Genomic DNA, 72,089 nt, shown 5'->3' on the forward strand with positions numbered 1-72,089 from the left:
CTGAATAATCTTGCTTCAAACCAACAAAATCCCACTCCCCCCAGTTTTCCTAAAACCAAAACATTCCATGACCAAAGCTGGTTTCCTACTGTACTTTGCCATTTCCAGCTACCAAATCACGGACACGTGGACTCTACCCGAAAGCGCCGATTCAGGTGTGGACATGGGCATGGCTCCCTCGTGCTAGGCACTCAGTCAGCCTTGTGTGCCTCCTGCCAGTCAAAATTGTGCCCTCTTCTCAGTCGAATCCCTGCAGGGCTGTGCCTTCACCCTGCTCAGCGGTTATCTGCAGTCTTATTTTAAACTGACTAGCCGGTAGAAATGTTAAAGACACTGTAAATAATAGTACTCGGTAGTTATGGTACAAGAGTTTATCAATTTAGAGTTTCAAATAAGCCCAACAGCTCTGGGATGTGGGCTGAGACTCAAAAGATCCCTATTTGAATTCCAGCTTGCTGTTAGTTGGACAAATCAACAGAATTTGCTGAGTGCCTTCACTCATGTGTCTCCCAAAGTAATAGATGTGAAAGTGCCCCCACAGAGACGCAACTCAGGAAAGTATAATCTGGTGTTGAGTCTACTGCCCATGACATCCTCAAAAAGTCCACACAGCTGGTCACTTTGGGACTTGGATGGGGAGGAGCTCACCAGCGTTAGTCCCAGGGCCCCAGGGGATCCCTGAGAAAGGAGGCCTGTCAGGTCAATACTCTTTATAATTATTCCAAGACATTTCTGTCTCTTCACTCACAATCTCATGGATGTGCAGTGGGGCTGTGTGATGTATGTGCTTGCCACAAGTTGATGTGGAAGCAGATACGAAAACCCAGCTGTCTATTAAGCCAGACATGTAGAAATGTAAAATAATACCATTCTTCTCACTAATGTCTTGTCGAATACATAGTTGTTACTTTTCATGAAAATACTTGTTCATATTAACATAGAATGGGTTCATTATTCTTATTTCTAAATTAAGTAATAACTAGTCATCTTAAAAACCTCACAGTTCAAATTTCCAGTTTGGTAAATATAGATAAACATAAGCCACATAAACAAGAGTTCTTGGAAGACTATGAAAGTTTTAAGAATGTGGAGGGGTCTGCAGAGCAAGGTGTGTAAGAACCACTGGGGGTAAACAGTGCTGCTCACACTCTGATAAGCAAATAAACAACCACGGCTTATTAGCATGCAAATCGGCATCTGCAGGGCCCTGGCAGGCCTGAGAATCTGCATTCCTAACATGTGACACCCCCCCACTCCTACCCCTTTCCCCCGATGGTATCAATGTTGCCATTCCACAGATTGACTAGGACAGTCTTTCACTGTGGTCTGGTGATTTTTCTCAGAACTGGTTAAAAATGGTGGATCTCTTTTGGCCTTATTTGTCATAAATGCATCTCTGCCTCCAGAGTTGGCTATGAGAGCCAGGGACACACGGAGTTACACCCAAGCCTCAGCCTATGTGCCAACCCTCTAGTCCCAGGGACATGTCATGGGCCCAGTGGTGGCCTGGTGTGCCCACCCACTCGGCAAGCACATTGCCAAGACAGCCAACAAAAGCCCTCAGGTAGAGCAGGAGGGGTGAAAACTGCCTCAGCAGGGACAACTGGGTTTCAGGGTTGGGGAGCCCCAGTTATCCTGGCTGTCTGACAGGGACTGCCAATCTGGGGGCATTTTTCCAGTTAGGCGTGCAGTCTTGTATTCTCATTTATTTTGTTGACTCTGCAATATTCTTTTGTATTGTTGCTCCTCATAGAGCAGCATTCCTTACAAAGCATTAGCTTTTCCCCATTTATTTTGGTCTATTCCTCAATGAAAAATGATCTCAAGTCACCAGTACAGACATGTTGCCTCTTCAAAACTCACTAACCCTTGAGCAGAATCGGTTCCTGGTAGGGCAGGGCCTCAAGGTCTAGCCTGCTGAGTGGGTCAATGTTGAAGATGGTCAGGGAATCCCACACAGCACCTCCCACCTCTTGGGGGCAGTGTGAGAATTAGAGGAGGGACTTTGAGCTCGAGCATCCTTGTCACCTGCAGTGCCCTACCTGGCCATGTTTGTCAGGAGTTTCATGCCAGCTGTTGGTCCTGAGTCAGGGTTCATGAGGACAGGGCAGGCCCTGGACTGGTTAGCTTGCATTTGACAAACACGCCCAAGGAGTAAGGCTCCTCAGAGGAGGAGTGGTGAGGAGGAGACAGGAGGCCAGTGCAGCCACCCTGAAAGTTATCAGGGAGTGCAGAACAAGTCTGCATATGCATGTAGGGCAGATGCTAAAGCATCACGTTTACAGAAGCTAGATGCATGGTGAATGCAGTGTGATTATTAGAAGGGCAGTTAGGAAATACAGAAAAGTAACAGATAATTATATGGCTGTAACTATTTCACCATTAATAGACGTGGGTATCAGGGCACTATTCTAAGAGCAGAGAGCTATATTTATATCTCCTTTGGAAATTCCAAAGAAAGCTTGTTGTCTGCCATGGGCCATTCTAGCTCTGCCCTAAATAAAGAAGCCTGTTCACAAAGCTGTCAGAAGCTAACAAGTAACCAAAACAGACCTTGATTGTAAGTGAAATTAAGTGTAACTGCAACACTGAGCCCATAACCATGGCAGTAAAATAAAACCAAGTGGAGGAAGCTATGCTGTGATAACAATTTAATTTTCACCAGGTTGTAAAACAAATCTATGAGGATCCATTGCATATACAAGAAGAAAATGTCATCCAGTCTAATTACTGCAATATGTTCATAGTCACCAAGAGAACCCCCACGTCTGAATGGTGATTTTCTCTAAAATGATGGCTGAACTCTGGTGGTACTTGATTCACTTCTCCATGATGTCTGGAGCTGAGTAATGCCTGGCTCCTACATTCCTTGTGTCGAGGATGCAGTCGGGAGCTGACCAGCTGCAGGGGGGGAATGGGCTTGTGTGACATCCAGGTTGGGCCCTTGAGACGTCATCTGTTGGGAGGACACTGGTTGAGTCTGAAGGCTGGGGTTTCAACAGAAGCCCGCCTGTAGGTAGCTGTTTGGCTCTGAGCAAGTAACTTCACCCTGTTTTCATCTTCAAAACGGCAGGGATTCTCTACCTCCCAGAGGGTGGGTGGGATTAAGAGATTTTTAAACCTTCTTCTCACTCAGTAATTACCCGTGTGCACTGTCAGTGGGAATGTAAAATGGTGCAGCTACCATGAAAATCAGTATGGGGGGTCCTCAAACACCTAAACAAAGAGTTACCATGTGATCTAGCAATCCCACTTCTGGGTATATATCCGAAAGAAGTCAGAGTGGGGTCTTGAGGAGACATTTATACACCCATGCTTAGAGCAGTGTGATTCGGAATAGCAAAGGTGGAAGCAACACAAGTGTTCATGGACAGGTGAATGGATCAGAAAAATGAGGTACAGATATACAGTGGGTGGGGACCCCAGAGCCCCTCCCTCCTTAGGTGAGGACATGATGAGGAGACATGTCTACAAATCAGGAAGCAGCCTCACCAGACTCAGGCTGCTGCCACCTTGACCCTGGGCTCCAGCCTCCAGAGCTGTGAGGACTCCGGGCCTGTGGCTGATAAGCCCCTGTCCGTGGTGTCCTGTAGAGCATCCGGACGGAGGAGCATGCTGCCCTCTCCAAGTCATGGCTTGTATTACTGAGATGAGCATTGGAGATCTGCCCTCAGCCTGCTATTTGAGACTCATTTTCCACCCCTGTCAAATACTGAATTCCCCACCTTTTCCAAATTTATCCATGGATAGAGAGCCAAACTTTGATGCAGCAGCCCCTGTATACTGGGCCCTGGGTGATGCCTAGGACTTGCTCTTTGGAGAAGTTCCCAGCCCTCCCTGTTTGTGCTCCAGTCCAGTACTTACATCCTCCCAGAATGTTCTGGAATGTTCCCCAAGACCATCTCCACCTTTTAACTCATTTCAAACAGACTCAAATCCTGTCTTCTTTATGCAGCCTGTTCTGAGGCAGTCACAATTAGTCTTTCTCCCTGTCAACTCCCAGATTATTTATGATATTGTGGCCATTCTGTTTTGTGCTAAAGAAAATTGCAGAGAGTTTAATCTTCCCTTTAATGTTGCAAATTCCATGAGACACGGACAGAATTTAATTAATTAATCAGATCACCTAGGCAGAGGCCTGGCATACATTCATTTGCCCCTCCATTCATTTTTTTTTCTTTCCTAATCAAATATTTATTAAGGTCTACAATATTTTATGTGCTCAAGAAACAAAAAAAATCTAATTACTTTTCAACTTCAGTGTGTAACTTTTGCAGTTCATAGAACAATAGCTGGGGCTGCAGGCATGAATTTTTTTCATAGCCTCGGATTTTTCTTTGGAGTCCTGTAACGTTATATGACATAAACTGTGCCTAAAATAAATCCCAATGGTATTTAAGAGGTGAGAGAGATGGTTTGCACTGGAGTCACTGAAAATTTCAGGAAGACAGAATGATTGCCTGGGTGTGGGCTGATCCCTGAATGTGAGTAGGATTTAGAAGTTTGTCAAAGTGGGAGCAGAGACATCAGAGGCTCCAGAACCTGCACTGCCTAGTGGAGGACAAGGAACTGGGAGGCCAGAGGAGTGGGCTCCTGTCAGAAGGTTCAAGATTCCTATGGCTGATGAGAACCAGATACAGGACTTGGGAAAACAGGCAAACACTCACACTTTACCTGGACCAACTGCTAAACTAAGGTGCTGAATCTCTAAAAATAAAAATTCAGGCAATGACTGTTTCCTCCACTGACTGGGAGTTTCAGCCTAATGCAGAAAATCAACACCCAGGCTGGATCCTCAAATTCCAAGGCCTCCTTCCTGGGCTCTGCCAGGAATAGGGTCAACAGTGACTCGGAGTCTGCAATGGATGGAGGCATGCTGCTGCATTGTGGGGGTGGGGAGGCAAGACCCTCACCCGCTTCCCACCCCACCATCTCTGTTGCCTTTCAAAGGTCCCTTACCTTTTGTAAGCACAGGGTCTTCGGGGGCCATTGAGGGTGTTGGAACAGATGATCTCTCAAGTCCTGCCAGCTAGGGATTACCTCTTTCCTGTCTTCCCCTCCTTTGCTTTTCCAAAATCACCATGAGAACAGGTGATCGGCCCAAGTATTTGGAACAAAACAAAAGAGTTATGGCCAATCACGATTAGGAGGAAGATCTTGTTTTTTCTCAAATCATTTGAGAAAATAAGAGAATGTAAGGGGTTTAAGGAACAATGCTTTGCTTTTCCTTCCAGACAGTTTACTTAGGTTGAAAGTGGTGAGATTCAGCCCTAAAAAGAACTGGTTATGATAACAAGGGTTAAAATGGCTGAACCTTATAGTGTAACATAGACAGTATAAGTAGTTATATCATTTTCTTTCTGATTAAAAAAACATTAAGCAAGAGTCCTTGCAGGTGGTGATAGGAAACTCCATTACTGTTTGGCCTACTAACAGTTGTTTTCAAACTTAAATGCATTTCTGTAAAGCTTGCTCTAAAGAATTCTCATAAAACATCAGTGTGGTTCTTTGGCAATATCTGTGAAGAAAATATTTATATATTTTTTCATTTACTTTTTGCTTGGGCTTGCTGTGAGCATTTTCTTGGGAAAGCAGTCCTTGTCTATTACTTAAGAACAAGCTGTTATTGACATAATTCTATCCATTCAGATTCTTTACCTAAATGTTATTTTAAAATTTGTGTACCAAAGCAGAATCTGCCAGTAAAATGAAAGGAAAAAAGTGGAATACTACATTCACAGAATGTGTTTCTAATTTAAGACACATTTTCTGTATTGTGAAATTTTAACGTGGATTATGGGTAGATGTCATAGGCAAGTACAGGGAGTAGGTTTTCCAACCCGGGCTCCCAATTTCAAATGTCAAGTGATCTCCTTTACTCTTGGTATCTGTTGAGTGCTTTCAAGCAGTGGTGTAGTAGGAATGAAATTAAACTAACCATAATACTTGAAGAGCAAAACCCAGTAAGGGAAGCAGGAAGAAAACACTGAGTTTCGAGGAGGAAGCTGTGGGCCTCTCCGCCTTCACTGCTTTTTATCTCATGGCTTTGTCTAATCACACCAGTGACCTAGTGATTGCAGGGTTTCCACTTAGTGAAGCTGAACATACATAAGAGACCTACATTTTGTATTACCTCCAGAAATGTGTGATGTCATAGAGTAAACATCCAACTGTAATAGAAAGGATTGTATGTTTTTGTTTCTATGGATTCACAGGAGCATAAGTATATTCCTGATACATAAAACGGGCAGTTTTCTTTCTTCCATTTGCTGGAGCTGCATTTAACCCTCCCAACTGAAAGACTTGAAGCCAGTAAACTCAGAAGCCCATAGTACTCATGGCATTTCAGAAAGTAAAAATGTCAAAATAGCCCAGGCCAAGGATAAGGTTGTAGTCACACTGAGGATTATGAATAGATATTTAGCTGTAAGTTCTTAATTAACCTGCTGACATCAGGTACAAGGTTGACCCTGGACTTAATGAACTCTGCTTACATCAAATATACCAAAGTCCATTGGATTAGCCAAATCTCTGCTGATTTAGAGTACCTGGAACCTCTCCAGTCCATATGTTTTCATTTAGAGGCCAATTTACCCAAAGGAGCTCAAAAGAAAGTTCCAAAATATATTGCTGCAGCACTCAGTTTAACCAGTGGGCATTCATTTAAGCAATATGTAGACATTTCACATGATATGTGTAAATCTTTTATTAACAGTGTCAGCTGTTGACAAATTACGTGTAATTCTGGCATAGCAGGAAACGCACACATATGGGCATTGACTGTATCTCTGTTAGGGAGGAATGTGAGTGCCCAGCCATTCACGGGCTCAGATCCATAAGAACAGCATGAAAGGACCTTATTTAAATGACAATGGCCTTATGTGAATATCTATTAGGCTCCCAAACTGCCCAGATTTGATTCCTAATCTGCAAAGAAATCTCCCTACTGGGTTAAGAATGGCTCGTAGCTGCTCCCTCCCAAGGCCACACTTTCATGTCCCTTAGACACAGAGATGCAGGAGGAGCTTTACAGTGTTGTTTCTGGCCTTCTACCAGCCGACCGCAGTGGTCTTTACTGGTCTAAAGAAATGAGGCAACAATAGCTCCATTATGGCAATCATGTGCTTACTGTCTTCTCACTTCAAATGGGCATAACTAATGGAGCCATCAAAGGAATCGGCTCTAAGTCCTGATCTGAAAACACCCACACATTGCATGTTCCCCACCAGGGCTTTTCCCAGGGGAAAAACCGCCCGGAAGGGTGGATGGGACACAGCCAAGAAGTCTGCAGCCTGCTCCGTGCCAGGTTGCCCTCTCCGAATTTCCATCTCGCTGAGTTCATCCTGGAGAGTCATGGAGATTTCAGCGCAGACAGAAGGAGGCTGAGGGTGTCCGGGTTTCTCACACATCCCAGTGAACACTGTGACATGGAACATCCCTGGGCATTGTGTCTCTGGAGTCTTCATTCAAATGCGCTAGGTAGAGTCAGAGGGTGTGGGTCAAGATCAGAAGATGCTCAGATTCAAATGAGGAAGCAGTCTGCAATTTGGTTTTAGGAGCCAGATTCCCACCCCATGCAAATGCGATGAATCAGCTGCTGAAGAAAAAGCAGTAACCATGGTATTTGCAGGAACTTTAAAAATCTGGTCTGAGAAAACCAGGTCAGGAAAGTGTAGTGATCTATCTATCCAGATGGGTTAGCAGAATCCCTTGTGAGTCTAAGCAAGATGCAAGAATGTTAAGACTTACTTTTACCAAGAACCAACCAGGTCAGAACAGGTCAAGAGAGATCGATCATCTAAAGACAAACAGAAAATTGCATTTAAAGACAGGCATGATTTTATCACACTACTGCAACTTAAAAATGACACAAGAATCTTGATGACAGATCAAACCATTAACAAACTGTAGGATTCCTTAGGTAGGCACTGCTTGACTACAAATCTAATTAAATTAGATGAATGTAACCATGTCTTCATCTTTTCATATACTTCCTGGACCTTTCCTGTACTTTATCTTTTTGGTGAGGCGTTATGGTAGTCAACCCCATAGTGAGTATTTGAATTCCTGGTCACAAAATTCAGTTGCCCTATTACTGCTGCAAAGGATTTGCTGCTAGCACACACTTACATTGTTGACCAGTTGTCAGCTGTTTGCATCTGTTTTCTCATTTGATTCTCACCAAAACAAGAAGTGGTAATGCTGGTGTCTGCATTTTATAGATAAGGTGGACACAAGCCATGTGACCTCCCCAAGGTAGCATTACTAGTTAAAAATCCAGTTGAATACCAACCCTGGATGTCTTAACAGCAAGACAGTTTACGTGAGTGAATGAGCTGTGTTCGCCTTGTTGATTAGCCTCACACGCACAGACCATCTTGAGGAGCAAACCCCCAAATCATGTGAATACTCTCCTGTTGAGACTCATCTTAAGTAGAGAACTCTGAAAGAGAAATGTGTATTTCAGTAAAGCCCTTTCATCTCCTAATCCTAACTGATACCCTGGCACTTTACTTTATGCCTACACATGGTGTACAAAAGTTCCTCAAGTTTTAATACAGATGGTCTTTTAGCTTGATTCATGCTATTAAGTAAAGTGCTGATATGCATAAAGGAAATAAATAAATAAATAAAGGAACCTAGCTAAGCACTTTTTTTTTATTAGCCTTGGGGTAAGTTCATTAACCATGCCAAAACTGTTTTGTGTAATTTATGCATTATATGCATGTATGCATAGTACCATAAAAATTGATCATTTACTCAATAATATCAGTGTCATCACTCTGATGGATTTGGGAATCTATCAGAGTTTCTCTGATAAATCTATTCTTCAGCAGCTAATGCATGGGAGCAACCTTCCATCATGAAGCATATATTTGGGTTTGGAAAAGGTCAAAGTGCCTTTTTAAGCAGAAAATGACTCATCATTAACAGCTCTGAGTAATCTTATTATTCCATCTCCCCACCTCACTGCCCCTCCAACTCAGAAACTGTGTATCTAGCTTCACAATCAATTTCCTCAGCAGCTTCCTCTTCAGCTGGTTTAGCAGCCTCATTGTATTCCTTCTAGGTCAAAGAGCATTTTTAAGAAAGAACCTTCAAACAATTTCCAGAGTGTTCTATCACATTGAGGCTTCTGCCAGTCCTTAGGGCTCAGATCTCTGGACAGCAATAACTAAGGTCAGTCTCTCCCTGATTTTTTTAATATACTGAATTAATCCTATTTAGAAAGCAGCGCATTGCATTTTTGAGTGTCTTGCTGATAGCATACTGGCTACAGAGGTTGAGGGTGCACATCTACCCACCTTCCTCCCTACACACCCTGACTACCAGGGCCTGGAGCTGGTCAACCCCACACCTGGAGAAGCAGCCGCACCCAAAGGTAATCTACACAGAACACTTTTCCTACTCAGTTCCCTGGGAGGCCTCAGTCATCATGGGCATGTCCCCTCAAGAGCTTCACCGTTGTTGCCAGGAAAAATAAAACATGAAATAACACATGCACAGAGGCCTGTCTTCCCCTTGCAGGTGAGGGCCACCCAGCAGGGAAATGCAAGGAGCCAGGAAATGTGATGAAAAGACAGCTCCACCCCCACCCCCTGGAACCTGAGATAGCCAAAGGCAGCTTGAGGTCACCACGTTTCTTAACAAAATAGTGGCTGCGTAAGGAGCAAAGGGATGGTAAGAAGGTGTCTGGTGGAATAGAAGGTAAAGTTCTAATGTCCTTCATCTGCCCGGCATTCAGTGGCTTTCCTGAGATGAGCTCAGTGTTAAGAGGGCTTGCTGAGAAGTCATTCTCCAAATCAAAGGGATGGTTGTGTTGGGAATGGCGATGATCGCTGAAGTCAAACACATGTGAAGTGCAGACACTGAACAGTGTGCAGGCCTCTCGGATAAAGGATCACTGAATCCAGTAGGATCTGCCCACAGGTGGCTGTGCAGCACGTGGAATGTGGCCAATCCCAACTGAGGTATACCCAAGTGCAAAGATGGGCACCAGATCTTACTTTCAATATTTAAAAAAAGCAATGTAAAATGTACCTGTTTCTCTTATAACTTTTTTCAATGTGATTACAAGAAAATCCTAAATGGCCTATGGACAGTGTTGCTACAGGACTTCTCAGAATCTTTATTATTCTGAATTGCCTTGAGTGTCCCTAAAAGGTGGAGCAGTCAGCATTTCCCAAACTAACTCCAACTCCAAACTCTTTATATAGAATATTTATATCTTCATTGAGACATCAATTTTCCACAGTAAACAGTTTCAGAAACCTGTCATATTAACATTTTCATCTTTGGCTCAGTCTAATTCAGACTTAGCTACCTGTCACATCATGTCTTCTGACAAAAACCCACAATTTTATAGGTATTTGACATATTTAATAGCTGAGGGGATTAAGTTGCAAGCAGTAACGCAGGCCCATTGGTGAGGTACTTTGTAATGATCAGTTCATCAATCTTATAATCTATTAAAGAATTAACATTCTTTAAATGTTAAACTGTTAATATCCCTCTAAATATTTGCACATCTTTATAGATAGTTAAACAATCAGAAAAACCTCTCCAGTTCAGCTCACTAAAACATAACTAAAACCATCAATCTATAAAATTATTTTAAATGCTTTAATCATCTTAAAACAGAAAAAAAATAAGCAACATACCAAATGATTTGCAATCATCATTATTAGAAATCCCTTAATTTCATTGGTCTCAAAGGCACTAATATTTAAACCTCAAGAAGGAGGTGCGTTTGTACACCTGTTGGGTGGAGGTGGAGAGTCTCAGACAGATGGAAAAAGCAAAGACAAAGGAAAAGTCAGAACCACCTTTGGAGAGCTGAGCCCACAGGGTCAGGGAAGGAGCACACCCACCTGTGTCCTCCCCCTGAATAGGAGGAGAGGGCAAGGCTGCCCCCGGGAGGCATGGGCATCACCACACACCACTAAAGTGGTACTACAGCTTTACCTTTTGCAAAGCTCCAGCAGAAACATATAAAGAAAAGGTATCTGTACATTACTTTAGGAAGTTAAGGTAAATATTTTGCACCACAAAATATTCTGCTTGTGTTTTGCAGCAAAAAAGCTCTGAACATTTAGGCAAACATCAACTGACAGACTAATGCATGGATGAGTTAAGGGCAAATGGCGCTGGAGCATGTAGATGGTGTTTCTCTTTAAATGCATGTGATTTGCAGCCTCAGAGTAAAAAAGGCATTGGCACAAAATGCTTTGGATCTGAACCTAAAATGTGGAAAGTGCTTCAAGGAATTTACCTCAACCTTCTGTTACATGCAGTGAATCCCTACCTAAACTATGCTGGAATAAACTATTTGGAGATGACTCAGCCTGCGCATGGGCTTGTTTTCTTCCAAAACACTGGTCCTTTTCATAAAGCCAGCTGCACCAAAGATAACAGACAAGCTAATCTGTCTTTTTAGCTGACTCTGGACCACAAGTCAGACCCCACAGAGACCAGAAATGATAGTGAGCCAGCTTGGGTTGGGTCTGCTCCTGGGTCAGCTTCTGTTCAACTCTTTCCAAAATTCATCAGCCATTGAGATGAGAGCTGGGCCTCCAGGCCAGGCAACTGGATGCAAAGCTGGCCCCTTCTCTTGCTTGTGGTGAGATCTCCCTGAGCCACCCACCTGTCTGTGTCTCAGTTTCTTCATCTGAAAGAGCAGGATGATAACACGCATCACATGAGTGTGCTGACTGCTGTAAGGAGTTGGCAGACACAGGTCACTTACCATGGCATCTGGCACACAGCCCACACTCAATAAACCTCAGTCATTGTGCCAGTTTCCTGGGATGATAAAATGGGGTAGCCTGGAGTAGGGTTGGCAGATAAAATACAGAAGGCTCAGCTGCATTTGAATTTCAGAGCAACAATGAAAAATTTTTTAGTCTGAGCGTATCCATGAACTGTTTTCATTTGTAACTGTGCAACCCTCAGCTATGGCCGTGCTTCTCAAACTCAGATTCCGGGAGCCAGGGAGTGCCCACAGCCACAATCTCACCCCAACCCGTAAACACTTACTTCTGCCCTGTCAGTACAGCCTATGTAACTTGCAGGGCTCGGTGCAAAGTGAAAGTGGGGGTTCCCTTGCTCAAAATGTGTCAGACTCTGAGAACAGCAAGAGCAGAGTGCTGCCGCAAGCCCAGCGCATGTGACATGCCCAGAAAGCTGGCCCTGCTCCCTGCCTGGGCAGTTCATGGAAAAATTTGGAAGCTCTGGACCATTTTATCTCTAAAGTTCTTATAAATAAAATATTCCTTAGTCTTTTGCACAGTGGCTTTTCTGCATTGGTTCCACGTTACTTGTTTTGCATCACGAGGCCTTGGAAATTACAACACTGAGGATGGCCTTCTTTCACTGGGCATTTAGAAGCCACAGCACAGCTCCTATGCCAGCCTCTCCACCTCCACTGGATGAAATCTCTACAGGACCCCTGAATGTGAATGTGTTCATGGCCCCCACGTGACTTAGCTCAGATGTGCAAATTGAGCAGTGGGCCTACCATGAGCAGCTTACAGCTCTTCAGAGGTAGAGGATTCGGTTCCTTCCAGGTCCAAACTTCTCTTCACCTGCTCTGATGCTGACAGGAGCTAATGAGCAAGCAGCATCCTATCCTCAATTCTTTGTCCTAACACTTCCTTTTTGAGTACAGGAACTCACTTTGAGAAATTTTTTGTCTGTGAGGCAAGCGAAGGCTGACACCACGTCCCCCCTCTGCAGGGAGGATGCAGGAGTGACGGGAACGCAGGTCTGCAGGGAGAGGCCATAGGTGGAGGAGCACATGTTTGTGTTCCCTGTTTCCGAGGATGTGGTCTGAGTAGCACTGGTCCGCCTGGTTCCATCCAGCACCTTTCAGGCCAAAAGCCTCCTTCCATTGCTTTTGTGAAAACCCTTGAAGCTGTGTTAGTCCATAACATTTTCCATTTCCAACCTGGATTGATCTCAGGTAAGCATTCCTTTTAATTATTCACTGATAGTTATTGCCTTTCCTTATCAAAAAATGGAGGTGAACTTAAAATTCCTTTTCTTTTTTTTTCTGAAGCAAATCAGTGGCCCTACTTTCTCCCTCCTTACATCTTAGCCATGGTGAAGAGAATTTTGGGGTTGAGAAGGACCCTAACTTCCCTGGACAGTCACGCTGGAGGTAAATCTGAACCAGAGCTTCCAAAACTGCTCATATGCAAAGAGGTTTCATGGGCTTAGAAACAGCTCTGTTAGCAAAAATCTCCCTGCTCAAATGGTCAAATCAAGTAAGATAGGACTAATTTGATTTTTTAAGTGGCCTTTTAGAAAAGAAAAATCATTAACCCTAATTAGGTTTATTTAAGTTGCTTAATTAACCAGTTAATTTATTTATGACATATTATCTGTATAGAGTTGGCAAGTCTACTATAGAGCTCTGTGTGCAAATAAGCAATTTCAATAAATTAGGGCCATTTCTGATGAGGCCCCAAGTCTGTCCTTTATCTGAACAGCACTTCATTGTCTCTTCTTCCTTATGTCAGTAATACATATCATAATGTGTTGTTCTTAATCACACTTTTATACACTACATCCCAGCTGGAGGCTGCTTTAGTACACCAGGCTCCAGTGATGGAATCTGGAGCTGGTATACAGACTTTCTTATGTAGACCAACAGGCATGGAGTGTGCTTTCCCCCTGCAGACCACAGTAAGGATTTCCATTTTTAATTCTTATCTCCCACACTGTCAGCGGCTAGCATAGGTTTTCCAGTTATAGGTACTACCTACCTAACCCTATAGCCATGTTAGCTGGAAACCTCAGGAAAGTATGGTCACTAACACACAAGCGAACTGCTGAACTTTTTCACTTACTGGATTTATGCATTCTTTCTTACTCTTGCTGAAATAGCACCCAGGTACCCTGACAAGAACTCTGTAAAGCAAGAAGTTGGAAGAGAGAGAAATGAACCAGACAGAAATGATGCTACCTAGAGCTCCTTTGAACTTGCGTTTGCTCGCTGATGGTACGGGGCTCCCCACTCTAGGCTTCAGGAAATAAACAAAGGCCAAAAATAAACCAGACCAAGGAAAGGGGACAGAGGGCCAACACCTGGGAAGGAGCTGCCCACATGGTCCTTGGTCTGGTTTATTTTTGTAGATGTGGATGCAGCCATTTGACTCCTGCAGCTTTGAGGAAAGGCCAGGTGTAGGGGTAGGCCTGAGAGAGGACATGGGAATCACACAGACCTGGACCCTGGCTCCCTGACTCGCTAGCTGTTTACACCCTTGGGACCAAGTGTCCCCACTCAAAAAGCAGTGGTAGCAGTAGTGCCTTCCTCAGGATGCAGTGGTCAGCACTGAATGGGGTATCTTATGTAAAGCATGTGTAATTCAGGACACAGAGAGAGTGCTACATAAATGCCCACCCCTCTCCATTTCCACACTGCTTTCCCTCTGTCTTGAGCAATGTTCAGAGTCCTGTTGAGGTCTTGGTGTTCCAGGAGAAACTCTTTTCAAGTAAGCAACAAAAACAAGTGTCTCTTTAGGACTAGATCCATGCTAAGAATTAAAAGGAACACGTTTGCCTTCCAACCTGTAGGCAACTACAAACTCAAACTCTGGTGAGGGCAGAGGAATAGTAACAAAATAGTCCATAAAGCCAATGTCAAAGGAAAAGAGAAAAATGATGAATAAGATCATGTATTGCGCATTGCTAAATTTAGAGGAATACGTAGTCCATGAAGTCCATATAGCAGAACATGAAACTAACATCGCACGGTAGAGTGTGTGTGGCTGGAACCACCAAAGCACAGTTTCACGTCATCCACGTGGGTGCTGTGTGCTTGCCTGTTTGCTCACCAGCTGAGTTAAGACTGGAGGGATATAGTTATGGATGAGGGAATGGAGATCTGTGCAACATCACAAGATGGAGGCAGTGGGGTTAGTGGCAAACAAGATAACATGGTCACAGCCTGGCTCCAGAAGGTACCCATACTCAGGGTGAGCAGACATGATGGTAGAAGATCCAGTGCCAGCTACTGGGCTCTGAGTCGGGAGCCTCCTGACTCACTATTGACTTCCCCCACTGTGACCATCTGCTTTCCTGACGGAGCACTTTTTCCCAAGGAAGACTGAGCAAGAAAGAAATGCAGTACCACCATGCAAAACTATTATCAGGAAAAACTCAAGAAATATGTGCCACAAGAAGAGGCATATAGCCCTTGCAATTGTGAAAACAAAACATTAAAAGCAAAATTCAATTAAAATAGATGATCACACTATTTATCAGGATATATGTCCATATACTGCAGGTATTCCAATAAGCCCAATGTTCATTTCCTGAAAGAACCACCAGAAATCCCTTAGGCTTCAGGCCACCAAGGGGACTTCAGTCTCACTGTGGGTGAGCTTCTGCTGTTTCCGGGAACTTCTGAGCTGGGAGCACCACGGCCACTTCCCAGCAGCTGTGCCATGCTCTGGCCCTGCAGGTATTTCTCCAGCCAGAACACGGGATTTCCCACCAGTGTTCTGCAACTGTAGATGTCGTTGCGCTCCATCCACATGGGGTGCGGGAGGACATCATGTTTCCATAGCAACTAATGTATCTCAACTGGGGGAAATGGAGGGTCCTCAACTAGAAATAGAGTAAAGATTGAAGAAAATGTGAAAGAGCTTCAGCGTGGGTGATGGGCTGACTAGTGGCAGAAAGGTTGGGTGTTGGGCATGGAAGAGGCTCTTGTCCCAGCTGGTGAATTCCAGGTCAGCTTCCGCCTCCTCTTCAGTTCATGACCCTGTTCACGTTCATCAAGTACATGCAAGTCCACAGCTGTGTTTAGGAAGAACAGCTCTCACCAGATACTGCTTTGACCAGATTAAGAAAATAATTACAAAATACACTGCAAAATTTTGGTATTGTTGTATGCAAATTACCAATGAGAATCCAATTTAGGATAGAAGTAATAGTCTTTCTGGATGGTCCATTGTTTCTTAAGTAAAAGGGGGAAAAGAACAAAGAAGGCACTATTGATTCATTAATGGCAGGCTGGCTTGGGTACCACAGACGATGTGACCTGAGCAAAGTCACTTAGACTCCATGTACGCTGACTCACAGCAGATCTAAGTGGGTGAATCCCAGCATCCCCATGACCCAGGGATGGGTCTGCAAACTGCCTTTATGCATACTGTCTACCCGGAAGGGGGGAAATAATTACATCTGGAGCATCAATTATTCAAACTAATCACGAATCACAGGTTTGCAGGGACCTTGGGAGGCTGTCCCCTCCGGCCTCCAGGCTGAATTGTATTAGGAACATTCAAGACAGACGGTTTCCATTCTGATCCATCATGACAGATTATCCATCATGATAGACACTTCTGAACAAAGATTCCACAGTTGCCCCCAGTTCCATGCGAACTCTTCATTCCATCCTCACTTAAAAAATTTTTAATCTACTGCGGTCGTGGCTGCGTCCACCCCACCGTCTCCTGGACTTGCTATAGGAATGAGGAGGGAGATGTCTAGGGTGGCATGTGCATACAGTGAGACAACGAATTTGACCGGATCTGTACTGTTGGAACTCAACCAGGAGTTGGGAGGGGTGCAAGGTGTAGCACTCCAAAATCTTATGACTATAGACTATCTACGGTTAAAAGAACATATGGGATGTGAACAGATCCCAGAAATGGGCTGCTTTAATTTGTCTGATTTCTCTCAGGCTGTTCAAGTACAGTTAGACAATATCCATCATATCATAGACAAATTTTCACAAATGCCTAGGGTGCCTAAATGGTTTTCTTGGCTTCACTGGAGATGGATGGTAATTATAGATTTGCTTTGTTTATGTCACCGTATTCCTATTATGTTAATATGTGTGTGCAAATTAGTTAGTAGTTTAAAACCTATACATACTTAAGGTACTCTACAAGAAGATATGTCAAAGAAATAATCAATCCTCCCATGTTTCCTTCCATATGCTACATCTGTAGCTTTTCTTCTTTCTTCCTAATTACAACCCTTAAATAGAATTCATGCCTCATATCGAATTTACCGAGTATCATAATTCCTCCAGGTGGTAAAGATACCTCGAGACAAGTGCTGGGCGTAGAAGCCACAGGGCATAAATCTGCAAAGAAGTAAAAAGCTAACCTTTTCAAACAATATGGCTTCTCTCTCACTTACCAACTTTACATTTCCCTGTATGGCCCCGGAAGAAAACTGGTTAGCCAGAGACGGGTAAGATTCCCCAAGGGAGGAACAACCTAAGACAGGCACAGTCGCAGGGGGGCCATCAGGTGAGAATTTGGGGATCAACAGAGGTGAGGCTCAGAACCTCACCCCCCCTGCTTTGAGAGAAATCTTCTGCATCCGTGGATGTCTTGCTGCCCTTGTCTAGCCTGGATTAATACTTAGTCCATAGGCACACACCTGATCATCTGATCATCTACATTTGCCCTCTTACAGCACTAAACTATGTTTTCTACCTTTATCTTGCATCTACCTACCACTTCAGCATTTTATTAAAAATAAAAATAATAATAATAATAATAAAGGGAGAAATGTGGGATCAACATATAAATCAAGTACAAAAATCAAACGAATATTCATATTTGACCTGATTGTTTATAGGTCATAATGCGTGATCAAAACCGAAAGTTTGTGTGATGACTGCCCTTGTACTGTTCACCATGTAAGAATTTATTCACTATGTAAGAATTCGTTCACCATGTAAGAACTTGTTGGTTATGCTTCAGAAGATTGGAGACTGACGAGAATTAGACTTGAGATGGATTAATGATTGTACATTGAGCATTGACCTCCCTATACTGAATTTTATTGTTGTTAACAACCATTTGATCAATAAATATGAGAGATACCCTCTCAAAAAAAAAATTTTTTTAATCTAGATGCTGCTTGTATCTTAAACATAACCCTGGGCTCAGAGAATTCTTTGCCAAAATCGTGATACTTTTCATACTTATTCTCAGACACGCAGGGTGTGTGTATTCATGGTGTCTGGAGCTCTTCTTGAGTCCCTCATCTTTCACATATGTTATTTTATGACAAAAGTATTCACCAGATGGGGTTAAGTGAAAAAAATAAGGTCATATTTCAAAGGGAAAAATAGCAACAAGGAAGCTAAGCAGTTACGTCCTGGCCTGAGAAGGAAGATGAGGAGGGTAACACATGCACATGTTAATAGTTGCTGTCTCTGGATCCTTGAACTAGGAGCTCAAAGCAATCTGTTGGTCTTTTATTTTCCCACATTTTGAAAGCTTTGAACATTTGGGAATGGTAGCATTAGTGTTGTTACAATAAAAAGGGATGAATAGAGTTTCAAAGTCAAAGACCAAAGACACATCAGAACCTGAGCTCAAACCCAGGTGGGCTGATCCCAAGGTGCCAGCTGTCTTCGTGCCGCCAGTTCCATGCAGCCATGTGCTCAGACGGGAAGAGGGAGGAAGGGAGGCAGCTTACCATCTCTCAGTGGAGCGGATCTCTCCATTTCCAAACTCCCTGCTGGAGCAAAATTACTACCTAAATTACCAAGTAACTCAATGTGTGTTAACATCAAAAGATCTAATTTTAGCCAGCAGGGTGTATTTGACCATCAATAGACTATGATTAAGGTTTTATTTGAAGAAGGAGAAGATGGGTGATTATGGCTACACCTTTATTAGGACTGATTTGCCCTTTTTCTAATTGTGTCTTTAACAAATTACCACTTCTAATGTGAATACAAGTTGAAGTCAAGTCTTTGGCAACTCAAGAATTCCTAAGATAATACTGGCTATATTCTAGATGCAAATTAATCCAGTGTCTGAATCTCAGATGATTTTCCACCAGAGACACTTACTCCCAGATTCTGTCTCTCACTGTCCTTTGACAATGCCCTCCCAAAAGACAGAGAAACTGGAAGGAAGGAAAGAAAAACCCACTATGTAGCATTTCCCCACTGTCCATGACCAATTTCAAGCTACCATGGTAACATCACTGACTTCAGAATTGGAAAGAAATGTGGAAACTGCCCTCTTCAGTTGGTTCCAGCACGTCATAGGACACAATTCCAAGGTTGTTGCTGAGGATTTCCTGAATTTCAACTTATCCATAGAAACAGAAGAGCTATGTGTAATTAGAAATCTTATTCCAAATCAAAGAAGATTTAAATAAGGGGAAAACCATGCTGTGTTCAAGGATTGGAAGATTCAGTTTAGAAAAGATATCATTTCACCCTAAATTGATCTTGGCAACTCCTATCAAAATCCCAGGACAATGACATGTAGATGTAGACAAGTTTATTCTGGAATTGGTATGGAAAGGTAAAGAAATTAGAACAGCTAAAAATTCTGAAAAAAGAAGAAGGTGAGAGGATGCACATTACCCAAATTCAAGACTCACTAAATGGCTACAATAATCAGAACAGCCTGATGTAGGCAGAGGGATAGACACCAGACCAATGGAGTAGCAATGAGACCAAAAATAGACCCACACAAACACACCAAATGGATTTTTGTCAAAAGAGCAAAACAACTTAATGAAGGAAAGATGATTTTCAAAAAATGGCGCTGGATCTTTGGGTTGGTTTTAGCCTTTAGCTGCTGTAAATAATGCAGTATGAACATAGATAGGCAAATATCTCTTTGAAACCATGCTTTCAGATCTTTTGGTTTAACAAAATATGGCATAGACATGCAGTGGAATATTGTTCAGCTGTGAAAAGGAAAGAAATTCCGACTCATGCTACCACACAGATGAACCATGAGGACATGGTGCTAAATGAAACAGCCAGTCACAAAGGACACATACTGTATGATTCCACTTATATGAAGTCACTAGAGTCATCAAATTCTCATAGAAGGAAAATGGAATAGTGGTTGCCAAGGGCTAGGAGGTGGAGGAAATGTGGAGTAATCTTTTAACCGGGACAGAGTTTCACTTTGGTAAGATGAAAAGTTATGTGGATGGATGGTGGTGAGGGCTGCACAGTATTGTGAGCGTGCTTACTACCACTGAACTCTGCACTTACAATGGTTAAGACGGTAAACTTTGTGTTATGTTTTTACCATCATTTTTTAAATGGTGCTGGAATTATTGCATACACAAAAGGAAAAATGAAACAAAACCTTGGCCTGAACTTCACACTACATAAAAAATCAGTTCAAAGTGGATCATAGATTTAAATGTAAATATAAAACTAGGAGACTCTCAGAAGAAAACATAGAAGACAATCTTCAGATCTTGGGCTGGACAAAGAATTCTTAGACCTGACTACAACAGCATGACACATAGAAGGAAAATGATCAGTAAAGTGAACTTCATCAAAGTGAGAAACTTTTGTGCTCTGAGAATCCCTGTTGAAAGGATGAAAGGACAAGCTAAAGACTTGGAGGTGCCAGTTGCAAAGCACACATCTGAGAGAGAACTTGTGTCCTAAACACATAAACTCTCAAATCATAACAATTAAATAACAACCTATTTAGGAAACGGGCAAAGACATGAACAGACCCCCACTGAGGAGGATGTAGGCAAGTAGGCGTATGAAAAGGTGCCCCCACCATTCACATTAGGGATGGATGGCTGTGGAGTCCAGTGGGCGTCACTATACCCCAAGCAGGCTCAAAATAGCAAGTAGGCATAGCACCAAAGCCTGGCGGTGATGCAGAGTTGCCGGTCTTTCACATCACTGCTGGGAAGGAATTGGTCTGGCCACTCTGGAAGCAGTTTGGCAGTTTCTCACAACACTAATATGTGCTCCCCTATAACCCAGCAATTGGACTCTTCAGCATTTGTCCCAGAGAAATCCAAATTTACATGCACAAATAAGCTGTACATGAATGCTCATGGCAGCTGTCCACATATGAGCAGAATCCTGGAAATGACCCCAGTTTCCTTCAGTGGGGGAAAGATCACACAGCTGTGGTCCATCCTGGAATGGAATGCTATTTAGCGACGAAAAGGAACCAATGTGTGGTGCCCACGGTAACGTGAATGGGCCCCGAGGACAACATACTTGGTGGGAAATGTCAGCCTCAAAGGGGCCATCCTGTATGATTCCGATTTTGAAACTTTCTTGAAAAGGCCCTCGAATGGAGGAGAGATCAGTGGTTGCCAGGGAACAAGGAAGGGGGTGGGTGCAGATAGGAAGGGGCAGCTGTACAAAGGCAACAGAAGGTCCCCTGTGAAGAAGAAACAGGTCTGCATTTTGGCACAGACAGACAGCCATTCATGTGATATGACCGCACAGACCACCCCCGGGCACACGTATGTGAGGAAAGGGAAGCCCTGAGCAGGGTCTGTGTGGCATCTCCAAGACGTGCCACATCAGTGTCCTGGTTTTTAATTTAAACGGAACTCACATGAGATGACACCACGCAGGAAGGTGGGTCAAATCCAAAACTGCTTTTACAGCACTTTCTTACTCTGTAATCATCTCTACATAAAGACTAATCACATTACAAAGCAGGACCTGGGAATAGCCCAGTGAAGGACACCAATAGTTCTGTGAAAGCTAATCAGACCAAAGTAATTATTCTTTACCCCCACCCTCTCGTTTTATAATCTCAAAGTTTCTTAAAGATTAAAAAGAAGGAAATCCTGCCACTTGTGACCATGGGTGGACCTGGAGGACATCGTGCTAAGTGAGGAGAGCCAGATGCAGACACGCAGATGCTGGCTGAGCTCCCTTGTCTGTCGAATCTAAGAGTCAAATCCCTCAAAGCAGAGTGGAGTGGTGGTCGCCAGGGGCAAGGGCAGGGAGATGGGAACGTGCTGGTCAAAGGCACAAGGTTCCCGTCATCAAAAGAGCAAGTCCTGGGAATCTAACGTATGACTGTAGTTACCAAAGCTTTATCGCATACTTGAAGATCTTAAGTTAAATCTTGACACACACACAAATGGTTACTATGTGCAGTGATGGATGTGTTAATTATCTCAAGTGTGGTAATCATGTCACAATATATCCATATATCAAATTTTTATACCTTACATTTACAACTTAAATAATGCAAGTTTTGTATGTCAATGATATCTCTGTAGAGCTGTTAAAACAGAATCCCCCCCCCACAAAAAAAGGAACATCAAGAAAAAATAATTTAAATTTTATATTTAAAAACCCCCAGGTAACTTATTTTTAGGAGTAGTGGGGGGCTGATGCTATGACACCAATCCAGGTATCACACCCTGAGTCCCATGAGATTGTTCGTTCCACAGTGCCATTCCTTGACATTGGGTATTATTTACAGATGTATCTTAAATGACCCCTTTCAGAAAGTAGTTTGGTCATTTACCCTGCATGCCACTTTTTGCTGTACCCCAAAGGTATGTGCACCTTGGGCTAAATATTAACCAAACCTCTCCAATTCCCTCTTGAACTGTGTCCTTTTCTAAGTCAGAGGGCAGTCTTGCTGCTCTGCCTGGGGTAGCTGTGACCAGGGAGCGAGGGGGCCAATCTCCATGGCCCCCAAGGTTGAGCTGAGACCCAAGAGCAGGAGGGAGGCTCTCCGGAGAGCAGCAAGGGTACACCTCCCCTTCTGTTGGAAGCTGTCCCTTCCAGCCCTCTCCTCTGCTCTGTGCCCCCAGAAACACACACTCAGCACCCTGAGCCTCTCCGCATTCCCAGCTGTCACGGTAAGACAGGATCTCCCCGCCCTCTACCCTTACAGGTGACTCCCCTGGCAGCATCCTGCCATTGCACTGGCAGCCACAGGCCACTAAATCAGATAAATAAATAACCTGCTGATCCACTTAACAATGAGTAAATGGTGCATTGTTCACTAAGTGTGAAAATATCGTCAGGGCTGCAAAATATGTTTCAAGTGGAGACAAATTGCAGAAATGGCATACAAATGAAACCTCATGTGAAATGTATTCTGAAAACCAACTTTTCCTTCCTATTATGTTTGCATGTGGCTCTTAAAAAATATACTATTATTGTTATTACTAGAAAACTCATCTGAGAGGGAGCTGGGAAAACGTCCCACCTCGGTTACTCTGCAGAGAACCCGAGATGGAAAACCACAGACTCACAGGCAAAAATTCTCTTTCATTTCAGAAGAAAGGGGGATACAGGAGAAATGTTTCAGCTCTACGTTCTTATCTTCCAAACTGTGGCTTCTGAGAAGTAACTGTCTATAATTCTTCAATGGAGAACAAAACAGATTCGCTGTCAGGGAGCCGCATCACCGGTGCACACAGATTCTCTGAGTGCACATCCTGGAACGGCCTGCCAGGATGTAATTACCTTCTGTGCAAGCTGGTCCTTGGAAATTCGGCTGATGCGGAGCAGAGAGCACCACCAGACAGCCATATGGTGCTCCCTCTCCCATGGTGATATTTTTATTCAGAAATTGCTGTGCAGGCCTTGATTTTTGGCTGCCAGATTCCCAAATCTGCCTTGTGAGGCCTCCTTACCCATGTGCCTCTCAGCAGCTGCCTTTGGATACAGGGAAAATAATTCATAATTGAGCCAAAGAGATTCTTTTAATGAACTTGCCCCAGGGGATAGCAAGCTCCTTTTATGAGCAAATTTAATGAATCATAATGGATTTCATCATCTGAAGTGAGGTGGGCACACCATAAAAGGAGCCAGTAGTCTAGACTCTAGTGGAAGAGCACAGGGAGATGTTCCTTAGGAGTCAATGGCACAGAATAGACACAGCCGAGTGTCCCATGTGTATTTAAAAACCAAGAAGGAGGTATAGAAATCCAGCGCACATGAGCTCAAAGTGATTTTCAGCCAAAAGAGAGAAGTAATGATTCTATGTACAGGTGATTTATGGTGCTTTTCTATAAGGGCTCTCAAAGCTTGGTTTCACACTTTGTTTTTTTGAGAAGAGCTCCTTCCTTTTAAGACTCTATCCCCACTACATGGTATAGCATTTTCAAATCTCCACCACAAGAGTTTTCAAATATCAGGGCACCCCTATCCTCAAGCCCCCAGCTCTGCTGTAGCAGTCTGATGGCACTGTCTCTCTCTGCAGATAATCTTTGTAAAAGTCAGGGGTCCATAAGGTGCAGCCTTCCCTCAAGGAACTTACAGTCCAGGGAGGAGGCTGGTAAGTGAGCAATTAACACATTTTTATGAGTTGAAAAGATGGGAGAGCATCCTGATGCCTTGTGCAAACAGAGCAGGCATTGCGGAAATTATCTGAAGTGTGATGGGTGATGTTCTCCCACCAGATGCATCCCCTATCCTCCTCTGCCCTGCTGTGCCCCAGGAAGCCAGGCCTGTGGCCTGCAGGAATGGGCTCCTGGGCTTCTGGTGGAGCCCCCAGGGAAGACAGCATGCCCTTCGTTATCCTAAATGCTGGAGGCAGATTACAGGGTGGACCGTGGGACAGCTGCTCCAGGAAATAATCTTTGAAATAAGTTGCAGATAGGCTGTCCCTCCATTTGCCACCTTATAAAACTGGGAACCATGTGCTGACACTGCTGCTCTTGAAGCAGCCAGTGATCTTGATGGAGAAATGGCTTAATGAATATTAGGTGACTGACTCTCAGCTGGTGCAAACCAAGATGTATGAGGCGCCTCTGTGGTGACTTTTCTGGTGTTCTGGACTTCCGGTACAACTGCAGGACATGCCAAATATAAAAATAAAATTTAAAAAGGACAATACAGAAAGGTGATAAGTGACTTGTTGATGATAAGAACCTGCAAAATGAAATGATTCCACATATGATGATGATTTGTTAATATTCAGTGCATGTGTAAATACCTTCTTGTAAATACAACGGGCGATGATCTGTGTTTAAAAACAGCAAGCATTTCTCTCTCCCTCATTAAATACATGTGGAACAAGTTTTAAAGAAAATAGACTTGCAGATTGCAAGATTATCAAGCAAAATAGGGCACTTGTACGTCTCACATTGGTACTGCTGAAAGATAAGGGGCTTAGTGGGACATGGCAGAAATGGATGGGCAAGATCAAGCTGTCATTTTAGGAAGACCCTTAGGCTTCCAGAGAAGAGTTTGCATGTGGACACAACGGTGAGGACATGAGGTTGGGGGCAGCTAGGTGGCTGTTGTCTTTACTCTCATAGTGACACAGATGGAAACAGTGAGGATGGTGACAAGGAATGCCAGGAGCCGAGAAGGTCATGCTGATAGGATGGGTGACTGGCTGGTGTGTAAGGGTGACCCACTGACGTGAGAACTCCAGGACAGCCCCATGCTCTGTCTGAGCCACTGGGGAGATATCAACACCAGTTCCCGTGCAGAGACCAAGGGAGTGTCAGGGCTCTCTGATACTGAACTTTGACAGTTTGAAATCTCAAATACCTGGGTGAAAAACAGGGAGATATCTCAGCTACAAATGCTTTGGTCCATCAGATGTGCTATTAAGAAACGTAATGTTATTTTTACGTCGTCCTGCACTCCCTCACTTCTGTACCTAGAGTAGCTGCAGGCTGCTGGCACTCCATATTATGTATCCAAAAAAAAGGAAAACACAGTTGAGTTTAGACCTCCTTGAATCACGGGTTTAGAGATGAAGATCCATGCTAACCACAGAGAAATAAGGACAATGGAGCAGAAATGAAAAGCAGGAAACGTCTGGTGGAGGCATCAGGCCCGTGGGGTTTGCCGTGTGTCATCAGTAAGCTGAAGTCGGCCTCATCACTACAGAGGTGTGCTGGCCTGACATGCAGCTGCAGCACTGCCAGCAAACAAAGAGGTCTTGCTATTCTGATTATTCTGGAATGTAAGAAATGTGCCAGGAACTCAAGGCAGAAGGTGTGCAATTCCTCCTGGCAACGTGGAATTGTTGGTCTCTAGGATTTTACTTATATATCTTATACAATATACAACTTTGGAGGAAGAGAAGCCCTTAGGTTATTGCTTTCAAGTTGGTTTGTTTCCCTGGGAAGAGAGATTTCAAAGTTTTTTGTGCAGTATAGAACCATAACCATTTAAGATGGTAAAAATGTATCATCTTAACCATTTTTAAGTGTAGTTCTGTAGTGTTAACGAAATGCACATGGTTGTACAGCGCATCTCTAGAATTTTTTCCTCTTGCAAAACTGAAACTCTGTCCCCGTTAAATACTTAACTCCCCATCCTTGCCCCCAGCCCTGGGGACCACCTTCCTACTTTCTCCCTCTATGAATTTCACTATCTAGGGAATCCTACAGTAGTTATCTTTTTGTGACCAGCTTATTTCACTGAGCACAATGTCCTCAAGGTTCATCCATTTGGCAGATATGCCAGAATTTCCTTCCTTTTAAGACTGATTAATATTCCATTGTCTGGAAAGAAGACAAGTAGTGATTCTATAGCATCTTACGACACTGATGGACAGTGACTGAAATGGGGTATGAGGTGGGGACTTGATAATAGGGGGAGTCTAGTAACCATAATGTTGTTCATATAATTAATGACACATTAATGACAGAAAAATTTTTTAAATTAAAAAAATATTCCATTGTATAGATGGACCATGTTTCCTTGTAATATAACACACACAGCTATGGCCACTCATCAACACAAAGAAGTTAACACTTACACAGAACTGTGAGCTGCATTTTAGGACATACGCATTTTTCCACCTGTCTTTTCGATGTTCTCAGGACCAACCAACCCAGGCACCATATGGCATCTGATTGTCTGTCTCCTTCCATCTGTGACAACTGTCATCAGCCTTGCCTATTTCTGATGACCGTGCCAGTTTGGGTGATACTGCACAGGGGATTTATACAGGGCCCTTAGTTCTGGTTTGCTTGCTCTTTTCTCAGTGGATTATGGTTATAGTTTGGGGAAAAGCAGTCCTCAGCACGCTGCATCTGGGGCCCTCAGCTCATTGTCAGGGACATTGACTCTGCTGGTAGTGAGGGTGGTGTGGGCAGGTATCCCTACTGGGAAGTCACTGTTCTCCCTCCCCATGCCCTGCTCCCTGGAGTCATGATGTGCGGCCATACCCAAGGGGGATTGATCAGGCTTCTCCTCCTCATGTCGGGAATCCTGGGGCCTATATTAAAATCAACAGAGAATCTAATAAATTTTGAGGAGAGATAATTGAGTCTAAGCAAATATCCTGTTTCTCTTAAGGTTTTGCCCATGGAGTTTGGCGTCCACTAGTGCACCTTCCTTGCAGCCATTATTACAGACACCTGATGGTGATTTTCTGTTTCCCTCATTCCATATTTGCTATTTAGAATATTTGCCCCTTCTCCAATTACTTTTTAATTCACTCATTTATTTATATATTTTTAAAATACATTGTAATACTTTGTTTGTAAATTAACACACACACACACACACACACTCTTGGGTTACAAACCAGAATATGTTGTACACCAAAGTTTGCACATTGGAGAATGCCAAGTGGATTTACACTGTCATATTGCCATATTAATCCACCTTTGATTAAACCAGCCTAGAGTAAGTCTTTTATTTCTGTTTCTATTTCTGTTTTTGAGCTATTTGAATACAGCATTGATTAGGAAGTTTACAGTTTTCCCCTAAGGTATGTGTGTGTGTTAATTGTGTGTGCATGTGCATTGATTTAACATAAACATGGCCACCATGCAATGGAGTAAGATGGAAGTACTTTGATAAAATAAAAAACCTAGATGATTTTTAACAATTTATAAGAGTTTAAGTGTAGGCATAAATTGTTCTGTAAAATACAAAATGAAAACATTCTCCAGAGAAACTTATATCTATACAATTTATTGGAAAATGCATTTTCCACATTTTTGGCATGAACTTTTCAGAAGATGAAACAATTACCAAAAATAAATCTACAGTAAACTCTATGTATATCCATTGGGAATTCAGAATTTATTAGTTTCCATACAGGCAAATCATTTTTAAAAAGTTGAAAGTTAGGGGACTGTTTATGGTTCCCTAAATACAATCTGAATATTAATTTTGACTTGACTTTTTAAAATGGGATGTCATGATTTCTTTTTTTGTTAGAAAAAGCAGATAATACTATTCTGGAGAGCAGTTTAGATGTTTTAATGATTTAAATATTGTAGGATTTAAATGAAATTCAGAGGGACTTTTGAATCTGAAAGTTTGAAAGTGATAATTCTAGCAATTATAGATTTAAAAACTCATTCTAGACTCTGGATTCTCATTAGCTATCAAAACTTGCCTCATTTTTTTCTTTACATTTAAACTCAATAAATTAGACACACACACACACACACACACACACACACACACACACACACACACAAAAGTCCTGTTTAAATGCCCCAACTTCTGTGGGACGCAGTGAAGGCAGTTCTAAGAGGAAACTGTATAGCAATCCAGGCCTATTTAAAGAAGGAAGACCAATCCCAAATGAATAGTCTAAAGTCACAATTATTGAAACTGGAAAAAGAAGTACAAATGAGGCCCAAAGTCTGCAGAAGGAGAGACATAATAAAGATCAGAGAAGAAATAAATAAAATTGAGAAGAAGAAAACAATAGAAAAAAATCAATGAAAACAAGAGCTGGTTCTCTGAGAAAATAAACAATATAGATAAACCCCTAGCAAGACTTATTAAGAAAAAAAGAGAATCTACACACATAAACACAATCAGAAATGAGAGAAGAAAAATCGCAATGGACACCACAGAAATACGAAGAATTACTTGAGAATACTATGAAAAACTATATGCTAACAAACTGGATAACCTAGAAGAAACAGACAACTTTCTAGAAAAATACAACCTTCCAAGACTGACCAAGGAAGAAACAGAAAATCTAAACAGACCAATTAACAGCAATGAAATTGAATCGGTAATCAAAATCTACCCAAGAACAAAACTCTCAGACCAGAGGGATTCACCACTGAGTTTTATCAGACATTTAGAAAAGACATAATACCCATTCTCCTTGAAGTTTTCCAAAAAACAGAAGAGGAGGGAATACTTCCAAACTCATTCTATGAAGCCAGTATCACTCTAATACCAAAAGCAGGCAAGCACACCACAAAAGAAGAAAACTGAAAACCAATACCCCTAATGAACATAGATGCAAAAATAGTCAACAAAATATTAGCAAACCAAATTCAGAAATACATCAAGAGGATCATATACCATGATCAAGTGGGATTCATCCCAGGGATGCAAGAATGGTACAACATTTGAAAACCCATCAACACAATCCACCATATCAACAAAAAGAAGGACAAAAACCACATGATCATCTCCATAGATGCTGAAAAAGCATTCGACAAAATTCAACATCCATTCATGATAAAAACTCTCAACAAAATGGGTATAGAGAGCAAGTACCTCAACATAATAAATGCCACATATGATAAACCCACAGCCAACATCATACTTAACAGCGAGAAGCTGGAAGCTTTTCCCCTTAGATCAGGAACAAGACAAGGATGCCCACTCTCTCCACTTTTATTTCACATAGTACTGGAGGTCCTAGCCACAGCAATCAGACAACACAAAGAAATAAAAGGCATCCAGATTGGTAAGGAAAAAGTCAAACTGTCACTGTTTGCAAATGACATATTGTACATAAAAAACCCTAAAGAATCCACTCCAAAACTACTAGAACTAATATCTGAATTCAGCAAAGTTGCGGGATACATAATTAATACACAGAAATCTGTTGCATTTCTAAATACTAATGATGAACTCACAGAAAGAGAAATCAGCAAAACAATTCCATTTACAATTGCATCTAAAAGAATAAAATACCTAGGAATAAACGTAATCAAGGAGGTGAAAGACCTATACCCTGAAAACAACAAGACACTTATGAGAGAAATTAAAGAAGACACCAATAAATGGAAATACATCCTGTCTTCGTGGATAGGAAGAATTAATTTTTTCAAAATGGCCATCCTGCCCACAAAGCAATTTACAGATTCAGTGCAATATCCCTATCAAACTACCATCAGCATTCTTCAACTAACTAGAACAAATAGTTCTAAAATTCATAAGGAACCACAAAAGACCCCGATAGCCAAAGCAATCCTGAGAAGGAAGAATAAAGGTGGGGAGTTTATGCTCCCCAACTTCAATTTCTACTACAAAGCCACAGTAATCGAAACAATTTGGTACTGCTCTGAGAACAGACCTATAGATCAATGGAACAGAATAGAGAGCCCAGATATATACCCACACATATATGGCCAATTAATACACGATAAAAGAACCATGGATATACAATTGGGAAAAGATAACCTCTTCAACAACTGGTGTTGGGAAAACTGGACACGTACATGTAAGAGAATGAAACTAGATTACTCTTTAACTCCATACACAAAAGTAAACTCGAATGGATCAAAGACCTGAATGTAAGTCATGAAACCATAAAACTCTTAGAAGAAAATATACGCAAAACTCTTGAGCACAAACATAAGCAACTTCTTTGTAAACATATCTCTCCAGGCAAGGGAAACAAAAGCAAAAATGAACAAGTGGGACTATATCAAACTAAAAAGCTTCTGTACAGCAAGGGACACCATCAATAGAACAAAAAGGCATCCTACAGTATGGGAGAATATATTCATAAATGACAGATCAGATAAGGTGTTGACATCCAAAATATATAAAGAGCTCACATGCCTCAACAAACAAAAGCAAATAATGCAATTAAAAAATGTGCAGAGGATCTGAACAGACACTTTTCCAAAGAAGAAATTCAGATGGTCAGCAGGCACATGAAAAGATGCTCCACATCGCTAATCATCAGAGAAATGCAAATTAAAACCACAATGAGATATCACCTCACACCAGTTAGGATAGCCACCATCCAAAAGACAAACAACAACAAATGTTGGCAAGTATGTGGAGAAAGGAGAACCCTCCTATACTGCTGGTGGGAATGTAATTAGTTCAACCATTGTGGAAAGCAATATGGAGGTTCCTAAAAAAACTAAAAATAGAAATACCATTTGACCCAGGAATTCCAGTCCTAGGAATTTATCCTAAGAATACAGGAGCCCAGTTTCAAAAAGACATATGCACCCCTATGTCTATCACTGCACTATTTACAATAGCCATGAAATGGAAGCAACCTAAGTGCCCATCAGTAGATGAATGGATAAAGAAGATGTGGTACATATACACAATGGAATATTATTCAACCATAAGAAGAAAACAAATCCTACCATTTGCAACAACATGGATGTAGCTAGAGGGTATTATGCTCAGTGAAATAAGCCAGGCAGAGAAAGACAAGTACCAAATGATTTCACTCATCTGTGGCGTATAAGAACAAAGGAAAACTGAAGGAACAAAACAGCAGCAGAATCACAGAACCCAAGAGTGGACTAACAGGTACCAAAGGGAGAGAAACTGGGGAGGAAAGGTGGGGAGGGAGGGATAAGGGGTATAAGGGGCATTATGATCAGCACACATAATCTTGGGGGGTGGTGACGGGGAAGGCAGTACAGCACAGAGAAGACAAGTAGTGACTCTATAGCATCTTACTATGCTGATGGACAGTGATGGTAATGGGGTATGTGGTGGAGACTTGATAATGGGGGAAATCTAGCAAACACAGTGTTGCTCATGTAATTGTATATTAATGATACCAAAAAAAAATTTTTTTTAAAGTCCTGTTTAACTGGTTTAGACAAAAACTTCACTCTTTGAAAATACCAAGATAAGAGTTACTTTTAAGCCTTACTACTTTATAACGGTGTGTTTAGGGGTATGTACATAAATTGAGTATTTGTTTCCTAACCCATAAAACAGAGTTCATAGAAACCATCCCACAGAGTTAATGAGTATTAAAATCTATTAGATTCTATGTACATCATATTTGAATTTATATATTCCACAACACATACATAAATATATATTCAACAGTATTTAAATATGACACTGACAGCCTTGAAATAATATTTTGTAACACTCTAACTGGATTTGTTTCTTTTATTTATGCAACATATGTATTTATATCATTGTACATCAATAAAATTGTCTTACTAACACACTTAAAGGTGCATTCATTTTTCATTCACTCACTGAGCAAATATTTACCGGGCACCACAATGTTCCAGGCAGTGTTGGAGATGCATGAGACACACCTCTGAGCAAAAGAGAGAACATCCCTTATTTCAGGGAGCTTACATGCCAATGGAGGAGACAGCCAATAAATAATAAATATGATAAATAAGTGAATTATGTCATATGGTAGAAAGTGTTATGTGGGACATGAAAAAGACTAGATGGGTTCCAGACTTCTGGAGACCTTCCCTCCTGTGCACCTGCACTAGGCTTCAAACCACAGCATCAGATGGGAAGGCAGCCTTAGAGGCTCCCTCACCAACCCCCAGTTGGGTAAGCCATCTCCTCAGAACAATCCCACCAGATTCTGCTGTTCTCGTTGAGCTTTGACTGATGCACCCTCCTATGCCAGATCCTAAGCTCTATGGATTCTAAGTGTGTTATGACTTGGTCTTTGCCAGGGAGCATTCCCCCCAAATTCATGTGCTGACACCTGAACCCCAGGTGATGGTGTCAGGAGGCAGGGCCTCTAGATGGTGATGAGGTCATGAGGGTGGAGCCTCATGGTGGGATCAGTGTCCTTATAAGGAGACCCAAGAGCCCCCTCCCTCCCCCAGAGGACACAGTGAGGAGACACATCTGTGAACCAAGAAGTGGCCTCACCAGATGCAGGATCTGCCGGTGCCTTGGCCCTGGGCTCCAGCCTCTGGAAGGGCACTGGGGAACACAGCAGTTAAGCTGCTTCAAGTTTGCCCTGAAATCAGCATAACCTGTGTTTCAGGAGAAAAGCCCTAGAGCAGGACTGGAGGAGCTGTTTGGAAAGCTGCTTTTCTCTGCCCCCTTCTAAGGGAAGGAGCCTTCATGGGTGTCTCAGGAAGTTGAGTGCAGATGTCCCAGAGCTCCAGCTCCCCTCTGGTTCTGCAAAAGCAGAGCAGCAGTGCCGGGCTCAGGGGCTCATTTCCTGAGTCTTCCTATCTCTGTCTGGAGACACCAATCAGGTGCCCTTCTCAGGGTTAAGAGGTACCTAATTGCATAATCCATTCCACGTGACTTTTCTATTTTGACAATTCCGGCCTTATAGAAAGCAAAAGCCAGTTTTACCATGATTAAGCTAATACTGTGTTTTTTGCAAACATGGCCCTTTTATCAGAGAAGATCAAAGGCATTATTTCCTTTACACTTACACAACAACTGGCAAAGCAGGTGAATGGTCAGTATGACTGTTCTTAACAGGTGGACAAGGTGAGTCATGGTGCAGATGGAACTGTGCAGTTACTTTCACTTAGGGATCTCCTTTTACACCTTTTCTCTCCTAATGGCTCTTTCCCCTCCCTCTTCTTATCTGGCTATGTGTACAACAGAAATAGTGCAACCGGTCAATGTGTGCTTCTGCAGGCGGCTCTGGTAGGCATGCTGTGTTTACTGGAAATAGAACCTACGGGCCATGGGGTCCTCCTCCTCCTAGGAATCTGCATGGTGTTATGAATTATCAAGTTCTTCACTAAAACTCTGTAAATGATGCCCCTGGAGATGCTGCTGATTGTTTGCTCATTAATCAGCCAGGGTGGTCCTGACAAAGTACCATAAATGGGGGCCTGGAACAACATTTCTTGGTTCTGGAGGCTGGAGGTCTAAGATCCAGGTGCTGGCAGGGATGGGTCTCAGTGAGGACCCTTGCTGGCTGGCAGATAGCTGCCTTCTCCCTGAGCCTTCACCTGGGGAGACAGAGAATAAGCACCATGGTTTCTTTACCTCTAAGGGCACTGATCCCATCCTGGGGCCCCACTTGCATGACCTCAGGCAACTATTATTGTCAACACATTGGGGGCAGGGCTGCAATATTTAAATTCAGTACCTGTCACTGGTGTTTGTTTTTTTCTGCTTAGAAGCTAGAAAAATAAAATGAATCAAAACAGCCCCTGCTCACAAGGACACCTGCTGGGGGAGAGACACACACCAAGCTGTGTGCTTAAAAACAGTGACAGGTAAGCTCCTAAAGTACTGTGAACCCCATGAGGCCAGGGGATGTGTAGAGAGGAGGGAGGAGCTTCCAAAATGAGGGATTGCTAAGAAACCTAGTTCTTGAGATAGTTTCCTACCTCCTAAAAAAGCATGGAGACCTTGGGAGTCCCTGGTCAACAGCAAACTCCTGAATGGAGTTTTTACTCCTTGTTGACATCTAATTCCATCAAGCCTTGTGTGTCTGAGCTATTCAAATATGATCCAGTACTTTTTATTTGTTCTTAAGCTAAAACATTATAAACAGGAAGTCTCAACATTAGCCACTAACAATTTTTCTTTGCATTGGCGCACACACACATAGTGGTGCACAAGCCAGACTCTGCTCAGCCTTCTTCCCTGCCTGCCACCCTAATGAAACTGTACCATATTCTGTAGTCATTTTCTCTTCCTCAAAATAAAAAGTAGTGTCAAAATAAGAAAAATTCTTACTCAGGGATGCCAACATTTATTGTGATTGGGTTTGGCAACCAGTATGAAGCTTGCAATAGATAGATTTAACAATTTAACCATATCTAAATAGGCCATGATGATCACAAGTTATTTTTTGGCAGCTCAAATTTCCATTTTTGTGGTTCACACTTGGAGTGGAACTTCAGTTTTTATCCCAAGTTGTGCAGTGGGTCATGGTATCCAACATTTTATAAGGGGCACAAAAGTTATAACCTTAAAAATTATCTTAATTGAAAATAAAAGGAAGATGCAACTCTCATAAAGGAAGAGGAGCCATGGAATTAAACAGCACTGGGGCTTCGTGGCCATAAATCATGGCCTCACTGACTTGGGAACAATGTGCTAATGCTTACCTGTCCTGGTCTGTAATTAGAAGCCACCTGTCCATGAGTATTGCTTATTCCAAAGTGAAATGTGTCACGCAAAGCGAGTTCTGGACCCTTTTTTAGTCTTCCTGTTGTCACTTAAGTGGGCAGAATAGCCCGAGTTAAAGTTACATCCATCGCTGGAATTCAGACATGTTAGGGGAGTTTGTCAGCTGTGCGTTTGGCAGGCCAACTCGAAGCCCAGTTACAGTTACGTGAAGGACTTTGGGGACTTCTGGGAAAGGACTCACCTCATAGGCAAGGGTCCCAAAAACAAGCATGAGTGCTGGGTACCAAAGCCCCAGTTGTTAGCAAGGCAGGGCCCAGCATGTATCAGCTGGGTTGATGTTCTTGTCCAGGGCCACCTATGAGGGAAGAGGCACAACAGAAACGTGAAGGGTAGGTACTATGTTGGTCACGGAACACTAATAAGTCAAGCTTTACTGGCTTGACCTAAGCTTCCAGCTGCTCCAGGTTCCTCATAGGAGTCCCCGTCATGCTTCAGCCAAACTCACCACTTCTCCTCTCGTCTCCCCTGTAAGCCTCTCCTGGGTGGGCACTACTGGAAGACACATAGGAGGCCTGTGCCCTGTCCTGCCCTTGCTCCTAGTCTACAGAGTTCTAATAGCACCACTGCTGTCCGTGCCCAGATGCTCTCTCTCCTCAGGGCCCCAATGGTGCCAGTCCTGGTGGGCTTTTTTCTCAAGGCTATCAGTGCTCTCTTCAGGAGAGGAAATTATGCCCTTCAGCTCCATTCTTTCTAAGGGCTTCCACACAGCTAATCCAACACCTGCTGCCACCTCTCCCCTCAGGGCTCAGGCATGTGTCCATACGACAGGCTAGAATGTTGCATCATGTGGACAACCTCATCCAAATGGCTCCCTGGATGTTCAAACAGAAAGCCCTGGGCAAATCCCACACGTGAAGCAAACCAGCTTGCATAACACAGGCGTCTGAGAGCTCCCCTCCCATCAGCTCACCAGCTGAGCATAGACACGCCTGCAGCTTAGCAGTGAGCATAACATAAATACAAAGAGGCATTCTCCTTTACTCTGGAAGACATTGTGGTTGGGTGTTCTATAGTGTAGATGTAGAGAGCACTGGATTTAGAGTAAGACAGCTCTGCTACTTAATTTCTGTGTCACCTTCTGTGAGCTAAATAACCTCTCTGAGCCAGAGTCCCCCAGTCTACAAATTGACATTAACAGTAATTTCTTCCTCATGAAATTTTACTTAAATGAGGATTAAAAGTGACAATACACATGAATATGCATTTACTAAACCAAACAAATTTTAGCTGTTTTGCTGCATTGACATCTACTAACAAAAGACAACTTACAAAAAAATATGGCTCCCTCTTTCTCATGGAATCTTGGGCATCCTTGGTCTCCTGCTGGTGGGGAGATGTGGCCATCTCAGGACATGCAGATGCCACTTGGCCTTGGGCCTCCCAGGGAATGCATGCGCACAGTGAAGCAGATATGCTAGTGGGCATGGCGGTGCCTAGCAGAGGAAAAAGCTAACCAAAAAGAGGAGAGAAGCAAGCAGATGCCACAAAGCAGCTGACCTGACAGCTGGCCAGAACTGTTGACAGGCGCATGTCTGACAATCTAGAAATGCTTAGGGCATGCTTTGAAGGGTGTCAAGTTTCTGCATGGGAATGCAGGTCCAGGAGACAGTAAATGTGGATATGCAGAAATGGGGCCTTGGAAAACATGGGAACACCACTGTTACTGCACATTTCAAAGTAACTAGCTCATCATTGAAAACACAAGAGAGGTGCATCAGATATTCCTGGTACTTAGAGACCTGTCGTCTGAAACTGCTGCTACAGAGAGCAGCAGGTTCCCAAAACCCAGTGGTAGTATTGGGAACAATCTCTTTATTGGAGACCACAAAGTTATTTAAATACATTACCTAGTTGTTCATGATATATGCATGGCAAGAAACAGATGTTCCGAACTGGGTCAGCTGAAGGATGACATTTAATCTAACAGTTTTAACTCAAGATATCGGCCTCATCCTTTTTCTCCTACTTCATGCCTCCCTCCTTCCCTTCCCACCATCTTCTCTGCCTTCCTCCTTCTTTCTTGGTACTTCTTCTCATAAAATTGTTCAATATTTTCTCCTGGATCATTTGAGAAATTAATAAAAGCTCTCTGTCTTTACTTTTTCTCAGCTTTTCATTAGTTGCTGGGTGAAATAAGCATATATAAAACTGACCATAGTAGCCCACAATAAAGATTTTTATTGGCTGAAAGCATAAAAATTTGAAAGCTTCATAGGTTATTTAAAGGAAAATTTACTAAAAAATCATGCATACATAGAAAAACGCAAAATACTGATAATGCAGAAGCTACAATCAATAAAATTTGATATGGGCAAAAGGTTGATTAATGAATAACCTTTAATAAATACTTAAATGGAAAAAAGATTTTAAAAAATAGAGTAATTTCATGAAAAATGTTTTACTTAATTGCTACATAAAATTTAGTAATGAATTAGATTGCCTAATGAAATTCATTTTCCCTGTGCAAATTTGTCAATCTTGCCAAAAATCTAATTGAAGTATATTTTTACATAGATGGAATGTATAAGAATACAGAAAATCTGAGAGGTTTTATAACATATATACAGATTGCCATAATTTTCTCTTCTAACACTATTTTTGGCTTTTACATTTATACACAAGTTGTTTCATTCAAGTGGAATAAAATAAACTAAGGTGATAAAATGAATAGCTCCTTTGCATTACAAATAGGAGACTTCCTTCCCCAGTAATAGTAGACTAGTGTTAGGGACAGAATTTTTGCCCCCCCACCCCCAAATTCATATGTTGAAATGCTAACACCTACTTTTAAATGTGACTGTATTTGGAGATGGGGTCTTTAAAGAGATTAATTTAAAATGAGGCCATTAAGGTTAGTCTTAATCCAGTATGACTGGTGTCCTTACAAGTATAAGGAATTTGGACAGAGGGACGGCCATGTGAGGACACAGCCAGAAGATGGCTAACTGTAAGCCAAGGAGGGCAGCTTCAGGAGAAACCAACCTTGCAAACACCTTGATCTTGGGTTTTCAACCTCCAGAACTGCGAGAAATAACTTTCTGTTGTTCAAGCACCTGGTCAGAGGTATTTTATCATGGTGGCCCAAGCAAACTAAAGCAACCAAACAATGTGCACCAAATCCAGAACGATCAAAGAAAGAGAACAAAACATACTTAATGGATTTGAAATCATTGAAGACATAACAAGACAATGAAGATAGGATCCAGGAGAACATAAAACCCATACAAACAGACCTGATATTTGGGCACATTTTTCCCCAAGAGCTTCTGCTGATTCCCAGAAGGGGATTGAGATGCCTAGAAGCTAAGCAGAACCCCAGCTTCAAATCTTACTGATTACACAAGTGGATCAGATTGTTCCAGGATTTCCACTGCCCTAGCCAATTGTCAAAAACAATATACATGCTTCTTAGAGAAAAAACGTCATCCTGGCATCACATTAGATTTAATGTTTTCATATACCATGTCCAGCACTCAATCAAAAATAATACAACACATAACAGAAAAATAATATAAAACAAGGGACAAGAAAAATGAGAGGGGATTCAGATGAAAGTGTTATTACCTATGATTAATAGGTTAAAAGTGCTACAAGAAAAGTTAAAGAGCTAGAAATTATCAAGAAAGGACCAAAGGGAGATTCCAGAACAAAAAGGCACAGTAACCAAAACCAAGAACTCAGTGGGTGAGTCTAACAGCAGCTAAGGAGAGATGAAGAGAGTTGGTGAGCTGGAAGACAGGTCAAGAAAAGTATTCAGAGGGCAGCACAAAGAGACAAGCATGTAAAACAAGCCCCAGTGGGAAAGAAGCAATAAAGGAAGAGAACATTTTTTGAAATTTTTCCAAAATGGACAAAGAACATCAAGTCACAGTATCAGAGTCCTGTAAAATCCAACCAGGTTAAATCAAAAGAAAACTACTCCTAAATGCAGAATGAATAGTCTCTCTGAACACAGGGGGCCTTAGCATTGACTCGTCATTGTAACAGTGAATCCTGCTGATTTCCAGTCTGCCCGAGCTTGGGACCAGTGAGCTTCCAATATGCTACAGATGATGCTGAAGGCAGCACGTTCTAATACCATTTTAGACTGTGTGTACAGTAAACCTCCTGACAAAGTCTGGCTTCCACCTGTTTTAGAGAATACATCTCTCATGGTCAATAATGACATGCATCACCCATCACAACAAGAATGCTGTTTTGGACAAGTCTGGAAACATTCTAGATAGGACCAGAGAAGGTGAGGAAACTAAGTGACTGATTCTCTTTATTATGAGCATTTCTGTCACTGCAGGAGTTAAATGTACCAGTGGAGCTGTGCTAATCAGCATCTGATGTTTCCTAAGCAGTGTGGAACATTTTGGAGAACAGATGAAGGCTTAGTCCTTTACCCACTGGGAGCTTATGATCAGTGGCTTAAATTATTTCCACTTGTTTGTCTGCTGACTGTTTCTCTGACATTTGCCAAGTTCATCTAAACATGAAGTGAATTTAAAAAGTGAAGTTTCAAGCAATTTTTAAATAGGTAGGGAAAAACTTGAGTAAGAAACTGTGGATCAGGGTTACCCCTGAACCTGCCCTGGCGACCTGCTGCGGATGGTGACCTGCTCCAACCGAGATGTCCGTCTCTCAGAAGTCTGACACATGCTCAGAGCGACCTGTGTTTTTTTATTTTATATAACATAGCAAGCCAAATTAATTCTCAGTTAATAAAATCAAAAGGTTCACAATCAGGTATTCCCCAGTGAAATGTCTCTCCACAGGCAATTCCCCACAACTTACTTTGGAATCCTTGTTCATATGTATGTCACCGGTATGAAGAAAACATGCAAGAAAGTGAGTTATTTTTGGAGTATATTTTGCTCCTGAGAAAAGTTGTCATATAAAGTCTGCTCATATCAGAGACAGGATGCAAGCTAAGTCGCTGTCCCACCTTGGCTGCTTGTGTCCCAGCTGGAAGGGTGCCTTAGTGCTGCCATATCTCCCGGCCACCTCTGCCGGCCTCACACATGTTAGGCATACTGTACTGAATGCCCTTGTGCTCAGTTCAGAGGAAACTCTTTCTGTATTCTGAACTATTTCGAAATCATACACACACAAATAGAGAACAATATAATGAACACTCATAACCACTAAAAACAATATTTTGCCTCATTACTTCAGTGATTATTTTAAGGAAATAAATCAGTGTAAGTTGCATACATGCTCCCATATGAGCTTCTCCAATTCTTTCTCTTTCATCCTTTCTGAAGGATAACTGTTGTTCTGATTTTGGTGTTCATCTGGCCCCCAATAATGCTTTGATGTTTTTTTCTATGTGTGAGTATATTTATTCATCAATAGTATATTAAAATTTATGTATATGGCATGATACTGTAATTGCCCTTCTAGATCTTGCATTTTTCATTCAAAATTTTATGTATTTATCCATTTTGATACATTAATCTCTAATTCACTCATTTTAACTAGGAAAAATATTCTGTTTTGTGAATGTACCAACATTCAAGTATCCATTCTCCTGCCCACAGACACTTAGTTATTTCCAGTTTCTCTCCAGGACCAGTAAAGCTGCAGCAAATATTCTTGTATATGTCTCATTGTGCACACATGTGAGAGCTTCTCTAGGGAGCATACCAGGTGTGCATCTTCAGTAGTATTAAATATTGCCATATTTCCTTCCAAAGGGCTGGTATGCCCTCACACAAAACTCTCAAGGAATGTATGTCAGCCTTACTCCAGGGCAAGCAGACACCTCCAATTCCAGCCTGGCCAGATCTTAACTGGGCAGGTGGTAATCATAACTTAATGAATAATCTTTGCAGCAGAGTGAGCTGACCTCTCCCCATGAAAGACTCCAATGTGAAGCTAGAATATGTTTAGGACACTGTGTGATGAAATGTTTAGTCCCAGCTTACATGATATGGCAGACAAGTGATTAACTGGCTGATGCGTATCCAAAACTCATCTATCTGAAAGTCAACCCAGTTTGATACGTAATTGAACTGCATTCGTAAGTTTAATTAGATTGTCACTGTCCGGGCCCTAGAGCTTTACTAATTTAGTGACACTGAAATGAAATGATCCTAGTCTTGCTGTAAGAACACTTCTGGTTATCTCTGAACAAAAGCACTGATGCTGTGAAGTGTGGTTCAGAGACCTGCCTCACCATCCCAGCCCTTGCAGGGCAAGGAACCACACTGCAAGCAAAAGCCACCCAGGACACCTGAGGACCAGCTCAGAGCTCCTGCCACACAAATGTGGCCCCTGCATGTGCTCCTCTCTGTACAGCCACGAGCAGCATCTCCTGGCCGGGCCTTTTCCCCATCTGTAAAATGAGGATGGTAATAGTAGCACCCTCAGTGGTGTGTTGAAGAACTAACGGAGGAAAGAGCTTGGCACACAGTGAATGCTGTGTGATGCTGGCTTGGATGACCACTTGGAATTTTAAGGGAGAGTGTGTCGTTGGGGGAAGTAAGCTGCTCCTGCCTTGAGCCAAACTGAGGTCAGAGCCCCTCTTTACTGTTTACGAAATGGGCATGAGGCACACTGTCTTCCTGTCTCATTACCCCTGACATGCACACACATCAGGCTGCAGGCACACACCCCACAGGCTGCTGTGCAGGGCCCCTGGACAGCCGTGAGCACCTCACAGCCCTTCATTCCAGGTTGGAGTCTCTACTGCATCCCATGCATGGCTCCCAAGCTAACTGCAAGAAGCATGAACCACCCCAAACCGATATGTGAACTTGAAAGCACATGGAGCGGAGCAGAGCTTTTTCTGTGCTGTTTATTCAACCAGAAGAGAGATAGGGAAGACCCCATGCCCATCACTGTCTTTCTGCCTGTCAGGTGGAAATATCGACCTACTTGGCAAATCCCCCTAGAATTTGTGCTTCTCAGAATGCCTTTGCATATTGTGCGTTGCCTGCCCCGACATCCAGTGTACCGTCCTTGGCTCCTGGCTGGATAAGAAGCTATACCTGTTCAGAGCCCTGGAAACATGAAAATTCTTTTTACCTTAATGTCTGATCTTTTTCTTTGACTGTGTTACAGCATACTGATCCATCTCAAAGCATCTGTAGTGGGAGGTGGAATATCTTATTTCTAAACATTCTCATTTCCTGCCCTCACTTCTGCCATCTGGAAGAATGGCATTTTGAAGGGGCGTGTGTATGTGAATTTAACTTCAATTTTGTCTGTTATGATGCTTTACCACTTGAAGAACCTTTCAGTGGGGGACACTGCCCTCCCAGGGCCAGCCCATTCTCTGGAAAGGCAAAGAGCCCAGCCTGGGCATGCCTGTGACCTGCCAACTAACCCAGGGCATGCCTTCTCGGTCTGCCCTGTGCCTGGGAGGCAATATCCCTCTGCCTTCAGCATCCTAGGCTGGGGGCCACACAACCAGGGATCCCCTCCGCCCAAGGCCACTGAATTAGTCAACCTGGCCAGGCCTGACTGCTCACCTCACCTTTTCTTTCTCCAAGAACCCAGTAAAGGCCTTGGCCCAGGAACCACCCCCCTCCCGTCTCCGCCTCCCAACCACCTCCTGTTCCCCAGACCCAAGAGTCCAATAGCTTCATTTCTCCCTGAAGGTCCCCCGCATCATCTCTCTTGCCCGCACCTGACCAATCGTCTCATGAAAGAACACAGAACAGAGAGCCAGGGTGTCACAGGGGGTGTCCTGCAGGCTTAGCACTGGGTCACCGTCTTGGTGAAAAGTGAAGAGAAGATTCTCAAAGTCAGGAGGAGACACCCAGCACTCCAGGCAGCCCCCATATCAGTCCAGGCAGGAAGAGGCTCGCCAAGCAGGAGCCTGGCGCATGAGCTCACTCTCTGCCCGCCCCATTCCGCCACACTCAACACCCTTAAGTTGCCTAATTACTGTTTATTGCCAGACAGTTGGCATTTTAATTAGTCTGGTAACTTTTAATTATTGCTACTATGTTGTTAGCATATTGTAGAGTCAGTTTCTGACTCAAAATGCTATGTTTTCTGTTTGCTTTTGCAAAGTGAAAATTCTTCCCAATGCTTTCCTGTCCACCAAGGGGAAACAGATAGGAAGCATTTCTGCGATGTGGGTCATCATCACAGAATCTGCACTGTGACTTGATGATCAGTTACCTAATTCTCTGACTGTACAAAGCCTTCGTGGGTCAGCGTGGAGGGGGTAGCATCCAGAGCAACCCCTGCCTTCTGGAGAACTAAACTTGACAAGTGACAGGTGTGAAGCCACCATTTCTCCTCCATGCTCTGGGTTCTAGTCCCTACCAGTACTCAGCCCACCCCCACCAAGTCACAGACAAAATTTGACCCTCTTTCTCCTATATAGTGAGTCCTAAATACTAGACTCAATTACTGAGAAGAGAGGGAATATCTAGCATGGTTCACTGAGCTTGAGAAGCCACTTCCCACCCTCCGGTTTTGCTAGCTTGTCCTAAACAACAGCTTAGACCCCATCAGGGAGGGTGGTCACATTTGAGTAGGGGCTTCCAGGAGAAAATATACAAAAATTAAGCTACTGATGGAAACTTCCATTTTCGACACAAACAAATAAGACGGGATGCTAAGAACAGATTGGCCACCTGCCCATCACTCCACATGACTCTTTCCAGACCCACCAAACACAGGCCCTCCCTTACTGCTTCTGACGGTGGGGTGGGATGGCCTACAGGCTCAACACGTTAGCCGAGGGTGAGAGGTCACCATGAGAGAGTGTGGGTCTTTGTGCAGTCGGCCCGCAAAACACGTCTGTGCCGACCTTCCTGTCCTGCATGCAGGCTTCCTCTGTCTCCACATCTGGTCCTGGACAGGACATGTACCTGGGTACCCGCAGACCCCGTCTCACCTCCCCAAGCTGAGCGATGCCCTAGACAAGTTCCTCCTGCTTTTTCTCCCTCCCTCCCTCTTAGTAGGACCACTAACTCCTGTTGCTGTGCTGTTCACAGACCATGGGACCAGCTCATCCTGCATAGCTGAAACTGTTCCCTTTGGCCAGGATGTGGAGGAACTGGACCCCTCATACCTTTCTGGTGGGCATGTAAGATAGTAAGCTGCTTTGGAAAACAGTCTGGCAGTTCTTCAAATACTTAAACAGAAGAGTAACCATCCAACCCAAGAATTCTGGTACATACCAGAGTTATACCAGGAGAAATAAAAACATAGGTCCACACAGAACCCGCCCATGAGTACTTGTGGAATTTCTCGTGGATTTTCTATACTTTATAGAAATGTATACTTTTCATATAGACAAAAAAAGAAGACAGCCAAAATGTTCATCAGAGGAGGAATGGAGAGACAAAATGTGCTCTATCCACACAATGGAATATTATTTGGCCATAAAAAGAGCGAAACATGTTACAACATGGATTGTATGAATTGTCCCTTCCATATTCTTATTTACAATATCCCCAAGGAGAAAGAAGCCCAGAAAATGGCATTTCCCCACTTGGTGTCATTTGTGCTTACTTCAGAAAAGTTTATGTAGCTGCAAAGCATCCTGCATTTGCCCTCCCGGCAGCTGACGTATCCCCAGGAGTGTGCACTGAGCTGGTTGAAATGGGAGGCCCGGGTCACATATCCCAGCTTTCTCTCATGCCTTGTGAATACCTGGTGTCTCCTATGATGCAAGCATGGGCCACCATGTGCACACGTGTAGGATCAGCAGGTGGGGCCCAGAGCCCAGTGTGGCCCCATTACAGCACCCAGTCTCCAAGCCCCTGGCAGCACTCCATTCTACAGATTACTATACATCAGTCTTTCCTCAGTGGAGAGAAGTGGAGTCAACTAGAATGAATCTCACAGACTATCCAAGCCGGAAGAGGGCTTGAGCCTCTCCCAGCCTCCGGAGCCCAGTGCTCTGAGAAACAAGCTGCAGATTCTACTTCACAGCTGCAACAAGTCTTCAAAACATACCAGAACTTTAATACATTTCTTTTCACGCTCTTGCAATGTATAAGTGCATTTGTAGAATGGATTTGATGGATCAAGACTATTAGTGAGTTTCTTCTGTAATGTCTTCTTTTTCTGAAAAAATGTATAGCATAAATATCATCAACAAAGAAAGCTTTTGAGACTACACCAAGGTTATTCTTCTTGAAAACTCTTTTCCCAGAATGCAGAATAGGTCACTGAGCCAGCTATTCACAGGACGTTATTCTTATTCCCTGCCAGAGCCCAGGAGCAAAGGGAGAGAATTTTCAAGAAGTAGAAAACACTCAACTTCAGAAAACGTTGTTGGTTAATTTTCTCACTACTTTCATTCAGACTGCTTTCTTGATCCAGAAGTGGATTTCTAAACTGGAAAATAGGAGAATGATCATGGGGGAGCATGTTCCCAGGCAGCATTTGGAGCAGACAGTCATTTCAATTAGACCTTCTCCAGCCTCTGCCCCTCAAGTCCTTAAGTGTGCAAAGGCTTTGGGCTCCTCCCCGCTCACATCTCTCTCCTGGTAAATTGAAGGCACATTGAAGACTGTCCAGGGACAGAGAGGAAGAGCATTAACTGTTATTTATGTGGCTATTGTTCACAGCTCACTCACTACTTATACTTAACTGCATGAAAACAACCCATCATTTACCATGGAAGCTTTTAAAAATCATTCATCTATAATGATGTTACCTAAAAATAATTGATCCCTTCTCTTCCAATCCAGTACACCCACACACACACATATCCCCATCCAGAAGGTAACAGAGATCCTTAAATGAACAGAAATAGCAGCTGGACCTAGCTTTTGTGACTCGACATACTCAGGTTTTTTCAGTGCATTGATCTTGGAAGTGTCTTCAAACCCTGACCTGAGATCCTGTGTTCTTCCTGGTGCAGAACATCTTCCCGGAATCTCAATTCTCTCACATGTAAATTAGGACTTCATACACCCTGCACCACTTACCTTAAGAAGTTCTGTTGAAGAGTCAATGGTTTTTAAAGTTCTTTCAAACTTACAAATTAGGTTCGAATCTTGTAAGGCTTACTGTTATTTTGCTTCAAATGAAGCAGGAGTATTTTGTGTATTTGGCACTCCATGTCCTAAGGCACTCAAATAATTTACAGGAATTTACCTGATTGTTTTTATTCCCTATCTAAATAGTGGTTGTTTCTTTGCCAGGTAATGTGAGATAAAAACGAACACCATATTTCTCTTTACTTAACAATAATAATTACAACTTATTTTAGAAACAACCTGAAACTACTTTAATAATTTAAGTTACCAAACAGCAAACTTTGGTATTTTCACTAGTAGTTCTTACACATTCCTCCACAAGGGGCCACGTTAAGACAGTGGGTCTGACCTGTGACCTGAGAACTGCTATTGAATGGTTCACAGCTGTCCAGCAAAAGTATAAGCTTCCACCCACCTGGAGGAGGGTGAACCCTCATTTCTAACCTAGTACTGACATGGACTTCATGGCTGGCCCTGCATAAATAATTTTGTTTTGTCTGCACATGGTGAGACTGTCTGCAGGGCAATAAGAAAGAGCTGTGTGCTGGAATTCCTTCACAGTAAACGACCATATCAATGCATGTTAGATTTTAAAGCAGGTAAATGTATGTGGAGAGCTAAAAGGAAAAAAGGCAGGAACAGAAGCACACGTACATGTCACAGCCACCGATCTGACACCATATGTGCCTACAAACTATGGACACACGTAAGCATATGCCCATATGCATACCTGCAATGTATTGCCTCTGCCCCTTCAGTTCTATTTGTGACTTTTCTAATAATAACCTGCCCTCCAGCACAGCAACACTAGATCCCTGATAAATATTTATGGTGACATTTGGCTACCCTGAAAGCAGCCCCTTTTGCCATGTGACATGGCACTCAGGAAAGTGACAGGAAGGTTGCTGGTTGCCTTTCCAGTCTGACACGGCAGCAGGCCATGGCACGTCTCAGAGGACAGCTGACGTGAATGTGCACTTGTTCGCTGCAGGTGGTGCTGTGAGGGTGCAAACGCCGTGAGCAGCACTTCCAAGCCCAATCAGCTCTCTGCTGTTCTCTTTTAGGCACTGCATGGGAAACCTAAAATGAAATGAGCATTTCCAATTTATTTGGTGTGCATTGCACAAAATCACACCTGGAAAGCGCTAACCCAAAATAGCATGTGGGAAGAGGAAATGTAGATGGGAACTCTCTACTTTTTGCTTCAGTTTTTCTGCAAACCTAAAACTGCTCTAAAAAAATATTTTAAGTAAAAAAAAAAACCAACTTGAGAAATTGGTTGCATTTGGGAACAGAAGAATTAAATCTACGTGCAGTTCTGCCTCCAAGAAAGCCTAGTCATGCATTTGTTTTATTAGTCTGCTGTTCACTTGGGAGAGGATCAGGGGTCCCCTGAGTTCTGGAGTGGGACCTTAGTCCAGCCTGAGCACTCCCTGTGGCTGAGTGGTGCACAGAAGGACACGTGCCGTCGTGCTGTGCTCAAGAATTTCTGAAGGGGAAATGTTTATTTTTGCATTTTCTGTTTTTTATTTTAATCACAGTGTTTGTGGGTTCACTGAAGTTTTGAAAATTCTGAACAATACAAAGAATGAAATAAAAACCATCAGCTATCCAATCATTTTTAAATACAGCATTCTAGAAACTAGGGTGTCTATTTTCCTCAGTATTTTTATGGGTACCTGTTTATATTTTTCCGTAGTCAGCATGACACTGAATCTCAGCTTGATGTGTTCTTTATTTGCATTTGCTATAGACTTAAACAGTGTTAAAGTTACAGACGTAAGTGGCTGTCTTGGTCACCATCAGATATATCCTGATGTTTTAACTCTCCACTCTTTGTGGATATCTAAGTAACTTCCAGGGTTGAAATTATTATCAATTATCCTGCAATAAATATGTACGTCACTGATGCAGACACCTTAGCATTTCTAAAGATCATGATTATTGGGTCTAAGATAAATGTTGCCAAACTGAACCTTCAAAGATTTTGTTGTAAATGCCCAATATTGTGACAGAACACTTAGCATCCAATAAGAGGCATTTTAAAAATATTTTCCAACTTGATCCTTGAATATTGATGTCTCATTTCCCTTTATATTTGAATGTCTTCAATTATTGTTGAGGTCAAACCTGTTTCCCTTGGTTGGTTGGCTGTCTGCTACTCTTCCATTCATTTCCTGGGATAGCAGTTGTTGACAATCCTCCCCAGGCATCTATTGAAATATTCTTTTTTTGTTTTATTTTGGCTTTGCAATAGCTCCTTACACATTATGGGTATCCTGGCTGTCTATGAATTTACAAAAACCAGGAAGAGAATGGTTCCAAGGAAGTAAGGTTACAGGACATCTATTACCTTCATTTTGTAAATGAAGATATTTTAGTTTAGAGACTTCATGTAATTTCAAAATCTGAGAGCCAAGTAGTGCCAAACTGCAATTAGAACTCAGAGCTCTTGGCTCCCAAATCATGCTAGTTGTGTTGCTTGGTGTTGGTGTAAAGCGGGGGAATTCCATGCATTGTGTAACATTGTGATCATTCAGTGTGACCCAGATGACAACTTGGATGTCCAAGTTCCCCAGTTGTGGGGATGTCTCTGCTTCTTAATACTGAAATTTAAATGATTCAGTATCCCCATCCCAAATATGGTTCAAAAAAACAAATGAACAAACTAAGTCTACCTAACCACCTAGATTAGCTGTGGGTGCATTTTTAGGAATTCTAATCTCTTACATGTGTTGAATGCTTGTCTTTCACCCATTCCTTTTTTATTCTCTGAGTTAACTGAAATATTGAATACCCAGACCTTTTATTTCCATTTAAATAAAATTTCTCAATGACATAGTTGCTTGTGCATCCTAAGCCCTTGCATAAAAATTAGAAAACAAAACAAAATGAAACCATGAACTCCTTCCAAGTATTCAACAATATTTCCTGAGAACCATGGTGTGCCAGGTACTCTGCAGGGCACAGGGGTTGATTAAGGAGGAAAAGCAGCTCTGGTCCCTGTTTGGTGATGAAAAAAAAAATGAATACTTGGGGAAATAGAAGGAAGGGATCATGGAGGAAAGTAGCTTTTATTGGACTCATTTGTTGAGTTGCTCAGATTGTGGTAGAATTCTTAAGAAAGATCATGAGATAATATCGGGGGTGAGATTGGAGCCCAACAAAGGCTTAATGTTAAATATTAGCTTCTAAAGTGCCAGGGAACTGGGGAGCCCCTCACGGCCCCTCCTCTTCTCAGTTTCTGCTCCAGCACCTGCCTAGATGCCCCCTTGCCCTTCCCATCCTCCACATGCCCTCACTAACCACCCCACAGTACAAAGAAGAGTCAAGCTCTCAGCGCACTTGGACCCTCCCATTGATGACCTAAAGACAATTTCCCACAATCGCCAAAGTGTTTAAGTTTTCCTAACCAATAATCATTTCTTAAAAATTTCTGCTGACAATTCTTAATGTAACATTTTTTTTTTCTCCTCTCAGACCATGTCCTCTTTTAATCCACAAATAATAGGTCTGGCAATGTACTGTAGCTACTGATTACTCACTGGGCACTATGCTAAGCAATTAAGCTAAGTACCGTCTTATTCAACTCCGAATAGAATCATGTGAGATTGGTATTATTATTCCTATTTTACAGAAACTATAAGTAAACTCACTGACAGTAAATTGCAGAGGAAACATTTGATCTCCAGTGCATCTCTTTCAAGCCCTTACTTTTGACAAATAATCCTATGAATGTTAAGTACTCCAAGAAATTAAGGAATTTCTTCATTACTCTAAGCCTCAGTTTTCTCACCTAAAGAAAGCAGAGAAAAATAATATGAAGCCCCTTGCTTGGGACGATTGCTGTGAAGACAACATGGGCTGATACATGGAGGTAGATGAGTGTGTGTCTACAAACGTGGCCCCAGCAATGCCCTCCTCCCACCTCCCCTTGAATCCAGCTCACCTTATGATTTGTTGTGATCAATAGAATGCCAGAGGAGTGACCCTGTGACCTTTTAGGGTAAGTTCATAAAAGATTGGAATCCGTGGTCCTGGAGCCCTGAGCACCATGGAAGGAAGCCATCGGTCTACCAGAGACACGTGGAGGGGACTGAGACTGCCAGCTGGGGCTGACATGGGAAGGAGGCATTATCAAGCCTTCCAACGCAGCCCAGCTGACAGCTGAGTCCGGGCTTGTGAGTGACACCCACATGACCAGCAGAGGGACCAGCAGTCCACCCACGTGAGTGAGAATGACAAAGCCTTGCTCAGAGTCATTAGCTTCGGAGAGTTTTGTGTGTGCGTGATACAAGTCTATCAACATTTTGTCTGGTGGCTGAAAGCAGCCGTCCAGGAAATGGGTTTCATTCATTCTTAGGACAGACTGGACCACACTTGCCCAGAGGGCAGGAAATGTGTCTTCCCGTTTCCCCCAGTCTATCCCCAGGGCTTAGCACTGCCCCTGGCATCTTAAGATGTTTGAATAAAAGTAACTCAGCTGTCTATAAAAAAGACTATGCCTTAAAATATGATTAAACTTTCAGACTGGCCTTGAATCAACTTAAGAGAAATTACAGTGACACAGCAGACTTGTATAAACATAACTTTAAGAACTATTTGTCCATTAATGACATTGCAAATGGAGTGTGAAATGTTATATGTTACTCATCACAAATACTTTTATTTGGACTAGTTAAAAGCTATTCTAAAACTAAATCCTGGACCAGTCTCCACAACTGGGGTCCTAAACAGGCTTTTCTTTATTTCTTTGTCCTCTGTGTCCTGTTTTGTATCATTTGCAATATTTGGAAGTTTTTCTATTTCTCCACCCAAATGTTCACATGTTTACAAAGAACTAGCCCTCAAGAACAAGGGCATGCTTGACACCAGCCATTCATGGAAGGATGCCAACAAGTGAGAATTCTTAAGAATTATTTATTGATGATCACCTTAGCACAGGTTACTCCAAAATAGACAAAGATACTTAAGACTTGCTCTAGGCTCAAGAAAGGAAAATGTTTTTAACAAGAAAAGGAGCAGATAAGCTGATTTTATTTAAGACAGAGAGAAGAGAGAGAAGGCAGATTTGTGTGTGTGTGTGTGTGTGTGTGTGTGTGTGTGTGTGTGTGTGTGTGTGTGTGAGCCTGTGCCTCTCAAATGGCATTATTTATGAGCATAAGCATAACCTTAGGCTGGAGCTGGGTTGCTGAGTCCTGCGAACAGTGAAAGTGCCACCAGTGACATTTTTGGTGTCAAAATATTTTTCCCCTTTTTACTGTGGGTTGAACCCACTGTCCTTATCACACCCCATAAACAAGAGTAACAACAGAGAAAACACCCCCATAAAAGTTAAATTGTGCAACTTAAATTATTTATGTGATTTCATTTGTTGGATGCATTTTCTGCCATTGAGCTTAGCTTCCTTCAAGTGCCGTAAAACTACTACTAACTGTGATAATCTTCAGAGGATGTAAGATTTACCAGCCCTTGCAGAATGGGACAGGAGCCAAGGAAGAGGTTAAGGGACACTGGTGAAATTAATCAGGGTTCCCTCTCCATCCAGGCCAAGAGAAGGCAGTGGGTTATTATTCAGCCTGTTTACATGGTAGGAACTCAATTTGGCTACCACCATATGTTGAATTTTGAATTACATGTTACTCTTTTCCAAAAACAAGCCCATAAAAATGTCAGTACTTTTGCCGACTAATAGCTTTATCCACTAAAAAGGGAGTTTACATACAGAAAGTGAGAGTGCTGATATATTCACTAGCTCACTGGGAGACATTTCATTCTAATCCTGCTCCACAAGCCAGACTGGCTGATCTACAAACCAAGAAGACCGATAGAGAGACATGAGTAAAGAGATCCTAATACATCACTGCTTTCTTTACCATAGAAGGAACGAGCATATGGTCCTTTGTGAAATGTGAATAGGCTACAGTCAGTGGCCTTGAAATATGAGCTTTTCCTTGTTGCTTGAGGCAGTGTTGAAATTTCTGGAATAGATAGAGGCCATCATTCCAGTTCTAACACAAAATGAAAGCATCATTGTGGGAGCAATTTTGAAAATATATGAACTTCATAAAATGTTCCATTTTCCACATTGTGAGTTTGGCTGCACAATCAGATCATCAGAGCTTGGGAAAACTACTTATTAAGACCTCCTTCATGCCTCTTTGTATAGTACTGATAGAGAATAAGGCATTCTCAAAATAGCACGTTTATCAATAATGAGACAGCATATAAACACATCACCTCATAGTCCGTGGAAAGCATGGCACCTTACATGCCATTCAGGACCAAGGATGAGGGAGCCAGCAATTCCAGGGATATTTCACAGTGAAGCTGTTACACATATCCACATGATGAGGCTCTAAAACACTCTTCATTAGGCCCATGTTAAATGTGACTGCCTCATCATAGGAGAGGAAAAAACTAGAATATAAATTTGTTGGTTACTATTTTCTTTCCAAAATGAACCAGCAGCTTCAATTCACTCCAAAAGAACATAAACGTCAAAAACAAACTGACTCCATAAACTATTGGGAATGCCTTGATGGTAAACCTTCCAGCCGTTTCTTTAGATTTCTAAATAAAATAAATGTAGGTGGCTTTGAAGGAAAACCAGATTGTTTTGAAAGACTCTGACTTTTAGGTTCACCAAGAGCACCAAGAACCTTATATTTTCACTCCTGACAGTCAAGAGAATCATAATGGTTCTTAATCAAGGACACAGCTTGTAAGCAGTTCTCCATCGGTTAGGTCAGTGGACTCTGACCCACTGACCAGGTGTTTAAAGAAATAAGGTATATGCTAGGCAACAGCCGCAAAAGGTGCTCCCATTTTGTGAAGTAGTCTGGAATTGTTCTCCAATTGATATTCACCATTTCCTCAAACAAACTGCATTCTGTGGGTTTGGACAAACATATGAGGAATGTGTCCTCCATTATAGTGTCACACAGAGTGGTTTCCTGTCCTAAAAATCCTCTGCTCTGCCTATTCATCCCTCTCCCCACAAACCCTGGCAACTGCTGATCTGGTTACTGACCCCAGAGCAATGTCACAGAGCTGGAACCAGACCGTTGTGTGCCTTTCCAGGTTGGCTTCTTTCACTCATGATGTGCATTCAAGGTTCCTCTGTGTCCTTTCATGGCTTAGTGGCTCATTTATTTTTAGTGCTGAGTAATATTCTGTTTTCTGGATGGACCATAGTTTATCTTCCCCACTGAAGGACATCTTGGTTACCTGCAAGTTGCTGACAATTGTGGGTAAGGCTGCTATGAGCAGTCATGTGCAGGTTTTTGTGTGGACTTGTTTACTTATTTAACTTCTTAGTTTGAAAGTGTTATAGGTTCACAGGAAGTTGCACAGATAGGGCAGAGATGTCCTGTGTGCCCATCACCAAGCTCCCCCAAATGGCCACATCTTAGAAAATGACAGTACGATGTTCAAACCAAGACAAGACATGGGTAAAATGCGCGTGTCTAGTACTGTGTCACTTTTTCGTTGGTACAGATTTTTCTAACCAACACAGTAATGAATATACAGGATATTTCATCATCATAAAGATCTCCTTGAAGGTGCCACCTTGTCAAGCTGTGTCCTCCAAAAGGATATGTTCAGTTCTTTACCCCCATACCTATTAATGTGATCTTATTTGAAAATGGGTTATTTGCAGATGTAATCAAGAGGGAATGAGGTCATACTGAATTAGAGTGAGCCCTAAATCCAATGATGGTGTCCTCATTCGAAGAGGAGAAGAGACACACACACAGGGAGAAGACCCCAAATTCCTGTTGTTCTCAGCCCCCTAGTTTAGAGTAATTTTTTTATGGAAGTTCTAGAAAACTACTGCAGACCTCTTTATAGTCACATCCACCTCCCCTGCCCACCACCACCCCATCCCCAAATGCTGGCAACCACTAATCTGTTTTCCATTTTTCTAATTTTGTCATTTTCATCACGCTATATAATGGAACTATACAGTAAATGACCTTCTCAGATTGGCACTTGTTTTTGGTGTAATGCTCTTGAAATCTATTCAAGTGGCATGTCTCCATGGTTTATTACTTTTTATCTGAATAGTATTTCCTGGTGTGGACATACCACAGTCTATTCAACCATTAATCTACTGAGGGTCATTTAGGTTGTTTCCAGTTTTGGGCTATTACAAACCAAGCATCTTTGAACAATTGCCTTACCTCATCTGTGCAAACAAATGTTCTTATTTTTCTGGAATAAACCCCCTGGACAGCAATTGCTGGATTATACATTAAGTTGTACATTTCATTTCATAAGAAACTGCCACACCGTTTGCCAGAGTTGGCTATACCATTTTATACACTCACCAGCAGAGTGTGAGAAATCCAGCTTCTCCATGTCCTCGCCAGCATTTGGTGTTGACACTGTCTTTTATTTTAGCTGATTCAGTAGGTGTGGATAGCAACTGCCGTGGTTTCTAAGCTGGCATTTAGTAATGACTTGTGATGATGAGCATTTTCCGGGAGGTGAGCCACCATCTGCTTATCCTTTTCAGTGAAACGTCTCTTGGTGTCTTAAGCTAATTTTCTGATTAAATCATTTGTTTTAATGTTGATTTTGAGAGTTCTCTATACATTCAATTCAGATATATGGTTTGCAAATATATTCACCTGTTTGTAGCCTGTCTTAACAAGGTTTTAAAGCTCTTAACACAATCCTCCACAGTGAAAAAGGGTTTTAATTTGATGAAGTCCATTTACTGATCTCTTTTCTTTTGTGGATTGTGTTATTGATGTTACATCTATGAACTTTTCACCAAATCCTAGGTCCTGAAGATTGGTTCCTAAGTTATTTTCTAAGAATTATATAGTTCTATGTTTTACATTTAAATCTATGATCCATTTTTAGTCCATTCTTGTTTAAGGTATGAGGTTGAGGTTTTTCGTTTTTGTGGGGTTTTTGTTTTTTTGCCTATAGTTAATTTCTCCATGGCTCTATCAAGCTATATACTTTTTACTCTAAGATTAACTCATTTTTCCTCATTTTTGAGAGATATATAGTATAGTCTCTCCTATGACAACAAATGTAAGGGCTAGTTAAAATTGGCTGTCAAATAAATGCATGAAGCTTTTAATTATTTTTAACTTCTGTTTAATGCCTTTGACCAGCACAGCTTTAGCTGTACACATCAACCCAGCAGTTTGCTGGCAAAGTCCTCATTGCATGAGTTGCTCTGACACAGTCCTTAGGAAGCAGATTCCCTCAGCAGAGCAGCAGTATGTAAACCCAGGCAGCCATGCATTTCCACATCAGGAAACAGCATTAGGAAAAAAACAGAAAGAAGAAAAAAGAGGATTTTGAAAGCATAGGAAGTTAATACAGCATCCAGGAAGTAGTTAGACCGTAGTTAAGAATAATCAGGACAGCAAGGAGAGGAAAAGTCTGCTAAACAGTGGCTTTCTTCCCAAGGCAGCGTGGCTGTGACATGTTGATATGCTGCTAGCTTCAGTGACCCCTAAAGGCCCAGTCATCTGTCTCCACTGTATCCCCAGAGGTCCTCTCACTATCTGTCAGAAGGAACCCCATGTAGAATTGCCCTCAGTCATATCAGAAGCAACCAATATTATATTTCTTTGAAGTCATGCACATACACACACATACTTTTATCAAAAATGTCAACATGCCCGTTGAACATTTCTTATTCACATAGTTGACAAAATCTGACTTTTGGATGTTTTCAATAAATCTACTCCAAATCCATGTGATATATTGCTATGGTTAAAAATTTTGAAAGATTGGGCTTTAATTGAATGAAAAAAAGGAAGGGAGAGAGGGGGGAGGGGGAGAGGGAAGAGGAGGGAGGGAGGGAGATGGGAAGGGGGAGGGGAAGGTGTGGAGGGAGAAGGGGGAGGGGAAGGTATGAAAGGAGAAGGGGGAGGGGAAGGTATGGAGGGAGAAGGGGGAGGGGAAGGTATGGAGGGAGAAGGGGGAGGGGAAGGTATGGAGGGAGAAGGGGGAGGGGAAGGTATGGAGGGAGAAGGGGGAGGGGAAGGTATGGAGAGAGAAGGGGGAGGGGGAGGGAGGTGGGGAGCTGACTCCAACACTGCCCCATTCTGTGGCACAGGCTGCCTCGTGTGGGGGCTGCAGACCTTCCTTCCAAAGGGATTACCTGGGAGGCAAACACTTTTTAGTGTGTAAATTTGGGTTTGTTCCTTTTAAACCATTAAGATTGTTTTATTTTTCTTGAGAAGCAGTAATATTTCATTAAAAATACTTGGGAAAATGTACTTAATTTTTCTTTTTAAAAAGTGCTTTATTTTCAGATTTCAGTTCAACTAGAGGACCTCCCCTAGCCCCCAACCCCCAGATTATTTTTGGAGCTTCGTATGTTTTCCTTGGCAAAGAGAAAATGTACAGGGAAAAAACATGGGCTGGATTTTATATAAAGAGAGTGGATAATACATACATTTATCTTGGCCCTTTCTTGAACTCCCACTGTAAAATACAGAAAAAGATTTTTTTTAAAAATATAAACTCATAATAATTTTTTTTAAAAGAGGGTAGGAAAGAAAAGCAGACTTTTTTGGAAGCTCAGCCGAAAGAGACTCAGAAATAAGGCATACTAAGTTAATCAGATCATCTTCCCCTTTGAAAGTAATAAAATGATGACTGAACCCTAAAAAGCTTATTTTAAAGTTACTGATGAGCGGACAGGGTAACAAGTAATTATCAGGATGGATGCTGCTCCAAGAACCCTGAGGGTTTAGCTAAGCCCAGAGCAGCTTGTGTCCCGTGGGCACCAGAACAAGAGAGTAAAATGACTGAAATTTCATGGGCTTTCAAGGTTTGGAGATGTGCAAACGTGGGGGCTTCACTAGGAAGGCATGCTCTCACACGCTGGGGTCAGAAAGGCCACCTCTCAGCACAAGAGGCAACCACGCACAAACCACAGAATCAACTCAGGTTCTTGGAATGAAGGGGGATGTCCTCAATCTGATAAAGATAGCAACCAAAATGAAACAAGGGCAAAGCAAACCTACAGCAAAAGCGTATTGCTATCTGCTGAGACCTACCCTTGGATCAGGAGCAGGACAGGGCAGTGGCTCTGGACAGCTCTCTGTCACCTGCTAGGCTAGGAGGTGCCAGCAGCAGGCAGGTGACACAGGCCAGCCTGGGGCCTGTCCTTCACATTATGTGATGTGCCCTGGGAAGCATGCAGAACATTGGAATTCATAAGAGTTTGTGGAGTGTTCTGGCTACTCAAAGCATAAGCTGAATGAGCACTAGAGGGTGGCAGGGATGGCACTGCTGTGGCCCTTGTGAGGGCATGTGGCCTAGTTCCTGGTCTGCAGGAAGGGAGTGGGGGATTTCCAGGGAGCAGTGGCATTCTGTGACTTATATCAATAAAGGGGACTTTCTTTGCACTGGGGAGGCGAGAGGGGAAGCAAGAGGACAGTGAGGGGCAGCAGCAGGCACCAGAGGAGGGACGAGGGAGGGGCTGATGAGGGGCCTGGGGGCTGGGCTCTTGGCATCCAGAGCCTGCTGGACCTGCATGGATTGGATGCTGGGTCTCAGGGACAGAGAAATCACAAATGACCTTTACGTTTGTGTCTTAAATGAAAGGCTCTGTGATGTACCTCCTACTGGCTCTGGCTCTCTGGAAACCCCTGACTAATAAATACATCCTCCAGCTCCCTCTCTGCTTTGTTGGCCAGGAAGGAAAGGGATGCAAACGAGTGTAAGGGCAGCTTCTGACCTGGCCTTGCCCTGGACTCAGGCTTCTTCTCTTGGAAGGGAAACTTCTCTTGGATTTCAATTTCTTCATCTGATGAGGATGAGGATTAACAATGCCCTAAACTATATTAGCTGATTGTTGTAAAACCAAAATAAAATCAGAACAATAAGAACAGAATTGGCAAAGATTAGGCATTTTACAAAGATAGACTATTATACATATTACTTTCATCCCTGGGATAGTTTTATGTTTAGAGATTCATCAAACAAGTGAAATAATGTTACAGGCTTCACAGCAACCATTGGTTCAGCTATATATTTTATTCACTCTGCAGTTTTGCCCTTTGCATTCATTGGAAATAAAAGGCTCACTCTAAAAGCAAATGTTTTTACTGAAGACTTAATACAAAAATATTCTCCTAAATTTTTTGAATAAAAGACCGATTCCAAAGAGAATTGAGCAAATAAATACTTAACAGTAAGAACATGAAAGATGCAGAAGAGTGTAATCCATTGTGTGCTTATCTGCAAAAGAGTTGCATCTTCTCTCTTTAAAAAGGTAGAGTCCTCAGGTGTCCCCAGTGTAGGAAGATAACACAGGTATGTCTGAGAAATGCCTGCAGGTAAATGGAAGGGAAACTTAGTGTGCTACAGATACAAGGCAAACTTGGTGTAGGCTGAAGGACCCTAACAAGAGAGACTTAAATCAGTAAAGTACCAAAGAATCTTATCACAGTGTGATCACCCCCCAAGGCCAACTCGAAGCAAAAGACTTTATAAGAGCTTTATATCAAAGAAAAACTTTTATCAGCTTTATACAGCTTCAATTTAACTTGCAGTAATGATTGGATTTTGCTTAACACTAGGGGTTTTCATGTGAGAGAGGCAAAGGGGGAGGGAGGGAGGGAGGAAGGGACAGATGATCAAAATGTAATAACGTTGAAGCTTACGGAATTGTTTTATTTTATGATAATTTTTTAAAATAATATTATTTAAGTGAGTTGTGTCTCTCATGTCTATTTTTAACAATAATTCTTTTAAATGGGAATTTATTACAAGCAAATATTATACTTGTAACTGTTCTTTAGTATCACACACACATTAAGCTAAAAGCACCATTAATAATTCAAAAGACTCCCCTTTCATTCCCTCTCATCCTATTGTCTCCTACTTAAGATGTTAATGTGAAGAGAGTAGAAATTGTGCAAATAGCATTCTACTGCTACAATGCTAAAATAAGGGAGGAGTCTGAGCTGTCAGTCCTTTCACATCCACCATGAGCAGTCAAGGAGGTAAGGAAAGCAATGTCAGTCAGTGTCAAATTATACCTGTCATCAATTCTGGCCTCTTACCAATTGTTCACTTTTACGCAAAATGGTACTTTCTCATGTGCTTATTTTCTTCTTGCTGTGGTCAACACCCATCCCTAGATGCTCACAAGCAGTTTCCCTACAGGTTGGCCAAGAAACCTGGAAAACATTGCAAATGGCACAGTGACTGGCCTTGCCTCTGTCCACAGGACCTCTCCACTACTAGGTGCCAGCCTTTCTGTTTTCTGTTCCTGAAATCCTTTGGTCATTGGTGAAATCTGTGTGAGATGGAACCAAAAAATGACTGTAACAAGGAATTACCTGATTTCCGTTACAACTCATGCACCAGGAAGGCTCTCTTGTTGATTGACTCCCGTCTGTATTCTTCCATAAGCTGCAAAATCATTCGTGCTATGAAGTGTCACTTATGTATGAAAGAATATCAGGGGAAAAATCCTCTCCCCTGGAGGAATGTGAGGCTTTGCTTGACCAGTTCAGATAACTTAGCATTAGCTGCCACTCATTCCTACATTCCTCAAGTATATTATGACTCTCTCAAGCCAGAATTGGGAGCATGACAAGGCTATATGGAAATCTGATGGATTTCCAAGTCAGTTTGCTGGTTAGACACCAAACCCTCCATCCTTATTCACCATGGCCCATAAGGGCTTTGAATATTTCAATCCCTATAGATTGGGACTGTACTTCAGAGACTAGTAGCTATGCAGTGCACCCAAATCTCTGCTTTCATGCAAAGGAAAGACCCTCCCTTTGTGCTTCTGTTCTGGTTTATTAGCCACATTTCTTGGGACGCTGGCTTGCTAGCATTCAAGCTAATGAAGACAAGCCCCATCCTTTCTTTCCTAGGTTGTGCCTAAAACACTAAAAGAGGAGAAGGTGAAGACAAAGAATCAGGAGCAACCACAGTAAAGGCAGGAACAGGGGAAATGATTTCCCAGCCGGCAGGAATGTCACTGTCACATAATCACAGAACCTGGGTATTTAAAAAGAAATGTGGACTTTGCTTTAACCTAATGAGCCTTTGCTTTTTTAAAGGACATCACACTGGGATCGCCATGGTTGCATTAAAAGATAATGATAGCTGGTTTTCAGTGTTATTTTTAGCACGATGCATAATATAAAATCTAAAGTTAGGCAGCATGCCTCCCAAGGGCCTCATTAAAATGAGATGTTTCCCTCTAGAGGTTAACCCAGTAAGCAATGTTTAAATTTTTTAATCAGGCCACCCAGAGTTGCCATACAAGAAATAGTTTTGAAAACAAATCCTCTGTCAGCCTGTGGCTGGCACCATGACAGCAAAATCGCAGCAACTTAAAATGTAGGAAGGAAATGATCTTTGAACGAAAGATGTTTAGAATTTTCAGTGTTCTAATTAAGAAATAAGAAGGTGTCTGTTCAGCTAGAAAGTAATGGTTGCATCAAATTATACTCTTTTGAATAAGCTAATATCAGCTTAATAGCATTTTACCATGTAATGAAGTTGGGAATATTAATCTTCATTTTGAACCCGGGTTGAGTATTAACTGCTTCAAATAGGAAAAGCTGGGATTCTGAGAACAGGACTGGTTTTAAATTAGAGTTGGCTTTCTAGCTGGCAATAGGCAAAGCTGCAATAAATCAGTGCCATTCCCCACGCTGCCTCAACATCCTGTGCAGTGTCATTGCTGAAAGCATTCCCAGCGTCTCTGCAATAGTAAGTCCCTAGGATAGCAAATAAATAAAAACACTCCCTGATGAAGGCAATATCCATTTCCTGCAGTTAAAATGCAAATCATTTTCTCCAATTGTGGTGGTGAGGCTTCTGGTCCATTGGCCCACCTCTTCCGCCACAGTTTTCCCATTCCAAGGTGATGCTGGGCTCCCCATTCCTTTGTGGATGAAGAAGACCCAACCCCACCCGAGACAGTGACCTTACAACTGTGAGGAATTTGTGCTCCTAGATGGCACCAGGCTGCCAAGACTTCTCTCTTCAGGGCTTCTGTACCTCCTAATACTCTCAGCCAACCAGTCTACTCTACCAACAGGCTGCCTTTGTTCTGAAGATGACATCTATTTACAACCACTGGCTTTCCCACTAGGTCCAGTTTCTTAAAAAACATCTTGGATGACAAGAGGTTCCACAGCAGATCAGATCATCGATGGAGTGACCCCAATCAACAGGAGGTGTGGGGAAGGGGCCAAGTCTAACCTAGACATTGAACTAATTCTGCTAGTCCAGCTTGCAAGCTGATGAGCTGCGTGGCCCCACGAGGCCCCACAAGGCCCCACGAGGCCTGTGTTATGAGTCAGACCTGCTCATGAGCGCCCCAAATGGTAGCGATGCCAGATTACAGTCAGAAGAACAACAAAATCAGAACTGTGGTCTCCTTGGGAGTAAATGATTTCATAGCAAACATGATGTGCTGAAGGACTCCCAAACTGAGCTGAGTTCTAGTCCCAGAAAACAGCCACCCCAGCAAGGCACACACAAAATTCTTGAACTCGCAGACCCAAGACAACTAGACTTCACAGAGTGACATGGCTGGGTTCACCCGACAAGCTTTACCCATGACAGACCATCATCGGCGTGTTGATTAAGTCACATGTAGGTTGTTGTTCATGGTGCCACCTCTGCTTCTTTCTAGGAATTTTCCATTTAGTTAGGAAATAGAAGGTATGTGTATATTCTAATATCGAAACATGTACATATTTCTTTTAGGCGCTTGGAAGAGTTGGAACCTAATTCATTCATTCAACAATCATTCGCTGCCTACTATACAATAGGCATTGGGATGAGATGCAAGACAGGAATTTTGACACACTCCTCACCAAAACATCTCTCAAGGTCCCTGAACATTAAGTAAGTGAACTTAAGTGCTGACTATGTATTTCCATCCATGTGCACGATACAATGCCCTCTCACTCACTGAGTACAGAAGGGAAAAAGGATTAATCCTGAAGGCCATGGCCCTACCATATGTGAAGTTTGGGTTGTCAGAAGCCCATTCATGGCTCTGAGTAGGACCAGAACACATTTAATCCAGTACAGCAGGGAATAAAGCAAACATGAATCCATCTGTACTTCAGGAAAAATCTAATTGCCCTGAGAAATAAGCTCAGTAATTTAGACCAGAAATATATTACCTACCTTATCAAGTTGTCTTTGAAGTATATTTCAATTACCATCAAAATACAAAGTTTGAGCCCTCTCTTTAGAAGAAGGAAACCAATCTTAAAACTTTTTTTCCCTCCAATTCAAGAAAGGGAGATAGTTACCCACAGTCGGGGTCTGAGTTTGTGCTTCCAGGCTCATCCCCTACAGGTCACACAGCCTGTGAAATCCCCGCCCTGGGAGTTGGCTCACTGAGGCTTTCAGGACTTCGATGAATATATGCCCACAAACAGGTGCTAGTGACACTGTGAGGGTGACGTGACCAGCCACCTACCAGGCCTGGAGCCAGCCCTGGCTGGCAGGTAAAGGAGCCTTCCTTTGTGTGGCAAAGAATGGCTGCCAGTATAAATGCAGCCTGAAAGAATCATGCCGTGTATCACTAATGGGGCCAATTTTCATTCATGCTCTGTCTGGAGAACTGACTGCCTTACTGCAGAGAATTAGGTTTTATGGGTTGGTTCTTTGGGAAAAGCATTACAGGAGAATGAGAGTTGAAATATCAAACAAAGCAAAGGTCCTAAGATCAGTACTCTGTCCTGTTATTGCTCTGTGAACCCCTAAACAACACTTCGTGAGGGGTCCTGATGGGGCCTGGAGTGTATATTTGTAAAGCCAAGAATAGCCAGAGGAAGCAATTAAGCTAGTGGGCCAGAACAAGTGGCACCACTATTCCCATGAATATTTCCAGGTTGTGTAGTGACCAGAAGTTGCAAAATAGGGAGAGAAAAAAAGAGAGATGGATGGGGCAGAGAGGAAGCAAAGTCGCACTCTATGCCCTGAAAACAACAAAATCAGTGGCTTCTGGGACCTGATGTCTTCAGGCTCCTAGGAATCCATCTGGACAGCAAACAGAAACCTTGGCAGGTGAGGACGGAGGGGACTTAGTTAATGGCTTGACATTGACCAGCTGAGTCCACAATGCACTTTTTTTTTACATCCTGATTTTTATGTAAGAGATGCATGAAAACAGACCTGCCATTCTCTGGCAAGCCAAAAGCTTCTTGATACACACTTCTTCAAAGGACTGCAGGGGTTCCCCCCCGCCAACCAGTGGCCCCATCTCTTATGTCTTGGGTTCATAATATTGAGGACTAACAGCCCATCTATCCTGCAGGAATCCACGGACATAGTTGTCTGCCCACTAAGGGCCAGGAGTGTCCTCAGGGCTGCTCTGTGATTCTGGTGGTGTTTAAGGAAGCTCTTCTCTTTTCTGGAGTAGACTATGGAAGTCTCCGGAGCAACAGACGGACATGGGAATAAGCATGAAACCACACTGTCCATCACAGACAGTAAACCAGGGAGCATGGACTACTGTTTAACTACCACAGATCACTGCAGATGAGGATCAGCACTGCGGACCAGGATCAGCAATGTGAACCAGGATCAGCACTGTGGACCAGGTCAACACTGTGGACCAGGATCAGCACTATAGACCAGGATCAGCACTGCAGACCAGGATCAGCACTGCGGACCAGGTCAACACTGTGTGTGGACCAGGATCAGCACTGTGGACCAGGTCAACGCTGTGGACCAGGATCTGCACTGTGGACCAGGATCAGCACTATAGACCAGGTCAACGCTGTGGATCAGAATCAGCACTATAGACCAGGATCAGCACTGTGGACCAGGATCCACATTGCAGACTTAGTCTATTTTAAGTTTTGTTTCTCCCCTTCTCTTTATCCTCCTCTTTTGAATCCATACTCCGTAGCTTACTAGCTTACCAGACAGATACTAATAGTCTTTGTTAAATAAGTGTTATGAAATTATTTCCTTTTACTTGCAAAATTGTAAAATGTAAGTTTATTTCTCTATTCTATCTCAATGAACATAAGCTGGTGTGCCTCATCAAATGTTCCTTTAATGATTTCGAACTACTCAACATCATGGGTTATCATTCCTAATATTCCCAGTATAAATCTCCATCAACTTTTAAATTAACTATAGAGTATGAGTTTACTTCAGTAAGAGCCGATCTAGGGCTACACACTCAACATGCTTTCTGAAATGAGCACATAATGCCCTATTTTTCTTGAGATTTTGCTCTTGCTTCCAATAATAGAATATACCAAACAAGCAAATGTGGGATAATTGATTGTTCTGATTAGTTGAGCCTGGTTTATTTGGACATATGTCCTTTCATCTCAGCCCTTATAACATGTAAGAGTCAGCCACCTGCTGAAGATAGTACTCAGGGCAGGACAGTTTTTCATGTGGCTTTGTATCCAGTCAATGTAAAAGGAAGGAGATGCAAAGAGATAGCTTTTCTCTTTCAGTAATTACAAACACTCTCTAAATAACCCCTCTACTGCAGAGAGCTTTGATCAACATCTTTCCCACTTGCAAGCTTTTGTTTGAACAGTCAAAATTGCTACCTAAGCAGGTCTCCAGGTATGGGCCCACAGCTGTATGCATCCGATATAGAATAAGTGTAGGTTATCACCAGGACCTGTAAGTCAGTGTCTAAGAAATGACATTTGGAGCAAAGATGAACAATCTCCTGAGAAGATATCTAATGATGGGTATGATAAAGTTCTGGAGCCTTCCTTCCCTCTCTGAGTACAGAAATATTTGTGTAAAATCAGATCAAATAAAAGGTCTCTCTCTGATCCCTCAGCCAAATCATCTTTCACTTACTGTAGTTAAATAAATATTGGCCTGGCTATGTAGGATTTAACCTTTTTTAATGTGCACTGAGAGTTTTCATTTATTTGTTTTTTTTTTAAAAAGCATTTTTAAATTCATGGTTTTGCCTCTCTGCAGAGTTTATTCCCTGCCAATCTTCATAAGAAACTCCTGTCCTGTTGTTTTAGGCTTGGATGGAAAACTAGACAAAGAAACATAAGCCCTTTTTTAGGTTGCTGTTTTGCCTGAAAGGCATTCTATGCTATAGAAACACCTTGCTCAGAGAAACCACCAGAATCTGTCTCACTTGGGATTGAATCAGAAGTTGCCACAAGGAACTTCATCAAGGCTCTGGTCAAGATCATGAAATTTGGAGGCAAACTTGGCCTCCAGGTCAGCACTGCCACTCACTGAAGGAGGCCTCGGCCAATCCTCAAGGCTTCAGCTTACAAACTGGGAACATAGGGATGGTAGCTACCCTCTCCTCACAAAGAGTCTGTGAAAATTAAATAAGTTAACACATGTGACGGTACCACAGTGCCAGGAATGCCACTGTGTTCTAATCTAGGAAGCAGTTCTTAGATTTTACCTCTGTTTTAGAGAACTGAGATCTAGAGAAAGTGCATTTGACCCAGGGGCATGCTTTGTTCTCAGTACCAGGACTAGAGGCCAGGGTTCTTTGTGTGTACCATATTACATCTGGGATGGAGTGGATATCCCAAAATATCCTGCTTTGGGTCATTTTTAGCTGAAAGCAGTTGAGAATCAGCAGACGCTGCAAGAAGCCTTTTAAGAACTTCCCCTATCTGACTCAAAGCAGAAACTTCTGAGATGGGGCCTCGATAAATTCCTTCTCTAGGGCAGTTTTATGGCCATGAAGAGGATGGAAAATTGGTGTGGAAACCAGTCTTCACAAATTTACTAAAATCACACTTCTCTTCCACCAGTTTCCCATAATTTACCACCCCTGGAAGCCTAACCCATTCTTCCCTTGGTCACTTCTCCACAATTTATTGCCCTTTCTTAAAATGGCATCTAAGTTTCTGAGCATAACGCTTCCTTGTGTTTTCATGTGTCTTGCCAATGGGTTTCAGCCCCAGGCAAGTTCACTATGGATTCAATGTGACCAAAGAAATGACAGTAAAACGTTCTTGAGGTGAAAGTGTTATAGCCAACTTTATTTCCACGGTGGCAGGTCAATCACTAAAATCCTGTTCAGTCTCTGCCTCTGGGCCCCTCTGTCCTCACAGCCGTCCTCTGCGCCTTTGTCCTCGGTGCTGCCACCACTCCAGCCTCTGCTCTGCTCTCCTGCAGCCTTGCAGCCATGCCACCATGTCTCCCAGACCACTGGGCAGAGCTCTTTATATAGAGTCAGTAGCAGTGTATTGCTCACACGTTTACCATGAGCTAGCCAACCAGGGCCAGGTGAGAATCCTGGCCACTGGAACTCTCATTTTATCCACATCATGTCTCCCTATGAAGACCCCATGCATATAAAAAACACTAATATCAATCAAGAGGTATATGATTTCTCTTCTGTTAATTTGTCTGTTGTCAGTTTAATTAGCAGGTCCCAGTCAAAGAACCTAAAAGCACAGAGGAAAAGGTGTTCCCTGTGCTGCAGGTGGAACTCAGAGACCCTGGGGTGATGAGTGAGGCAGTACCCAAAGTGCTCCGGGACCCACCTCCCACTTCCCCCAGCCATCCTGATCCAGGCAAGTCCCTTTCAACACCATGTAGTGTGTGTCACCATGTCATTGTAGGATCACACACACTTGATTAGTCTATGTCACCAAAATGTCTTTGTAGAATCATATGCATGTGATTACAGTCTGGGGGACAAAAGCACAGCATCAGAGAAGAAGAGCTACAGGAGGGTTGAGGGCAGGGGCAGGTGAGTTCTCCTCTTCTAACACTTTGGTCTGTTTTCTAGGTGTTCACAAAGACCGGAAGAGAGGCAACCTGGCTCAGCCCATCTCAGGTGTGGCCTCACTGTCCAGGTGGCGTGTTGTAATGCCCAGTCTCTCTGGGCAGTGGCCAGAAGTTCCCTTAGAGGGAGGCTGGAGAAGTTAATGAAATGCTACCCTGAGAGTACACTGAGTACTAAGCTCACACCAGGAACCCAAATTTCACCAGAAAAGGCAAAGAGGCCAGCCAGCTTTGGGTAATAATGTGCTTAGGGTAACATGCAGGTGGGAGATGGGGGTCCTCACTGTAAGCAGCCCACACAGCAGATACCCTGTGCTGAAAGCCAGTTCTCCATTCTGAGAGATGTGGAGGTGATGACATGCCTCCTCCCCAAAAGAGTTCTACCTGGGTGCTAGATGTCAATTAAATTTCCAGGGTGATAAGACTGCAGCTCACTGGGCTGTTCAATCTTGCACAACTTGCTTTGGTGGCATAAAGTTTAATCTGCTGTTTAAAACTAGAATACCAGGTTGGCAGTGCTGTTGAGAGTGGGAGATGGGGACGAGGTGAAGCTTGAGCATGGTGGGCAAGCACTTGATGCCTCTGTCATCCCCAGGCTTGGGATGACACAGAGCAGAGAAGCAAAGATTTGGTGCCTCCAAGAGGGTGTGCCTGGAGTTAGAGGGGAGCCCCCAACTTGTCTAAGCCCCATGGTCACCGCTGTTAGCTGCTGAAGGGTGTGCCATCATGCAGGCGGCTCAGCAAAGGAGAAACACTTGAGATTCCTAATAAAGGAGCTGTGTAGCTTGGGATGGAATCGATTCACTCCATCTTGGCTAAGAACACAGCCATTTAGCTAGCACTCAATAAAGCAGGATCCCAGGACACCATCAGGATCCCTGGAGACCACACACCGTGATGGAGTTCAACCCCATGTCACCTTCCATTTTCTAAGATTTTCCAGGGAGACATTTAAAATGCAATTGCTAAAGACATACTCAGGGAAGAGGTTTAGAGCAACTCTCCATTAATTACTGAATTGGAGCAGATATCTCACAGAAATTAGGAATGAAAATAGAACTTGAGAAGTCCATAAGGGGGAAGGAAAGGAGGATGCATTCCCACTGGTATTCCAGAGTCCAGGTCCTCCCCACACCTGTTGCTCCTACTTGCTAATGGACTCTGAAGGCTGAGCACCTGTGCCGGGCTATGTGGTGCTCACAATAATGCTGTTTTCTTCATAGGTTCGTTCCCTCAAGCTGCTGCAACCATGAGAAAAGCATATGTTTCTAAGCCCTCCCTCTCCTGTGCTCACATTTTCCCACAGCCCTGAGTCCTGTGGAGTTGCAGGTTATTTTAATTGAGTGCTGAAGGATATGGATATGAATTAATTTTACAGCCCAATGGGCTAAGGGATAGATTATACAAAGAGAGTCTTTTTAGCACAAATTTATGGTCCACTCAAGACATATAACTTGCACGGTCTAGCAGCCTCAGTGTAGCTGGCTCCCTCCTGAAACCCTGGGCCCCCAACTAGGACTTTCCCCAACATTGCATAGGAAGGAGGCTGTGCGTCAGGGACGCCCTTGGACCAGAGCCAGCACTCTCACCAACTCTTGGCTCTCTGTCCCAGTTACGCTTATTTGTAAATAAGCTGCCTGCCCCCAGTTTTCTTCCAAGCAATTCCTCTGAATTCTAGGGGGAGAGATTTAACTTATTTTCTTAGGAGCACTAATCACTGAGGAGCAGTGTGTGGGTAGGAAAAGTACACTGGAACAGAAGGCGCTAACCCCAGGCTCTAGAAGCGGCAGGTGTGTGTCTGCTTGCTGCCTGCACAGGCCACAGCTGTGTCCTTTCTTGGGAGTGCGCAGAGGCAGAGGTTCAGTGAGAGGACTGTGTGTGCCCAGGGCACCTCCTGTTTTCCTCAAACAGCCCCATTCAAGGCAGGGGTTCCCTCTGTGAGCCAGGGGACAGCTGTGTGCACTTCAGCTTATCCTCACCCAGGTGGGATGCCCCGACGAGACTGGGCCAGGGAGGATTTCTCTTGCCCAAAGGCGCACTGTTACTTTATAAACTGACAGGAAAGTAAAACCATGAAATTCACTGGACAATTTGGTCAATGTCAGTCTCTCCTCAAACACAGCTCTCTTTAACATGGCTCTGGCACTCTCTGCTCCGTGGGTACAATGCTTCCCACCCCCCAGCTCCTCCCTCCAGAACATGTAATTTGAAAGGACAAATTTCAAACCCCTCTGAAAATGGGTTCGCTCTCTCCACAGAATTCCAGCTTGGAAAGCAGAGCCCCAATCCCAAGAAGATGTGGCTGAGTTGGTGACAATGACAGAAACCTACCCATGCTTCATTAATATGGGAAAAGTGGTGAGACCGCGCTGAGATTTTCTCTCGGCTTCCCTACACCACAGACAGGGAGTAACCATAGTAACAGATGCTGGAAGACTGGGCGGTGAGGAAGACCAGGAGGCAAATCCGCCTGCCCTGGGGGCCCTGTGACCCGGCAGGCAAGGCTAGAGACCTCTCTGCACCTCGCTTTTCTCACCTGGATTTTGGTGGAAAATATTTTCCTTTCTCCCAAGATTACCAGGAAATGGAAATAGAAATGGCCTTATGAATACAGGGTGTGCTAAATAAAGAGGGAGATGAAGGAGAAGGGAAAGATAGGGCATTCCTTACACACACATTCCTTACACACTCACTCCCACACACACACACACACCCCAGATTGAGAGAATAGCCTCAACCGTTAAAGTCTGCTAAAAATAGTATCGACTGCAAGTGCTTCCAGTGAGCTCAGAAATAAAAATCAGGCCGTTGGGATTACTTCATGGCTTTTTTTTAAACTACAAAATGTTGGAATACAGTCTACTGAGTATATTTCGTCGAGGCGGAAAGACATTGCAGGGAGTGGATTTGCATCGCAGAACAACTCGCTGTAAAGGTCTTCAGATAGGAGCCAGGTGTTGTTTGAGGGTGGTTTTCTGGCGCTGGATCACTGCAGGCGTAAAATCAGATAGATCCCCAGCCTCAGAGGACCTCCTCCCTCTGAGCCTGCTCAGTTGAATTTAAGATATCGAGCAAACACACTGTGTATTATTTTCCTGAATGGCTCAGCAAAGCCAGCACATCCAAAGGCATGTTCACCACAAGTGCCGAGCTCAGATGAGGCCCTGGCGCCTTGCACAGACGAAACAGGATTCTGCACGTCTCCCTTCGAAACTCTGAGGCCGCAGGAAGCCACCTAGAAATAGGCAGCTTCTGTGCCTGTCGGCAAGGTCAGCTCTCTTTTGTAAATATTTAATATCCTTGTTAATTACATGAAGTATTAATCTCACCTCATCGTGTGGGAAGTGCGGGTGTGTGTTGACTCCTGCTGCCAATCCATAGGCAACGTGAAATGCTGTGAAATTATTGAAAAGAAAAAGTCAGTGAGAACAAAATATAATGAAAATTGCTTCTAAAGAACAAAATTGTAAAATACCTTTTGACCCCTTTTACCCCTTTAAAAATAATAGAAGTAGGTCAAGGAAATAAAAAAGGCAAGAAAGATTGTTCTCTTTAACTGGCAAAGAGTAGGCAGGGTATTTGATGATAAAAATACATGCTTGAGACAGCAAAAGGAGGCTGTTCTTTTCGGTTTTTTAAAAATAAATCTTCTGGATGTGAACAGCCAAGAGTTGACCATTACTTCCCCATTCTAAATCACATTCTTTTAATAAGGAAAGAGGCTCTATAACTCCATTATCTACATGTGACTTACTAAAGATCAACTTTTTGTTTGTGTGTTTTTCAAAAAAGCAGAAGTGCTCAAACTATTTTATTAGACAATGAAAAATGGCAAATAGAGTTCAGAGATCTTGATTCTCATTCAGGGTGTCTCACCTTTGCCCCAATGCAAGAATCAAGCTTCTGTTGTAAACAGCAACATGTACCATACCTCACAGTGCATGGGACGCACACAGTGGCCAGTAAGGCCGCCATAGTCTCCAGAAGTCACAGCCTTAAGGTGATGGAACTACAGACTCCCGCCATCAGATTCATCTTCAGAGCTGTAATACCAGAAGAGTTTCTTCCGTAATTTCAAAATCTCAGCCAATCATTCAGTTGCTCCTGATTGCTATACAAGTCCTAATAGTCACACCTGATACAGATTGGCTCTTGGAAGCAGTTCTTAACTGAAAATAGCACCAAAGAGAAAGAACTCACTTGTACTTTCTGACTATATTTCTCTAAGAAACATTTGGCTAGGAATTAAACATCACTGTGTGTTTTAGAAAATAAAAATCTAGCCAGTAAATGCAAGGAGCTTTGCAGGTTTATCGAACCTAGTGCCACTTATACCTCTAGGAGCCAGCCTGTTTTTGTAATTTATACGGCTTGGTGTGGTTTTACTTTTTTCACTGAGCTTGGAGTTAATCCTAAATCACTTGATTTTATAAGTCACAAGACATTCTATTTTTTATACAAATACAAGTGATGAAAGAGAAATCAGTGAGGCTAGACCTCACCTTACAAAATATTTGTACTTCTGAGAATGTTCAGGCCAACCACACCCTACTTCACACAGTTGAACCAAGTTTACTATCTCAGGGAATTTGTATAGGGCCACTCAGTCAGAAGAACAATGGTCATCACCATCATTTTATCTATCCACCATGAAACTGTGTCCCTTGCAAATCTTATAATTGCACTGCAAACTGTATTTTGCCCTTTTTTGTTAAAGTATTTTGCCCCGGGACTCTTATATACAAACATAAGAAACCACATTAAAGAACTGTATAAGAAAATGTTTACTCCTCTAGCAGGGTCTTGATTTTCAAACTTAACACTGAATCTTTGGGAAACAAAAGTTGTTTTTCATGCAAGCAACTGTCCAAGTACAATAATCCTAAACCGCAGCTGGAGCTGGCACATCTCGGTTGGGGTGCTGTACCCACCCGGGTCCCTTTGCAGGGCTCTCCTGGTTTCTATGAAAACAACCAGAGGCCCCAGCCGATTACAGATCACAAACCGCAGCAACAGATGAGCTGACTCACACTTTTCCCCAACTCTTCTCCAGATGCTGCTTTCCTCACAGGAAGCAAAGAAAAATCAAGGAGAACAAAGATTTACAAACTGCCCCAAGCATGGGCTTCTGTCAAGTGACTTTTGTGAGATGGGTTCCTCCTCAAAGTAAAACAGATTTACAGCACATCACGGGAGTGAATACACTGAAAATGTACAGTCTAGCCAAGTAAAGGGAAAACAGAGTACGGAGCCAAGAGGCCACCCATTCCTCCACGCACGACCCAGTAGCTCAGACCGGGAACCACCCCAGAGGAGAAGGAGCCGGCCTCTGCTGCCTGACCTCTTTCTCTCTCCCGGAATTGTTCTCTTCAGGTAATGGAGAGTATAATTTGTACACACCCGCATGGGTCCTCAATGGGCAAATGCTCTCTGGGTGGGCGCTAATGTTATCTGAGCATTTACTCAGATTACATGATACATATTTGCACACCAAAACAAAGAGAAACAGAAAGAAGGAAGTTGATGGGAAAAAATTCTATTTGATATTGTCAAGGTAACTCAAATAAATAGAAATCTTAATGCATATTTTTGCTTTTTTTTTTCAATATTTGTGATTTAAT

At 42.8% G+C, this 72,089-nt stretch overlaps 1 long non-coding RNA gene across 1 annotated transcript; it reads right to left on the reverse strand.

Moving 5' to 3' along the window:
- Nucleotides 1-6,702: 6,702 nt before the first annotated feature.
- On the reverse strand, nucleotides 6,703-36,207 carry LOC140845219 (uncharacterized). The gene is made up of 4 exons (XR_012123994.1): nucleotides 36,062-36,207; nucleotides 34,974-35,087; nucleotides 7,750-7,798; nucleotides 6,703-7,475 (listed from the first exon to the last, which is right to left on the reverse strand). It is a non-coding gene; the product is annotated as an uncharacterized lncRNA (long non-coding RNA).
- Between the last annotated feature and the right edge of the window lie 35,882 nt (nucleotides 36,208-72,089).

This window comes from Manis javanica, chromosome 2 (assembly GCF_040802235.1).
Source record: "Manis javanica isolate MJ-LG chromosome 2, MJ_LKY, whole genome shotgun sequence".
Lineage (NCBI taxonomy): Eukaryota > Metazoa > Chordata > Mammalia > Pholidota > Manidae > Manis > Manis javanica.